This window comes from Grus americana, chromosome 27, assembly GCF_028858705.1.
Source record: "Grus americana isolate bGruAme1 chromosome 27, bGruAme1.mat, whole genome shotgun sequence".
In the NCBI taxonomy this organism is placed as follows: Eukaryota; Metazoa; Chordata; class Aves; order Gruiformes; family Gruidae; genus Grus; species Grus americana.
The window spans coordinates 662752-732769 of record NC_072878.1 but is presented as its reverse complement, the minus strand read 5'-3'; the positions used below and the strand labels follow the sequence as shown (position 1 = coordinate 732769).

The window sequence follows — 70018 nt, the reverse complement described above, 5'->3', positions numbered from 1 at the left end:
GCATGGGGTTTTTGTACAACACACTATTTTTTTTTTTTAATGCTATAGCTTCACACATGCTAATTAATATATTCCCTGCCATTGAAATAAAAAAAAAAGAAATGAAGAAGATAAGAAAAACATCTAAAGAAAAGAAAATGTGTCAACACACTTCTCATTTTTTACAATTCCTCCTAGTTTTCTTTTCTTCTAATATTCTGATCTTCTATGGGATGTGCTGTTTTTTTTTCCTTTTTTGAAAAGGAACTTGTTTTCCAGAACTGGGGTTACTTGTAGGACACAAATGCCTTCAGTCTCAGGGACACAGAAGCTCGGTGCCAGTGTCGATGCCCTGGGACCCCTTGCCCAGCCTCCACCTGCAGCTCCCCAGGGGCTCTGCTCTCCCACAGCTCCTCTCTGACAGCTGCCAGTCCCAGGCAAGCCCCTCAGCTACACTGGGGCCCCTACAAGTGGCCGTGGGTGGTTTTGGTCAGACAGCTGAGATCTGCCTGGAAAGGTGAACAACGGGTTTAGACATTCAAAGAGATGTCAGCACATTTTTAGCAGCTGAAACATTTGAGTACTTTTCATGAAATGACAATGTTTCCCCACCGTGCCCGCAATGGGGATTTCCAAGAATTGCATTAATCATGGGAGAAGAAATACTGATCTTTGCTCATTCTTGCCTTACCACTACTCTATTTCACTGTGTGTTTAACCTCCCTCCCCTTCCAGGTGTTGCAGCTCTCCTGGTTAAAGGACTGTGTCTAAGGGCATCTTTTCCTCAAAGTAAGTGGACATAGGCCCTTCCCATGGCTCTCCAGGCTTCCCCCTCCCCTTGCTTTTTGGTCATTCAGATTTCTCCCAACCATCCGGTGGCTGCTTTGAGCTTCAGGCAGTTAGAAACTTGCCCTTTCTTTCAGAGGTCTTATTATCTCTTTAATCAACTCCTGAATTGTAATTCATCTCTCCTTTCCTATCTGTCGAAATCATTTCTTGTATGACTATGCCTTGTGGAAGGTGGACATCACTAGGTGCAGCTTGGCCGTGGCATACAGTGCAGGAGAGTGTTTTCATAGAATCATAGAATCATAGAATGATTTGAGTTGGAAGGGACCTCAAAGATCAGACGCCCTTCACTAGGCCTCGTTTCCCGAAGCCCCATCCAACCTGGCCTTGAAGACTTCCAGGGATGGGGCATCCACAGCTTCTCTGGGCAACCTGTGCCAGTGCCTCACCACCCTCACAGGGAAGAATTTCTTCCTCATATCTACCCTCTTTTAGTTTAAACACATTACCCCTTGTCCTACCACTACACTCCCTGGGAAACAGTCCCTCCCAAGCCTTCCTTTAGGCCACCTTTAGGTACTGGAAGGCTGCAATAAGGTCTCCTCAGAGCCTTCTCTTCTCCAGGCCAAACAACCCCAACTCTCTCAGCCTGTCTTCACAGGAGAGGTGTTCCAGCCCTCTGATTATCTTTATGATGTCGTCTGGACTCACTCCAACAGCTCCATGTCTTTCTTGTACTGAGGACGGCAGAGCTGAACACAGTACTCTACGTGGGCTCTCACCAGAGCAGAGGGGCAGAATCATCTCCCTTGACCTGCTGGCCATGGTTCTTTTGATGCAGCCCAGGATACAGTTGGATTGCTGGGCTGCAAGTGCACACTGACAGCTCATGTCATTTTTCATCAACCAGTACCCTCACGTCCTGCTGCACAGGGCTGCTCTCAATCCCTTCATCGCCCAGAAGGTATTGATACCAGGGGCTGCCTGACCCAGGTGTCGGACCTTGTACTTGGCCTTGCTGAATTTCATGAGGATCGCATGGGCCCACTTCTCGAGCTTGTTCAGGTCCCTCTGAATGGCATCCCATCCCTCAGGCATGTCAAATGCACCACACAGCTTGGTGTCACCTGCACATTTGCTAAGAGTGCACTCATGTTGGACCTGAAACCTTCAAAAGACAGAGATAGCACCAACTCCCTGGGAAACCTTCTCATCGCTCATTGGCCCCCATGCTCCCATCATGCATTCACAACAGTGAAGCACCTGTCTCTGCCTGATTCCCTCCTGGTGGGTGTCTGAAGGATCTCTATGGTCTCCCCAAAGCCACCTTTTCTCCTGACCGAACAAACCCAGCTGCCTCACCCTCCCAGAGTAAGAAAATTGACCTTAGACATGCATGCTGGAGATGTGTCAGTCCCTGCAGTCCTGCTGGATTCTCTTGCATCTGCAAAGGACTTCAGGGTTGTGAGAATATCATCACCTACCTGCCTTCCTACATCGGTCACTCTCACTTGTGCATGTCATCATGATGTTATGCACAGACGTTGCAGGCTCTGAGGAGAGCCCAACCTGAACAAGCCGTCATTCACAATTGAACTTTGAAGTTAAAATGTTTCAGGCTCACAAGACAACATTACATCACTAGGAGAGGCTGGCTCTGGGGATGCCATGCTTGGTGCTCACCCCCCCCCCACAGGAGCAATTTAAGAATCACAAGAAGGAAATCAAGATTCACAGAAGCTACAACCAGAAGCAACAGAAACACCAAGGCATTCAGGCCAGAAGGGACCTTGCGGGTACTCCAGACCAACCTCCCACCCACTTCAGGATGAACAGTAAATTCCCACCATGTTCCTCAGGGCTTTCTTCAAGAGTGTCCTGAAAACGTTTCCTGGAGATTTTGTCTGAGATCATTGGGGGCCTCCTGGAACTCTCTGAGGAAGCTGCGGGTGCCTTTTGCTGCCAGGTCAGGAGAGTCACAGGATTCCTTCACTCCCAGCAATCTGCTTGTAACATCCAGAAGCTTCTAACAAACTCTGTCCATCGACCTTGATCAACAGGTGCATTGCTGAGAGGCTGATGAAGCTTTTCTGGCCTTTGGACTATTACCCCCTGCTGCTCTTCCATGTAGGAACCAATGATGCATCCAAACTGGGAAAGTATTGAGCATGACTACATGGCTCTGGGGGTGATGGTCAAGGGCTTGGTGGTCCAGGTGGTGTTCTCCTTGATCCTGCCAGTCAGGATGAGGAACCTGAGGCCTGGACGTATCCTGTTGGTCAACGGTTGGTTGCAGAGCTGGTATCAACAACAGGGGTTTAGTTTCCATGACCACAAGACCCTCACTGAGGATCAGCACCTGCTTGGACTAGATGGGGAGATTTATCCCCTGATGAAGTGGGGTAAAATTATCTTTGCTAACAGACTGGTGTATTGGGTCTGGCTGAGATGGAGTTAATTCTCCCCACAGCAGCCCTCATGGTGCTGTGCTGTTGTCCTGGTTTTAGCTGAGAGGGTTGATTTTCTTCAAGGTAGCTAGTGTGGGGATATGTTTTGGATTTGTGCTGGAGACAGTGTTGATAATACAGAGATGTTTTTGTTCTATGGACTTATTGTGCGTTTACACGGGGCCAAGGCCTTTTCTGCTTCTTGCACTGCCCTGCCAGCGGGATGGCTGGGGGTGCACAAGAAGTTGGGAGGAGACACAGACAGGACAGGTGACCCAAACTGACCAAAGGGATATTCCATACCATATGACGTCATGCTCAGTTTATAAGGAGCTTGGGGGAAGAGGGCAGGGGGGCGGCAGCGTTCGGAGCAATGGCGTTTGTCTTCCCAAGTAACCGTTACGCGTGACAGAGCCCTGCTTTCCTGGAGATGGCTGAACACCTGCCTGCCCATGGGAAGTGGGGAATGAATTCCTTGCTTTGCTTTGCTTGTGCACGCGGCTTTTGCTTTACCTATTAAAAGGTCTTTATTTCAACCCACGAGTTTTCTCACTTTAACTTTTCCAATTCTCTCCCCCATCCAGATGGGGGGGAGCGAGTAAGCGGCTGCGTGGTGCTTAGCTGCCGGCTGGGGTAAAACCACGACAGCTGTGTATTGGTAGCTAGCAAACTGTTGATAACACACCAGTGTTTTGGCTACTACTGAGCAGTGCCAGCACACATCAAGGCTGTCTTTCCAACATTTCTTTTTCCCCAGCAGCAGGCTGGGGGTAGGCAAGATCTTGGGAGGGGACACAGCCAGGGCAGCTGACCCAAACTGACCAAAGGGATATTCCATACCATGTGACATCTGCTCAGCAATTAGAAACTGAGAATAGGGGGAAGAACAGAGCAGGGGCATTCGCTGTTTGGGTTTTTTTTAACAATGTTTGTCTTCCGGAGTAAGGGGTACGCATACTGAAGCCCTACTTCCCAGGAAGTGGCCGGACATCGCCTGCTGATGGGAAGTAGAGAATAATCTTTTGCTTTTTGCTTTGCTTCCGCGCGCGGCTTTTTGCTTTAGCTACATTAAACTACCTTTATCTCGACCCACGAGTTTGGGGTTGTTTTTTCCATCTTCCTTTCTCCCCTCCCTGCCTTACTGAAGAGGGGAGTGATCGAGCAGCTCTGGTGGGCACCTGGCCCCCAGCCAGGGTCAACCCACCACAACTGGCAAACCTGGTAAGAAGACCTTTAAACTGGGAACGTTGGAGCAGTGAGAATAGCCAACAGTCATGTGAGGCAGTGATGGATGGAATAGGCCAGCAAAGTGTTTGTTATGTGAACAAAAGGAAGATAACCATCAGGAAATCAGGGCTGGAGTGGAATCACCTCAAGCGAATGCACCCAAGTCAGACAGTGGCATTGGGACAGCCTTGTGGTGAACGATCTCATTCCCTTTCTGGACAATCAGCATGGCTGGGCACCTCTCTGAAGTGCCTGTGCACTAATGAGCACAGCATGGGGAACCAAGAAGAGGAATTAGAAGTTTGTGGGCAGTTATGGAGCTGTGATCCCATTGGGAAAAGAGACATTCTGGGATACCTCACACAGCTGGAGTGCTAGGAGGGAGGGAGGGTGAATGACACCTCTTCAGAATGACCAGGACAGCTTTTTGCAGAGAAGAAGTTCCCCTTTAAGTGAGAGAACAGTGGGAAGGCATGGACCTCTGCCTTGGGATAAATGATGAGCCAGTCGAGAGCTTATGGGTCAGGATTAGCAGGCAGACCAACATGAGTGACCTTTTAGTGGGTGGCTGCTATTGAGTGCTTGAACAGGAAGAAGTGGACAAGGCCTTCCTCAGACCACTGGAAGAAGCCTCATGTTCTCACACGCTGGTCCTCATGGGGGAATGGAACCACCTTGGTAGTTGCCTGAGGGGCAACATAGCAGGGCACAAGCCATCCAGAAGGCTTCTGGAGGACATGAGTGACAACTTCCTAAGCATGCAGAGATGCATTTGGAGTGATGGCGTTTGTCTTCCCAAGTCACCGTTACGCATGATGGAGTCCTGCTTTCCTGGAGATGGCTGAACACCTGCCTGCTGATGGGAAGTGGGGAATGAATTCCTTGTCTTGCTTTGCTTGCACGTGTGGCTTTTGCTTTACCTATTAAAATGTCTTTATCTCAACCCATGAGTTTTTACGTTGACACTTCCAATTCTTTCCCACATCCTGCTGTGGGGGAGCGAGCGAGCTGCTGTGAGGTGCTCAGCTGCCGGCTGGGTTAAAGCAATGACATCTGGTCAGGGACCTGAAGAAAAACAAGAAAAGGCTTCTACAGGTACAGAGAGAACAGACGCAAGACTAGGGAAAATGTGGGCCCACTGATACATGGGCCACAGGCCCTGATGACAAAGGATATGGAAAAGCCCGAGACACTCAGTGCTTTCCTCATCTTAGTCTTCACTGCAAAAAGTAGCCATCAGGCATCCCAGGGCCCTGAGACCAGAGGGGAATCTGGAGCAAGGAAGACTTAACGCTTGGTGCAGGAGTCTCAGGGTAGGGACCAGTTAAACAAACCAGACACACATAAGTCCATGGGTCCTGGCTGTGTTGGGGGCTTTCAGCCTTGCCACTGCCCCCAGATGTCTCCACCACAGCATGTCCTACGGTGTCCCACACCTGCACCTCTTTCCCTGCAGGCTCTTGACACCCAGCCTGCTTTTCCAGGAGCGTCTTCCCACCCTTACTGATATCTCTCCATCCTCACAGACTCTTCATTGAAAGGCAAAGCTCTGGCTAATCCAGACTCTTGCTGGGTGGCCTCTTGTACCACAGAACTGCACTTGCAGGGACATTTCTTTCTCCTTGTGTCCCATCTCAACCTCCCAAGATGCACTTGGTGGCATCTTGTCTTTCTCATGATATTACCACTTTTCAGAAAAGCTCCACCATCTCTGAAACCACCTTTCAAGCAGTCTCAGGCTACTCCTAGACTGCCCTGAGCCTCTCCACCACTGGGCAAAGGGGCCAAAGAAGCCCAGGTCTCTCAGCCCCTCCACACAGCCCATCTGCTTAAGGCCCCAAACTCCACCTGGCCACATCTCCTCTGGCCACTCTCCAGCTCCTCCCAGCTCCAGCAAAAGAGGGAGCCGAGAACTGGGACAAAGCCATGTGTGGGGGTCCCTACCAGTGCGGTGTCAAGGGCCAGAAGAACTGCCCTGCTCTGGGTGACCATGCTCATCCTAACGCAGCCCCGTATGCAACTGGCCTTCCTCACAGTGAGCAGAAACCCCTGGCTCGGATGGTGTCCCTTGCAGTTGCCAGGCCCTTCTCCTCAGAGTCCCTCCTCAGCACAGCAGGTCCCAGCTGGCCCTGATGTACACGTTGGTTCTTCTCCCTGAGGCCAGACTGGCCAATTCTCCTTGTCAACGTCACGAGGTTTCTTTTGGCCAAATCCCCGAGTTTCTCCAGGTCCCTCTGGACTGAAGCTCCATTTGGTCAGCGGTTACTGTTTGTGTGTGGGTGGCTCACCCTGATGGTGGTGTAGTCTCACAAGAGAACAGCATGAGGAGTTGCAGATCTCTACAGACCCAGGTAGGAATTGCCATGAAGAAAGTCTGCAAAACACCAAAGGAGGGTACAGAGCAAGCCAAACCAGGGTCAGCGGAGAAAGGAGAAATGAGGGTGGGGCTGTTTGACGCATGGTGATATTAGAGGAAAATGTATAGCTGTGTAGACACACAGACAACATGGATCCCTCCAGGAGATGGTCTTAGACCTTCCGTCTATAGAGGAGCTGGCCCCAGGATCACCTCAGCTCCCCAGTTCCCCCACACACAGACAGACACTCACGTACAAATGTCTCTCTCCAGCCCAGCAGCACAGCACCATTGAGGCTGGAAGGCAGCCACCTTCCACCTTCTCTGTGCTTCCTCTGCATGCCTGGTTTTTCATCAGGAGCTCCTTTCTCATCCATGCCTTCCTCCGGCCACCTTTTCTTGACTTTCTGCATTAGGCGCATCAAACAGCTCTCTGCACCTCTCTTCTCTGCAGGGCCATATCCCATGGGATTCTTCCAAGCATGGCGGCCAGGAGGTCAGCTTCTGCTCTCCTCAAGTCCTGCTCTTGGCCTTCTTCCCTTCTCTCAGGATCCTACACTCTACTTTCTCACCCCTGACTGTTACATCTCTGACCAGCTCTTCCTTCTTTGTAAGCATGAAGTCCTGCAGGGCATCTCATCTTTTCTTTTCTCCACTCTGCTCCCACCAGCGAGTAGCTTTGGGGGCAGCAAGGGAACTTGCTAAAACACCCGTGTGAACAGGAGTCAAATGGACAGTGACCTGTGGATAAGTTCACAGTGGAGGTACATCAGCTGAGGTGATGGTTGCCTTTGGAAAAGCCCCTGCCAGAACATGTACACACCAGTGACCGCACACCCAATAATCCAAAGCCCCTTTGATCTTTAATGGCTTGAGTGATATCAGCCCTGTTCTGCAGTTGGAATAGATGGTCCCTTCCAGCTCGAACTATTCTGTTCTATTCTGTTCTGTTCTGTTCTGTTCTGTTCTATTCTATTCAGATGTTTCTTCCCTGTTTCAAATCTTTCACTTTTTCATAATCTTCTGAGATTCTTTCTGTTATACGCACTCTGTATGCACCCTCTCACTAGACAGAACAGGAATGACAATAAAAATTCTCCACCAGTTCTACCTGCCAAGGAACTAACTGTGATTATAACACTGAATTTACCCCACTCTGTTCTATCACTGGAGTACAAAAACTTACCTGGGACAGATGGCATCACTTCCCTCCACATCACTTAAAGCTCTGCTCATCTGTTGTTTAAGTCTAAACTGGTGTTGGGGGGGTTGTTTGTTTGTTTGTTTCTTTTTCCTTCATAAAAGGAGATTTTGACCAGCTTTCTGAATATCTCCTTCTGTTAGAATCATCATAGAATCATCATAGAATGGCTTGGGTTGGAAGGGACCTCAAAGGTCATCTAGTTCCAGCCCCTCTGCCATGGCCAGCGACACCCTCCACTAGACCAGGCTGCCCAAAGCTCCATCCAACCTGGCCTTCAAACCATCCAGGGATGGGGCATCCACAGCTTCTCTGGGCAACCTGTTCCAGTGCCTCACCACCCTCACAATGAAGAATTTCTTCCAAACATCTAGTGTCAATCTACCCTCTTTTAGCTTAAACCCAATTCCCCTTTGTCCTATCACGACACTCCCTGATAACCAGTCCCTCTCCAGCTTTCCTGTAGGCCCCATTCAGGTACTGGAAGACCTAGAAAGAATTAGGTCTCCCCAGAACCTTCTCTTCTCCATGCTAAACAACCCCAACTGTCTCACTGTGTCTTCACAGGAGAGGTGCTCCAGCCCTCTGATCATCTTCCTGGCCTCCTCTGGACTCACACCAACAGCTCCATGTCTTTCTTGTACTGGGGACCCCAGAGCTGGACGCAGTACTGCAGGTGGGGTCTCATGAGAGCAGAGAAGAGTGACAGAGCCCCCTCCCTCGACCTGCTGGTCACGCTGCTTTTGATGCAGCCCAGGACATGGTTGCCTTTCTGGGCTGCAGGCGCTCATTGCCGGCTCATGTTGAGATTTTGATCAACCAACACCCCCAAATCCTTTTCCTCAGGGCTGCTCTCAATCTATTCTGCACCCAGCCCTTAGTTGTGCTTGGGATTGCCCCGACCCATGTGCAGGACCTTGCACTTGGCCTTGTTGAGCTTCATGAGGTTCGCACGGGCCCACCTCTCCAGCCTGTCAAGGTCCCTCTGGATGACATCCCTTCCCTCCACCGTGTCGACCACACCACACAGCTTGGTGTTGTTGGCAAACTTGCTGAGGGCGCACTCGATCCAGCTGTCCATGTCGTCGACAAAGATGTTAAACAGTTCCGGTCCAAATAGCAACCCCTGAGGAACACCACTCATCACTGGTCTCCACTCGGACATTGAGCTGCTGACCACAAGTCTTTGAGTGTGACCATCCAGCCAATTCCTTATCCACCGAGTGGTCCCTCCATCGAATCCATGTCTCTCCAATTTAGAGACAAGGATGTCATACGGGACAGTGTCAAATGCCTTGCACAAGTCCAGGTAGGTGATGGCGGTCACTCGTCCCTTATCCACCAACGCTGTAACCCCATCGTAGAAGGCCACCAAATTTGTCAGGCAGGATTTGCCCTTAGTGAAGCCATGGTGGCTGTCACCAATCACCTCCTGGTTTTCCATGTGCCTGAGCACAGTTCCCAGGAGGATCCGCTCCATGATCTTGCCAGGCACAGAGGTGAGAAGTCCTCCCAGTGACACTCCAGTGCTGCCAGGGAGGATCAGAGTGCTGCCCCGGTTCTCCCAGTGCTGCCCCAGTACTCCCAGAGCAGCTCCCTGGCTCCCTGCAGTGCTCCCGGTTCCACACCAGTGCTCCCAGTGCCAACTACTGGCTCCTCCAAGTTCTCCCAGTATCTCCCCAGTACTCTCAGTACAGCTCCCAGTGCCACCCCAGAGCTCCCAGTGCAGCCATAGTGCTCCCAGTGTTTCCCCAGTGCTCCCAGTGTGGCTCCCCGGTCCTACCAGTTCTCCTAGATCTGCCCCAGTGCTCCCAGTGTGGTTTCCTGGCTCATTCCAGTGCTCCCAGTTCTGCCCCAGTGCTGCCAGTGCGGATCACAGTGCCACCCCAGTGCTCCCAATGCCACCCCAGTGCTGTCGGTGCTGCTCCCTAGGTCCCCCCAGGGCTCCCAGTGCCACTCCAGTGCTCCCAGTGTGGATTCCTGGCTCCTCACAGTGAACCTGGTGGGGCTCTTTGCCCCCCTCCCCCCCTCCCTCCAGTTCTCCCAGAGCCACCCCAGTGCTCCCAGTCCAGTTCCCAGGCTCCCTGCAGTGCTCCTAGTTGCGCTCCAGTTCTCCCAGTGCCATTCACTGGCTTCCCCCAGTGCTCCCAGTACCGCCCCAGTACTTGCAGAGCAATTCCCTCGGTCCCCCTAGTCCCCCCAGTTCTGCCCCAGTGCTCCCAGTTCGGCTCCCTGGCTCAGCCCAGTGCTCCCAGTGCCACTGCAGTGCAGCCAGTGCCACTCTTTAGTTCTCCCAGTGCTTCTTCAGTTCTCCCAGTGGGGGTCCTTGGCTCCCCTCCCAGTTCTGCCACTGCCACCTCAGTGCACCCAGGGTGGCTCCCTGTCTCCCCCATTGGTCCCAATGCCACCCCAGTTCTCCCACTATGGCTCCCTGGCTCCTCCCAGTGCCCCCAGAGCCGCTCCCAGGCTCCCTGCGGTGCTTCTAGTCTCCATTTCTACTCCATTTCTAGTCTACATTTCTAGGCTCCATTTCTACTAGAGCTGCTCACAGGCTCCCTCCAGTGCTCCCAGTGCCACACCAGTGCTCCCAGTTGTGGTGGGTTGACCCTGGCTGGACGTCAGGTGCCCACCAAAGCCGCTCTGTCACTGCCCCCTTCAGCTGGACAGGGGAGAGAAAATATAACAAAAGGCTCAGGGGTCAAGATAAGGACAAGGCGAGATCATTCACTAATTACTGTCACGGGCATCTTCTCACGGAAGACATCCCTGTAGCCTCCCCTCCTCCTGCTACCAAAACCTTGCCACACAAACCAAACACATCTGCTGGCCCTCGTTTTGCTGGTTTTGTAATCTCATTTGGTGTTTTGGAGGTGGTGTTCATGGCAATTCCTACCCGGGTCTGTAGAGCCCTGCAACTCCTCATGCTGCTCTCTTGTGAGACTCCACCACCATCAGGGTGAGCCACCCACACACAAACATTAACTGCTGACCAAATGGAGCTTCAGTCCAGAGAACCTTGAGATACTTTGAGATGCTAGTCAACACAAACCTCTTGAGGGTTACAAGGAGAAGTGGCCAGTCCTGCATTAGAAGGAAGAGTAACCTCGGTCATCAGGGCAGGCTTGTACCTGACCGGCTGAGCAGTGACCCTGAGGAGAAGGGTCTGGGGGCTACGAGGGACACCATACAAGCCATTGGTGCATGTTCACTATGAACAAGGCCACCTGCATACAGGTCTGCATTAGGATGACCATGGCCACCCAGACCATCTTGAGACTGGTTGAAGTGTGGTTTCAGAGATGGTGGAGTTTTTCTCAACATTGGAAAGCAGCACAAGAAAGAAATAATGGCACAAAGGGAAGCTTTGGAAGTTGAGACTGGGCATGAGGATTTCATGTCACGTTGAGTTACACGAAACATCACTCCAAGTGCAGTGCTGTGCTACAAGAGGCCAGCCAGCAAGAGTCTGGATTAGCCAAAGCTTTGTATTTCAACACACAGCCCATGAGGATGGAGAGATATCAGTAAGGGTAGGAAGACGCTGAGGTGAGAGCAAGGTTGGTAAGCAGGCTGGGTGTCCAGAGCCTGCAGGGGAGGAGGTGCAGGTGTGGGACACCATAGGACATGCTGTGGTGGAGACATCTGGGGGCAGTGGCAAGGCTGAAAGCCCCCAACACAGCCAAGGTCTTGGTCTGCTGGGCTGTGGCTGTTCTCTCTGCAGGTGATGCCTGTGAGGAGACATCTTCTCATTAGAGCACCAGGACTTCATCGCCCCCTTGTCACAACCTGTGAGCCTGAGAAAGAGTGTGTGGTAGTCCTGCTCTAGGCATTGCACATCCCCACATCACACTGGCCCAGGAAGAGCCCTGAGACACGTGTGAGGGACAGGATGTCCCCTCCCAGGGGCTGGGGGTCAGGGCTTGGCCCTTTGGCTTGATGAAACACACCCAGGATTACTCAGCATCAGAGCCACCTTGCCATTGCCTTTGCCTACCTGTCATCACTGCCTCCACTTGCCTGCTCTAACCAGCCCCAGAGTTGCTTTGTCAGGGATGGCCCTCAGGGGGACCCATTAATGCTCCAAGAAACTGTGGAGTTTGCATCGCTCTGTGACTTCTGGAGAGGTTTCATCAGCTTCCTCTCAGGGTCTGAGCTTCATGGACTCATCCCCAAACCCACCAGAGGGGTCATTAACATGCCACCTTGGGCTGGTCCTCTGCTGCTGCTCTCCTGGGACGGTAAGTCTCTGGGTGCAGGGCAATGCCGATGCGGTTCCTGGAGGCATCTCCTCAAGCTGGCAGAGCCCACAGCTCCTGGGATGTGCCAGGTGGACTCCCTGTGCAGAGGCAAGTTTGAGTGGCTGGGAATGCAGGTGTGCAGGCAGGGGTGCCCAGTTGTGTCCTTCAGAGCAGGGTCCCTGCAGCCCAGGGGCTATGTGCCGGGGCAGGACTCTGCTGCCTGCCAGGGTCACGTTTTTCAAGGCACCTGATAAAGTCACTTCACCCTTTCCTCTGCCTACCCAAAGCATCAACATCACCTTTGTGGTCTCTTCAGGGTTGATCTGCTCTTCCCCTTAAGACCTGCCAACACAGAGGTGCCCCTGGGCAGGGCCCTGCTGCCAGGAGGGGTCTGCAGGGCAGAGCTGAGCACACAGAGGGTGGGATGGGCTCTGTGAGCAGGGACAGGGAGGAGAGGTGTGGGCAGAGCACCAGCTCCTGGCAGGGACAGCTCCAGGCAGCAGAGACATGGGCAGGGAGTGGGAGGAAACTGCAGCCAAGCCCTGGGCTAGGCTGCCTTCAGGCTGCTCTCTTGTGGTCCCTCACTCTAGATGTCTGCTGGGCGTTGTCTGCTGAGCCATGAGCTGACTCTGCCTTTAGGGCATCCCATCTTCAGGACATCTGACTGTCTGCTTTGCCTGTGCTGCTGGGCTTAGGAGCTGCCCCAGAAGAGCACGGCTGTGCTGTAGGATCCCAGGGAGTGCTGAGCTTTCCCTTGGAGGTCCGTTCTCTCCTCTCAGAGGCCTTTTCTTCCCTCTGAGAGGGGCTGTGTCCTTCTCTCTCCATCACAACTCCACCTCTGGGCTGGGAAAAAGAACCATTGGCAGATCTGGACTCCTTTAAAACAGGATTCCTCTGCTCTCATCACAGTCTTGTTTTGTGGTATGTTTTAGAGAGTAATTTATGTTTGTCATCATCTTCAAGGCATCACAAGAAAAAGTGCAGGGCAGCTGGGTCCAATGGACACTGCATCTCTCCTGACTCTGCAAGAAGCTACAGAGACCTGAGCCCTTTTGCCTGTCCTGTTTCAAGTTTCTTCCTATTTTCCATCATAAAATGAGTATTTCTATTCCTCCAAAGAACACTCCCCAGAAATGATGGTGGAAAATAAAAAACACAGACAAAATTCTTCTAAGGACATGCTAAGCTTCTCTTCTGCAGCCCGCACTCTTCTGAATCAGGAGCGCTTTTCCATTAAAGGTGGATTACATCTGACATCAGTTGTCAACACTGGAGGTGTCACAAACCAGCTCCATGTACCCACTGCAGCTGAGCACAGCTGACTCCTCAGCTCCTCACAACACACTCAGCCAGCACAAACCAGAGAAGGGAAAGGCATTTCAATTGGGGGGCTGCTTCTATGAAAAATGGAGTGGCTTTGCTCAGAGGAAGATGTCCTAATTTTCCCGGTCCTTTCTTTTTTCAACCAGCCCCCTTTGCCAAGGAACCACAAATGTCCAACAGCAGTTCCATCACCCAGTTCCTCCTCCTGGCATTCACAGACACACGGGAGCTGCAGCTCTTGCACTTCTGGCTCTTCCTGGGCATCTACCTGGCTGCTCTCCTGGCCAATGGCCTCATCATCACTGCCATAGCCTGCGACCACCACCTCCACACCCCCATGTACTTCTTCCTCCTCAACCTCTCCCTCCTCGACCTGGGCTCCATCTCCACCACTGTCCCTAAAGCTATGGACAACTCACTCTGGGACACCAGGGCCATCTCCTACACAGGATGTGCTGCACAGGTCTTTCTCTTTTACTTTCTGATGTCAGCAGAATATTCCCTCCTCACCGTCATGGCCTATGACCGCTACGTTGCCATCTGCCAACCCCTGCACTATGGGACCCTCCTGGGCAGCAGAGCTTGTGTCCACATGGCAGCAGCTGCCTGGGGCACTGGGTTTCTCTATGCTGTGCTGCACACGGCCAATACATTTTCAATTCCTCTCTGCCATGGCAATGCCCTGGACCAGTTCTTCTGTGAAATCCCCCAGATCCTCAAGCTCTCCTGCTCAGACTCTGAGTACCTCAGGGAAGTTGGGCTTCTTACAGTTAGTCTTTTAGTAGCATTTGGGTGTTTCATTTTCATTGTGCTGTCCTATGTGCACATCTTCAGGGCCGTGCTGAGGATCCCCTCTGAGCAGGGACGGCACAAAGCCTTTTCCATGTGCCTCCCTCACCTGGCTGTTGTCTCCCTGCTTGTCAGCACTGCCATGTTTGCTCACCTGAAGCCCCCCTCCATCTCCTCCCCATCCCTGGACCTGGTGGTGGCAGTTTTGTACTCGGTGGTGCCTCCAGCAGTGAACCCCCTCATCTACAGCATGAGGAACGAGGAAATCATAGATGCCCTGTGGAAACTATTTGTATTTGATTTATTTGTGATTAATAAGGCACCAATGATCCCACTAGGGTTCCCACTGTATCTCAAGAAAATCCAGGACTAACTTGTCTTTTTATTTGTCTCTATTTGAGTTTTGTAGGGCTTTGTTTGTTGTTTTGTTTTGTTTTTTAATTTTTGTTTGTTTGTTTTATACGTGCGATATTATTATTCTTAGCCTGCTACTTGTTTTTTTTCTTAACCAATATACCTCATGTATATATGGATCCAGGCTGCCTGTTTAGATAAACTCCATGGAGAAAGCAGTGGGAAGTTAATTCTCTCAGCTCCCATCTGTGCACATCTCCTCTGGAGCTGGGGGAGCAGCCCCAGCATGCAGGAGGGTGCAGGAGCCAAATGCCCAGCTGCCCCATGGAGCAGCAGCCTGGGTTGCCCTTGGGGCTGCCCCTCGCTGCCTCAGCGGGCACTCCCTCTCTGCTGCCTTCACGTCGGGGCTGCTGCTGCCCTGGAGCCATGGCCAAGGCCAGCAGCAGGACACGGCCTGGACAGGGCTGCTCTCTCCTCCCTTCCACACTGTCTTGCTGTGTCCTGGCATTGCTGTTACCCCCAAGGTCTCGTGTAACTTGTGACAGTCCTGCTGTCTCTACAGTGGCATCCCTGTGCCTGAAAGCAGGAGCAGGCCGTGTGGAGCAGCGTGCCAGAGCTGGCCTCTCTGCTAGCAGCACCATAACCAGAAGGGCTCCTCAGGGCACGGCCAGAAGGCTGGACACCCCTTCCAAAGCTGCTGTCAGGAATACACCCAAGAAGCTGCTCCCTCCAAAGGACTTTTGCTCTTTGGGGTTCTTGATGGATTCAGGGGGACAAGCTCAGAGTCCCAGGGGGATCTGTTAGGGAGCAAGGGCTGGATGAAGACCTTGCTTCTTGGTTGCACGTGTCCATTCAGACAGCAACTGGTCTTTGGCTTATCTACCTGGTGCTGTCCAACTTGTGGTGGGGCTGATGGCAGATGTCATCCTGGAGAAGAATGGAGATTTGCCAGGAGAAGTGAGGGGATCTCCAGGAATAGTGTGTAAGTCGGAGGTGGCAGTGAGTGGCACCTCATAAAATGAGTGACAATCCAAGGAGGAGTGTCCCAGAGGAGAAGGCAAACCTGAGGAGACCGTGTGCTAATGAGGGCTCTGCAATGCCAGGAGAGGCTGTGAGGAGCCAGAAGGCAAAGGGACATAAGTCTAGACAGTGGTTCATCACACCATCACGGAAACCCTGTGGGCTGGACCTAGTGCAGCCCTCCCCTGCCCTTTGTGCCACTGGAGACACACCATGGTCCTGCCAAGCACTGTCCTTGTCTTCTGAGCCATCAGGGAAGATGGAAAGGGGCTCAGCAGCTGTGATCCCCTCTGGCTGGCTCTGCTTTCCACCCTGACCAGCATGGCCAGTGCAGGGTCACCCCATGGCCCCGGGGCACCACAGCCCCCTCGCTCTGCAGAGCAGCCCCACCAGCTTGGGGCCCTGCAGGGAGCATGGGGAGGGAACCAGGAACGGCCGGCCAGGCCAGCACAGACACGCTCACCTGGGAAAAGGCTCTCTGGAGAGCAGGGATGACTCTGGAGGAGATCAAAGGAGCATTTCTGTGCCTGAAAGGAGGAATCAATGAGAAAGAGAAACCTCTTTCTGCAGGCACCCACTCGCAGCAGGCTGCTCTGTCCCCTGGCCGGGACTCTTGGTGGCATGGAGAGAGCGAGAAGGTGCCCCAGGGCATTCATCACCCCCCAGCCTCTCCCATCAGCCATTTCCAGCCCTGGTCACTCCCCCAGTTCTTGGTGGTTGGGCTCTGTGGCCATCTCCTTCCTGCTGTTGGTCTTGGTGCCTGTGTTGGGGAAACAGCCAGCCCTGCCCCAGCCTCCTGCCTTGCCCAGACCTTGGCAGAGCCCCGAGCAGGGCTGTCTGGGAACCCGTGCATGGGACATAGCTGGGGCTTGGCTGGGGCTGGGCACTGCTTGGCTGCAGAAGAAGGAGGGCTGCTGAGGATGGACACTGAGGTCTGGCATGGGCACTTGTGGTAGAGGACGCGTCCCTGCCCCAAACACACCCTGTCCTGTGCAGTGTCTGATGATGGGGGCCCTGGGGGCATGTATGGGGCAGTGGGGCTGCACAGGGGCAGGGATGGGTCACGGATGGGAGCCACAACACAACGATGAGGAGGTGGAAGCCGGGACAGGCTATGAAGGAAAAATTTAGAAAGATGACCTGAGCGTGCGGGCATGTGTTTAGGAAAGCCAGAGCTCAGCTGGAGCTGATGGGGGCTGCAGGCACCATCAAGAGCAAAATGAAGAGCTTCAGCCACTGTGTTTGCAGTAAAAGGCTGAACAAGGAACATGCTGCTGAATGATGAGGGGGGTCGTAACAGCAGACACAGGCGGGGCTGAGTGACTCAACACCTTCCTTGCCTTAGACTGTGCTCAAAAGTTCTGCCAGGCCTCTGCTCAGTGAAAGGGCTCAAGGAGGAGGAGAGCAGGTATTGAGAGGAACCTCATGAAACCCCCCAAGGACAAGTGCCAGGTTCTGCCCCTGCAGGGGACTCACGCTGGCAATGGCACAGGCTGGGGGCTGCCTGGCTGGGGAGCAGCTCTGTGGGAAAGGTCTTGGTGGGCAGGGAGCTGGACAGGAGGCAGCCGTGTGCCCTGGCAGCAAGGGAGGACAGCAGTGCCCTGCGCTGTGTGACCAGCAGCATGGCCAGGAGATGGAGGGTAGGGATTTACCCTCTCTATGTGGAAAGCTTCTAGTTCACATCGAGAATGCCGTGTCCACTTTTGGGAACCCCAAGAATGGAAAGGTGTTGCCCAGCTGGAGTGGGTTTAGTGAAGGGCCTTGAGATGGTCAGGGGGCTGGATCAGTGTCTCTGTGAGGAAAGGCTGATGAAGCTGGGCTCCTTCAGCCTGGAGAAGGGATGGCTGAGAGACACCTCAAAGCAAGGGGGATCTCACCTTTTTCACCATGAGGCTAGCCAAGCATTGGAACAAGCATTGATCACCGTGAGAGATTGTAAAGTCCTTTGTCCTTGCAGGTTTTCAAGACCCAGGTAGACAAAGACCTGTGGAACCAGGTCTGACCATTTACCTGACCTGTCTTGGATTACAGAGTTTTTCTATAGACTTCTCAACATCTACTCTGAAACTCAATGATCTTATCATCCTTAAATCTCTTGTCCAATATCTTATCAGCAGATGAGAGAACAGATGTTTATGGGGTACAAATCCTCCTGTGACCAGCAAAGACAACTAAGACAAACATCTCCTCCAGCCTGGTAGGCTGGGAGGCACTGCCTCAGCTCTACATTACACCTAAAGCTCATGGCATCCTCCCTTATCCACCTCAAAGGCCATGGTCTGGACCCTGAAGCTCCTACATGGAATTTTTATGAATCAGGGAAGCTGAATGCCACCCATGACTATTAAATGCATTCCTGGTGTTCATGAACAGCAAGGAGTTTCTCTTTCTGGTGCATTCCCAGGTCGCATGGACTCCACTTTCAGCAGCCTAATTATCTCTTCAGCCAACTCCTTCACTGGGGTTATAGCTATCCTGTCCGATCTCTCTCTCTCTCAAACATTTCTGGTGAGGCTGTTCCCTGTGGATGGTGAACCTCATTGGAGGCAGCTTGGGCTTGGCATGAAGTTGAGGAGCATGGGTTATTGTTTATGAAACTTCACCCTGCTTTCCTTCTGTGTGTTTGCCATGCAGAGCAACGCAGCTGTGCCTGTGTGCAGCCAGGTCCCTAAGGAAAGCAGGTGGGAGTTGGTGCAAAGGAGCTGTAACCTCCAGCTGCAGACTTGGGTGAGAAGTGTGATGTGAGGAGAAGTGATGCAAGTCCCAGGTGGCCCATGACTGAGATGGCAGGGCTGGGGAGGTGATGAGGAAGGTTGTCCATGCAGTGCCTGTCCTCAATGAGGAGCTCTTCCTACCCATCCTGACTTCATTAGGAGACCCCCTTGCCCAATATGGACTGGAGAATGCTACTATAACTTCTTCTGTAAATTAAAAACAAACAAACAAACAAACAAACAAATCCCCAAAAACCCAACAAAAAACTCTAACCAAACCCAAGCTCTTAAAAATCAAAAATACTCCTTTTTGTAGGGCTCACTGAATTCTTTGAAATCTTTGACTTCACATACACCCTGGAGACCTCTCCAATTAGTTGTGTAAGTCTTGAAGACTTGCAGAAAATAACGAGAAGAGACATGGCTTGGTGCATTTTAATGAGCTCCCTGGTGCATTTGATGCTGAGACCAGGAACTAAGACACTGAGAGAAGCCTGAGGAAACCACTGAAGAAGTCAAAGTCAGAAGCAACTCCTACAGTTTCAGGGAGTGTTAATGGGGTCCCACTGGGATCCATCACTGACAAAGCCACCCTGGGGGCTGGTTAGAGCAGAAGACTAGAGGCAGTGATGACAGGTAGGCAAAGGCAATGTTAAGGTGGCTCTGAGGCTGAGTAACCCTCGATGTGTCACATCTGCTGCACTTGGCAGAGGAGCTGCTCCTGGGCAGAGATGTCTCTCTGCAGCACAGCCCACTTGCCATGAGCTCCCTCTGTCCCAGGAGCCTGGAGCAGCTCAGCAGCAGAGGCCCAGCCCAAGGCGGCATGTTAATGACCCCTCTGGTGGATTTGGGGATGAGTCCATGAACCTCAGGCATGGAGCAGCACCTGAAGAAGTCAAACTCAGACACCATCTCCAAAGTTTCTCAGAGTGTTAATGCATCCCCCTGAGAACCATTACCAACAAAGCTTCCCCCGGGGCTCGTTAGAGCAGAGAACTGGAAGCAGGAATGGCAGGAAGGCCAAGACAATGTAAAGGTGGCTCTGATGCTGAGGATATCTGGAATCTTTGCATCCAGCCAAATGGACAAGCCCTGACCCCCCCAGCCCCTGGAAAAGGGAGATCCTGTCCCTCACACACATGTCACAGGGCTCTTCCTGGGGCAGTGGGATGTGGGGATGTGCAATGCCAAGGGCAAGGCTGTGGAATGACATCTGCCAGGCTCCTGGGTGGGGACGAGGAGGCCATGAGGCCCGAGTGCCCTAAGGGTAAGGTGTTTCCTCACTGGCATCAGTGGCAGAGACAACAGCCATGGCCAAGGAGGCAAAGACCTCAGATCTGTTGCAGGGTTTCAGCTTTGCACGGCCCTAGATTGTCTCCACCACAGGCTGTCCTACAGTGTCCCACACCTGTCCCTAGTTCCCTGCATGCTGCAGACATCCACTCTGCTTCTCCACCCTGCTCTGACCTGAGCAACTCATTCCCCTGACTGCTATCTCTCCATCCCTGCGAGGTATGCCTTGAAACACAAAGCCATGGACTGAGCCAGGCTCCCTCGGGGGGTCTGATTATACCACAGCGCTGCCCTCGGAGGGACATTTCTTTCTCCTTGTGTCCACTTTAAGCATCCCAACCCTCCATCTCTGGTATGATTTCTTTCCCATGCTGTCTCCCACTATGAAGAAAAGCTCCTCCAGCTCTGGAACCACACTTCAACCACTCTATGGCTACTCCTGTACTTCCCGGAGCCTCTCCACCACTGGGCCAAAGGGCTGAAGAAGCCCATGTCCCTCAGCTTCCACACACAGGGCATGTGCCCTGCACCCCACCTTGGCAGACCTCTTCTGGGCACTCTCCAGTTCCTCCCTGCTCCTCCAAAATGGGGAGCCACACCCTGGGACACACCTGTGTGTGTGGGGGCCACTGCAGGACCCAGGATTTTCTCAGGATCACAGCTCAGCCAGTCAGGTCACAGCTAGCCCTGGTCTATAGGGCTGTTCTTCCTCCTGATGCAGGACTGCCCACTTCTCCTTCTCCTCCTCAAACCCAGGCCAAGCCCCAGAGTTTCACAAGGTCCCACTGGACTGACACTCCTTTGAGGCAGCCCTTAATTTTTGTGTGCAAGTGGCTCACCCTGATGGTGGTGTCTCCCACAAGGTAACAGCAGGAGGAGTTGCAGGATGCTGTAGATAACAGAAAGAGGTTCTAGTTCAATGGAATTAATGAACCAGGAAGGAACCACCATCAGATGACAGCCATCTCCAAAATACCAAATGAGGGTAAAAAGGAAGCTAATGCAGGGCCAGTGAAGAAAGGGTGAATGAGGATTGGGCTGTTTGTGTGCTAGGATATGTTAGTGTGAAATGGGCACCTATACAGGCACATTGTATGTGTATGCTCACAGAGCCAGACCCTCACAGTGGTCTCATGTTGCCACTAGGGCCTGAAACATTCAAAGTTCAGTGGTTCGTTGTGGATGACAGTTTCTTCAGACAGAACAGGCTCTCCTTACAGCCTGCAACAGCCGTGCCTTGCAACAGGGTGACACATGAGAGTGACACATGCAGGAAGGGATGGCATGAGGGCGATGATATTCCAACATGCCCGAGGTCCCTTGCCAACCCAATAAAATCCAGTAGAATTGGAAGAACCCTAAACCTCTCAGGCATGCATTTGTAACGTTGACCTTACCAGTATGAGAGGCTGAGAGAGGTGGGGTTGTCCAATGGTGAGAAGAGAGGGCTTTGGGAAGATCTAAAAATGACCCATATACCACTACCAAGAGGTCATCAGCAAGACAGATCCAGGCCTTTCCCTCTTGTGTGTGAGGAAAAACTGTTTAGCCATGAAGAGAGTGAAGCACTGGAGCAGATTGGCCAGTGATGTTGTGCTGTGTCAGCCCCTGGAAGATTTCAAAGCCAACATGAAGAACTCCCTGAGCAACCTGGTGTGACCTGATAGCTGCCCTTGCTGTGTGATGCACATTGGCCTCGAGACCTCCTAGGGTCCCTTCCCAGCACGAATGACTGTCCATTTCCTTCCACCACAGGTCTTCCCTTCTCCATGGTAAGGAAAGCACTCAGGTTCCCCATGACCATGAGGAAAGTCAGACTAAGTTTGGTCAGGTCATCTGTGTCATTCCTGTCCCAAACCACTCACTGCTGCTCAGATGCAGAGCTGCATGGCAGGTACCCCCAAAACAGCCTTGATCTAGTGTTCTGCTTCACCGTCTATTTCCTTTCTCCCTCTTCTCTTCCCTTTGATCCTTCTTGTACCCTCCCACACTAACAGCCCAGCTCTGTTCACTCTTTCCTCACTGGCCCGGGCTTTGCTGGCTTTGAAGCTGTTTCTGAGATGGTCACCATGGATAATCCTACGCTGGAAGGAAATTGCATTAAAGTAGCACCACCTTCTACTATTTGTATTACCTGGCAACCCCCCATGCTGTTACCTTGTGAGGGACACCACCATCACGGTGACCATCTGCACACAAATATTGAGCTTCAGTCTGGGGGACCTTGAGAAACTCTGGGGTTTAGAGAACAGAAACCTCTTGAAATGTTACAAGGAGAAGTGGCCAGTCCTGCACTGGGGGGGAAGAATAAGCCTGGACCCATGTGTCCCTCTGTGGGGCTTCCTGTTGTAGTCAAGTGGGGAGGAATGGAGAGAGTCCCGAGGAGGATGGCCAATATAGGACGTGGGGCCTCAAGCACATGCCCTGTCTGGGGAGGCTGAAGGACCTGAGCTTCTTCAGGCTGCTGAAGCGGAGGCTCAGAGCACCACAGTCACACAACCTGCAGCTACTTGAAGGGTGCTGTCAAAGATGGTGGAGCTTTTCTTCATAATAGAAAAAAAGCAGGAAAAAGGAAGAGCACCACAAAGTGTGGCTTGGGAGGCTGACGAGAAATGAGGAGAAGGAAATGTGACTCCAAGGGCAGTGCTGACGTAGAACAGGGTGCCCAGAGGGAGTCTGGACCAGCCCATGGCTTTCTCTTTCAAGGAACAGCCAGGGAGGATGGAGCGATATCAGTAAGGCTAGTGAGATATCGGGGTGAAATGGAAAAAAGGATTGGGTGTCTTCAAAGAAAGAGGTGCAGGTGTGGGACACTGTAGGGCAGGCTGTATTGGACACTGCTGAGGGCTGTGGCAAGGCTGAAAGAGCCCAACCACAGATGACCTCTGCATCACCATGGCTATGGCTATTGTCTCTGCAGTCAGGGCCTACCAGAAGGTGCCTTCAATTGATTCAGGAAGAACTCATGACCTCCTTGCTCCACCCAGAAGGGTCATGCCAGGCATTGCACATCCCCACATCCCACTGCCCCAGGAAGAGCCCTGAGCAACATGTGAGGGACAGGATCTCCCTTCCCAGGGGCTGGGGGTCAGGGCTTGTCCATCTGGCTTTGTTTAACACTTCCAGGTTACTCAGCATCAGAGCCACCTTGACATTGGTTTTGTCTACTTGTCATGATTGCTTCCAGTTTTCTGCTCTAATGAGCCCCTGGGGAGGCTTTGTCAGTGATGGCCCTCAGGGGGACCCATTAATGCTCCAAGAAACTGTGGAGTTTGCATCGGACTGTGACTTCTGGAGAGGTTTCATCAGCTTCCTCTCAGGGTCTGAGCTTCATGGACTCATCCCCAAACCCACCAGAGGGGTCATTAACATGCCGCCTTGGGCTGGTCCTCTGCTGTTGAGCTGCTCCAGGCTCCTGGGACAAAGGGAGCTCATGGCAAGTGGGCTGTGCTGCAGAGAGACATCTCTGGCCAGGAGCAGCTCCTCTGCAGAGCACAGCAGGGCTGAGGGCACTGGGAGAGGAGTGAGGCAGAGAATAGGAGGATGCTGAGAGCTCAGTGTGGGAGAAATCTTCACAGCCCTCTACACGGTAAGTCTCTGGGTGCAGGCAAGTGCCACTGCGGTTCCTGAAGGGTTCTCCTCAAGCTGTCACAGGTCACAGCCTATAGGACCTTTCTCCAGAGTAGAAGGTAAGGGCATCCTCCAGCACAGGGTTCCCTGCAGCACCGTCAGAGGGACAGAGCATGACAGCTGCCTTGTCCCGGGGTCAGCTGCAGGGTGTCAGGGTGGGTGTGCAGGCAGGGGTGCCCAGTTGTGTCCTTCAGAGCAGGGTCCCTGCAGCCCAGGGGCTGTGTGCCGGGGCAGGGACTCTGCCGCCTGCCAGGGTCAGCACTCAGCCTGCCCGGGGAGCTCCCCACAGCCCTGCGGGGAGAAGCTGTGGGTGGAAGGAGAGATCTCTAGCAGGGCAGGGTCCTTCTGATGTCAAGAGGGTGCTGCATGGGTCAGGGCTGCTCACAGCTCCAGATCACTCCCAGCACATGTCCCAGGGGACTTCTCAAGAAGCACATCAAGGCAGGGGCTACCTGGAAGGAAAGGTGCTTTCTCCACGGATCCTGTGCTTTTCCCGTTTCTTGTGGTGGTAGTGCAGAAATATGGTCATGGAGCTCTCAGGGTAGCACCACAGTGCGAGACACTGACAGCATTACAGCCATTGGTCAACACCTCTTCAAGGAACCTGATAAAGTCCCTTCACTCACCTCAGCCTCCTCCTCAGGTGGGAAAGGGGTAACGGGAGCAAAATCAACAAAACAAACCCCCACAGTTCTGTTCTGCACTCAGGTGAATTGGGAGAGACAATGGTCAAAAGCTCTTTTATATCATGGGTAGATTTAACCTGTGATCACTCCTGTTTCCTCTCTGCCTGTTGCTGCACAGCAGGACTGACTCCTCTGGAGCCCATAGAAGAGGCCCCTGCTCTGCATTGCACCCTCAGCCAGCACAAACCAAGGATCATGCCAGGATCTGCGTGAAGACAGACAGAGGACACTTGTGGTGGCTTACTGTGACGAATGGAATAGGTTCTGCTCACAGGTGTCTGTCCTAACTCTTCACGGCCCTTGGACAGGCCCTCATGTGCAGAGGGAACAAATGTTTAATGACAGCTCCATGAATGAGTTCCTCCTCCTGGCATTCGCAGACACACGGGAGCTGCAGCTCTTGCACTTCTGGCTCTTCCTGGGCATCTACCTGGCTGCTCTCCTGGCCAATGGCCTCATCATCACTGCCATAGCCTGCGACCACCACCTCCACACCCCCATGTACTTCTTCCTCCTCAACCTCTCCCTCCTCGACCTGGGCTCCATCTCCACCACTGTCCCTAAAGCCATGGCCAATTCCCTCTGGGACACCAGGGCCATCTCCTACACAGGATGTGTTGCTCAGGTCTTTTTCTTTTTCTTTCTGATCTCAGCTGAATATTTCCTTCTCACTGTCATGTCCTATGACCGCTACGTTGCCATCTGCCAACCCCTGCACTATGGGACCCTCCTGGGCAGCAGAGCTTGTGTCCACATGGCAGCAGCTGCCTGGGGCAGTGGCTTTCTCTATGCTGTGCTGCACACGGCCAATACATTTTCTATACCACTCTGCCAGGGCAATGCCCTGGACCAGTTCTTCTGTGAAATCCCCCAGATCCTCAAGCTCTCCTGCTCACATTACTACCTCAGGGAGGTTGGGCTTCTTGTGGTTAGTGCCTCTTTATTCTTTGTTTGTTTTGTGTTCATTGTGCTGTCCTATGTGCAGATCTTCAGGGCCGTGCTGAGGATCCCCTCTGAGCAGGGACGGCACAAAGCCTTTTCCATGTGCCTCCCTCACCTGGCTGTCGTCTCCCTGTTCATCAGCACCTCATTTTTTGCCTACATGAAACCCCCCTCCATGTCCTCCCCATCCCTGGACCTGGTGGTGGCAGTTCTGTACTCGGTGGTGCCTCCAGCAGTGAACCCCCTCATCTACAGCATGAGGAACCAGGATTTCAAGGATGCCTTGAGGACACTAATCCAATGGACCTTGCACCACCAACAGTAATTTGTCTCCCCTTCTCTGCAGAGTGCCCAGGGTATATTTTATGCATCTCCTCGGGTTTTGTTTTTTTCTCTGATAATCATACTTACAGGTAATTGCTTGGGTTCATAGCACTTCTCTTGAGGTGCTGTCCTGTTGTGTCTGATCCTTGAAGAACCATGTGTCACCTTTTGCCTTCCTAATAGCCTCTCTGCAATAAAAGGGGATCTCCTGAGGGAGGTGCCTGCAGCCTGGGCTCTCCTTGATACAGCTGTGGCTAAGAACAAGCCAGAGGAATTGGACTTTCCAAGTCTCTTCCGCCTTGTTTTCTCCTTCTCTTTGGGGAAATAATCTCATGGTATCACTGTTAGACACCAAGCACTTAGCTGAAGGCTCTCATCTTGGTGTCCAGGGGCATTGGAAATGGTGCATGAGCTCCCAGTCCCCTTCCTCAGGCTGTCACAGGTATGACGGGGCTGATGGCAGATGTCCGTCCATGTGGAAAGGAATCTGGTGTGGTCAGGAGAGGATGGGGACACTGCAGGTACTCTGGGGTGGGAAGTGAATGGAGACTCAGAAGGTGAAAGACCCTGAGATGAAGTCCCCCCAGGGCAGAGCACTCGCTCCAGGTACCCCCACAGAAAGACTCTGCAGTGCTGTGGGAGTCCGTGAAGATGCAGCAGGCACAGGGCAGGAGAGTGGAGAGATGCATGAGGTGCCTGAGGAGCCGCAGGGCCAGGACTCTGCTGGTGTCCTGGGGAGCAGGGCTGGCGGGGAGGCAGAGTGGGGCAAAGGCGGTCAGGGCTGGGGATCCCCTGCAGCGTCAATGCAGGAGAGGCCGAGAGGGAGTGGCCTGCGCTGGCACTTGGGGCCAGCTGCAGGCCTGGGGCCAATGGGGAGGCTGAGCCCCCCCTCTGCCTCCCAGCAGCTGCTGTGCCCTTCCGAGGGGCTGGGGCTGTGGGCTGAGTGCCCAGAGCTCTGCAGCAGCCCAGACTGCCAGCCCAGACTGGGCTGCTCTGCTGGGCTGTGCTGGGCAGAGGGCAGGGAAGGTGGGGGAGAGCCGGGGAGGGGATGGGCTGGACTGGAAAGTGCCCAGGACAGGAACAGCCTGACGTTATCGGAGCTGCGTGACCCTCCAGGGGGAGGACCCGCTCCAGTGGGCCTGCGGAGCAGAGCCTGATCTCCTCAAGAAGGAAGCAAGTCATCACAGGTGCAGGAGAGAGGAGCTGCTCTGTGCCATGTTCCCTGGACACGCTGGGGAAGCTGCCCCAGGGCAAGTGGGAGAAACCGCCCCACGCATCGTCCATTTCCCTCGCTGGCCATACACCCAGCCCTGGGGAGGGACCTTGGTTGTGGGGCCAGCTCCGTCCTCCTGCTGGGCTCAGTGCCTGTCCTGGGGCACGGCCAGCCTGGTGCCGGCTCTCTTCTGTCCCACACCCTGCAGATCCCACCACACGGCTGACTGCTGACACCTGCATGGGACACGACCGAGGTTGTGCAGGGGCAGGTACTGGTGGGGGGGCTGCCAAATGGAGGGCTGCTGCGGGTGGAGGCATGGAGGGCTGCCACAGGGACTGTGCTGCTGTAGATGTTTCCCCATCCCATGACGGTCTCGCTGCGACAGACCTCCAGAGGAAGGGTGCTGCCATTCAGGCCTCAGCTCCAGGGAGTGCCTCTGCCTGGGAGTGGGGGGGGGACAGTGGCCTCTGGTCTGGGAACTGAGAACCAGGTGAAGGGGGGTGTGAGGAGAGGAGCAGTCTGTGCACCATGGAGAATGACAAAGACGAGAGACAGGGTCTTTGCAGAGACCGCGCAGTGGAGAGACCTGTATCCCTGTGGAGCAGGGAAGGAGGGAGAGCTGGAGACCACCCCAGAGGAGCACTGAATGGAGAGTCCTGCCCAGGGGGAGGCTGGGGACTCGTGGTGCTGGAGGAAGGCTCCTTCTGAGCTGCAGGGCTGCAGCTACAGAGCAGGGACAGTGCTCTGGCAAGAGGTGAAGGAGCAAGCAGGGCTGGGGCAGGCTGGAGGAAGGCAGACAGGTCTGCAAAAATCTGAGGGAGAAAATGATTGCTGAAGCCCGGGGTTGAACCAGGGACCTTTAGATCTTCAGTCTAACGTTCTCCCAGCTGAGCTACTTCAGCCCTGCCCCAGCAGCCCTGGTCCCTGTGCCACCCGTGCCAGGCCACAGGCTGGCACCCAGGAGGAGTGCTCCTCAGGGAGCTTCCCAGGGGAAAGCTGTGCCCAGCCCCGAGCAGAGGGGACCTGGCTCCTCCCTGACCCCAAGGCCAGGTGGGCTCCAGCTTTGGTGGAAGCCAGCTTACACTGGGCGTGCCAAGATGTCTGTGGGCCTTGTACAAACGGGACAGTGGTGAAGGTAAATGGGCAGACCAGGCATGTGCAACTACAGAGGCTGAGGGTGGAAGAAGCGTGGGGCTGGTGGAAGACCTTACCTCCTTCCCCAGGGAAGGCCTCCTCCCACCCTTTTATCCCTGGCTCCACTTCACTCACTCCTTCATGCCCAACTCCTCTATCTCCTCCCCGCTGAGCAGGGCAGGGGGATGGGGAATGGGAGTTGCGGTCAGTCCATAACAGTTCCTCTCTGCTGCTCCTTCCCTCTAAGACTTTTCCCATGGGGTCCCTCCTATGGGCTACAGTCCTTCAAGACAAACCCACTCCAGCATGGGCTGTCCTCCATCCAGCATTCTTTCAGGAATTGTCCAACATCTTCAGTGTTGGGTCCTCGACGGACTGCAGGGCTTACTTTCCCCACCATGGTCTTCTCCATGGGCCGCAGGGAAATACCTGCTATACTCTGATATTCTTCATGGGCTGCAGGAAACTATCTGCTCTTGTGCCTGGAGCACCTCTTCCCCCTCCCTCTTCACCAGCCTTGGTGCTTGCAGGGCTGTTTCTCACATTTTTTCTCCCTTACTCCTCTCCCATTCTGGCAGTTGTGTCCTTTCTTAAATATGCTTTTGTAAAGGTCCCACCAGCTTCGCTGATGGGCTCGTTTCTGTGCAGTGGTGGTCTGCTTGGAGCCTGCTGGAACCAGCTCTGTCTGGCATGGGGAGGCAGCCCCTGGTGTCTTCTCACAGAGGACACCCCCACATCCCCCCTGCTGCCAGAGCCTGGACACCACCACCAATACACAGTGTAAATCTTTGTCTCGTTGAATGACATCCCCTGCTCTCCCCTCATCCACAAATACAATTTACTTGCTGGGGAGGAAGAGAGAACAGAGAAGGCCTTGATGCTGTGCAAACATGGTTCAGCAATAGCTACACCATCGGTGTGTTGGCAACTCTGTTTTGGTGACAAATCCCAAACACAGCGCCACGGGGGCTGCCATGAAGAAAATTAACTCCATCCCAGCCCAAACCAGTACAGTGTGCCTGGAAGAATGTTTCCAGGATTAGCTGCTCTATCTCCTTCCCAGGGAGAGAGGTGAGGCTGACTGGCCGGTAGTTCCCTGGGTCCTTCTTCTTGCCCTTCTTGAAGACAGGAGGGACAGGACATGTGGTTTCTTCCACTCTTTGGAGGACTGTATTGTGTGCGCACACGTGAACTGAGGCAAGAGTCCTCCCACCACCTGTGGGTTTGTGGCAGGTATGGGAGGAAGCTGAGTCCCTGTGACGGATCCACTCAACTCCCTGACCAAACCAGCAGTAGTTTGGTTCAGGGTCCAAAGGAGGTAAAGGCCCAGGTGTAACCTGGCCAACAACTTCTCTAGTTCCAGTCTGGTCTCTGAAAACAGGAGCAGAGGGACATGGTGAGCATTGATGTATATGGGCTTGGAAACTGGAACACCCATCACGTGATTAAGACATGAGTAACAGGTGGTTCCTCCAAGACTCATTTGTCAAGGAACAAAGAAAGTTGTGGGTAGAAGGAGTCTCATGCATACCTTTCCCATCACATGGAATTTGCCTACGAGCCAACCACTCTATTCCATAAATGTGGCAGCCTAAGGGTATCTTCTTTGAGCTCTCCCTGCTAAGCAGCTGGCTGCCCAGCGGTGGTCTCTCCTTGAGCTGGGACACCTCTCAAGGTTACTCCTCAAGGCTGAGACCTCTTACCCACTGCAGATCTTTGCTAAGTGACTGATATCGTGCTTAATCTTGTGTAAGAGTGCACTAAGATTTTGTATTGGTGACTTTGATTCTGTTTTGGTAGCTGTGAATCATTGTTATATCCTCTGTGCAGTAAGGAATAGAGTGATCCTTGCCATCTGACTTTGATAAGGTGCAGTAAAACTGCTTTTGCTGATACTTCTGGCGGTGGTTCTTTAATTGGTCTAAATCGCCCGTCTGTGACAAACTGGTGTAGTCAGCAGGAGTCTGGATCAGGATTTGCGACAGGAGACCTTATTGCAGGCATACAGTGTATAGGGCAGGCTTACGGGAAGAGGGAGACTTTTTACCAGGGCCTGTAGTGATAGGACAAGAGGCTTTTAAACTGGAAGAGGGTAGGTTTAGATTGAACATAAGGATGAAATTTTATCTGGTGAGGGTGGTGAGACACGGGCACAGGTTGCCCAGAGAAGTTGTGGATGCCCTCTCTGTGGAAGTGTTCAATGCCAGGCTGGATGGGGCTTTGAGCAACCTGGTCTAGTGGAAGGTGGGTCCCCCATGGGGTCAGAAGTCCTTGAGGAGCCTGCTCCAGCATGGGCTTCCCACAGGTCACAGCCTCCTTTGGGGGCAACCACCTGCTCTGGAATGGGGTCCTCCAAGGGCTGCAGGTGACTGTCTGCTCCAACATTAACCTCCATGGGCTGGCGGGGGTCAGCCTGCCTCACCATGGTCTTCTCCATGATTTGCAAGGGAATCTCTGCTCTGGTGTCTGCAGCACCTCCTCCCTCTCCTTCTTCCCTGACCTTGCTGTCTGCAGGATTTTTTCCTCACTGTTTTTTTTTCCTACCTTACTCCTGTCTCACTCTGGCATTTGTGCCCTTTCTGAAATATGCTTTCACAGAGGCACCACCAGCTTTGCTGGTGAGCTCAGCTTGTGCCAGCAGTAGGGCTATTGCAGTGCTGGCTGGACTTGGCTGTGTAGGGCATGGGGCAACCCACTGTCTCTTCTGACAGGGGCTCCTGTCGCCCTTCCACTACTAAAAAAGTGGATGTTGAAACCCATACAGAGCAAAATGCTTGGCCCTGCTCTTCCACTGCCAAGAACTCCAAAGTACTCATTGGAGGGGAAGAGAAACAGAGAAGGCCTTGACACTGTGCACGCACTGCTCAGCAATAGCTAAAATATGGGTGTGTTATCACCACTGTTTGGGCCACCAATGCAAAGCACCATATGAGCTGCTATGAGGAAAATTAACCCCATCCCACCTAGTCCCAGTACAATCCGCACCCTTATTCCACAGCATTTCCGTCATGCTCAGGTCCCACGCTGACTGATACACCTGAGTGTACACATTCAGGATGTACACAATCGCCCAATTCCTGTGTTGTTGCATTTCTACACCCTACTTGAGCCTTTCCATTCTCTCTCTTTCTCGTTCCCACAATCCCCTCTTACCAACACTTACAACTTGTACTACATACTTAAACCATCTTTACTTCCAACAGTCAGGTTTACACATCCTCATTAACCACTACACCCTGTTCCTTGACACACGCTGATATTGTTCACTCATTCCAGGCCCACTGCCTCCACCCCCACACATGTCAATGACTTGGGTCCCATCTGCCAAGGCGATCACTCAGGACAGGTGAAGTACTCGCCCCATTCCTCGTGAGGATTGCCCGCTGTTGGTTCAAGTGGTTCCTGCTGCCTTGCTTCCTAGCACATGCAACTCACATCATGGAGGATTTTCCCCCAAGGTTAGATCTCCTTGAGGTACACACCAGATCTCCCATCCTTCCACATTACCCGCCGAGTACAGCCAGGTCCTTGAGCCAAGACAATCTCACAGATGGGCTTGCTTGTTCCCAGGGGAGGAGCAGCCCACACTGCCTTCCCCAGCCAGCTCCCTGTGTGCGCTATGGGGACCTTACCTCCTCCCACAGTATGCGCAGGCTTTGTTTGGGCAGGACCAGGAAGGTTAGCAGATCCTCTGGTGTGTACCAGCTGAATGGCTTCTGCTAAACTGATCACCTGTCCAATATGACATGGAGCAGTGTCCCCGTGACTTTGGCCTGCTCCCTCAGCGTCCTTGGGTGAAGTCCCTCCCATCTCATGGACTGGCAAGGGTTGAGTTTGATCAAGTGACCCTAGATTTCATCCCCACCCACTGATGGTTGTTCTCCATGGGTTCTGCTTCAAGGTACAAGGGCCTGGGAGACCTTGCTGATGAAGACTGAGCCAAAGGCAACATAGAACATCTCAGACCTATTTACACCTGCTCTTGCTAAGTTCTGCAGCAGCCCTGCACTGTCTTTGTTTCTTCTTTAACTTCAGTAGTAACATCTCATCTTGGTGCCATTGAGCTCCTTTGAGAGAGTCAACTGAATATCCTTATGGGCTGTTGCAGGAGGCTGTCCTTAGAGACCAGTGGTACTGAGCTCTGCTCAGCGCTCAGTACTTGTGCTCTGCCCTTCAGTGCTCCTGCCCATAAAATCCTGCAGTTGTTACTACCCTGTTGTCCATCCCGTAGTGAGGTCGATACTTCCCAGCTGCTCCAGCAAACAGATGACAAGTTTCTCCTGATGACGTGGTTTAGGCCCAGCCGGCAGCTAAGCACCACGCGCTGCTCGCTCACCCCTCCCCCGGCAGGATGTGGAGAGAACAGAAAAACAAGGGCAAAGCCTCGAGGATTGGGATAAGGGCAGTTTACTGGGACAGCAAGGGAGAGGGAAAACAATCAACAACAGTACTGATAACAGATATTCACAATGGGTGATAACAGAGAACAATTTACCGATCCAACCACCGACCCACTAGAAGCTCAGCCCATTCCAGAACCACGCCGAAAACCGCGCCGCCCCCCCACTGCCCGACTAGCCCCCCTTTTATGGTGAGCATGATGTCACATGGTATGGAATAGCCCCCGGCCAGCTTGGGTCACCTGTCCTGGCTCCTTGTGAAATTAACTCTGTCCTTGCCAGAACCAGGACATTCGTAAAGGATCAGACACAACAGGACAGAGCCTCAAGGGAAGTGCTATGAACCCAAGCAATTACCTCTAACTATGATTATCAGAGAAATAAAAACCCAGAGTACTGGCCTAAAATATACTCCTGGAACTTTGCGAAGAAGGGGAGACAAATTACTATTGGTGGTGCAAGGTCCATTAGATTAGTGTCCTCAAGGCATCCTTGAGCTCCTGGTTCCTCATGCTGTAGATGATGGGGTTCAATGCTGGAGGCACCACTGAGTACAGAACTGCCACCACCAGGTCCAGGGATGGGGAGGAGATGGAGGGGGGCTTCAGGTGAGCAAATATGGCAGTGCTGATAAACAGGGAGACCACAGCCAGGTGAGGGAGGCACATGGAAAAGGCTTTGTGCCGTCCCTGCTCAGAGGGGATCCTCAGCACAGCCCTGAAGATCTGCACATAGGACAGCACAACGAAAATAAAACAACCAAAAACTAAAAAACAGCTTAATATAAGAAGCCCAACTTCCCTGAGGTAGGAGCCTGAGCAGGAGAGCTTGAGGATCTGGGGGATTTCACAGAAGAATTGGTCCAGGGCATTGCCCTGGCAGAGTGGTATAGAAAATGTATTGGCCGTGTGCAGCACAGCATAGAGAAAGCCACTGCCCCAGGCAGCTGCTGCCATGTGGACACAAGCTCTGCTGCCCAGGAGGGTCCCATAGTGCAGGGGTTGGCAGATGGCAACGTAGCGGTCATAGGACATGACAGTGAGAAGGGAATATTCTGCTGACATCAGAAAGTAAAAGAAAAAGACCTGTACAGCACATCCCCCATAGGAGATGGTCCTGGTGTCCCAGATTAAGTTGGCCATGGCTTTGGGCACAGTGGTGGAGATGGTGCCCAGGTCGAGGAGGGAGAGGTTGAGGAGGAAGAAGTACATGGGGGTGTGGAGGTGGTGGTCGCAGGCTATGGCAGTGATGATGAGGCCATTGGCCAGGAGAGCAGCCAGGTAGATGCCCAGGAAGAGCCAGAAGTGCAAGAGCTGCAGCTCCCGTGTGTCTGCGAATGCCAGGAGGAGGAACTCAGTGATGGAGCTGCTGTTGGACATGTGCTATTTCTTGGCATGGGGGCTGGTTCAAAAAAGCAAAGGACGGGGAAAAGTTAGGACAGACTCCTCTGAGCAAATCCATTCCATTTTTCATAGAAACACCCCCCAATTGAAATGCATTTCCTTTCTCTGCTTTGTGCTGGCTGAGTGTGTTGTGAGGAGCTGAGGAGTCAGCTGTGCTCAGCTGCAGTGGGGACATGGAGCTGGTTTGTGACACCTCCAGTGAAGACAAGCGATGTCAACTGTAATCCACCTTCAATGGAGAAATTAAATCTCTGCACTCATGATTTGGAAGAGTGCGGGCTTCACAAGAGAAGCTTAGCATGTCCTTATAGGAATGTTGTCTGTGTTTTTCATTTTCGACTATTACATCAGGGGATTTTTCCTCTGAGGGTTAGAAATACACATTTTATCATGGAAAATGGGAAGAGTCTTGAGACAGTTCAGGCAAAAGGGCTCAGGTCTTTGTAGCTTAGTGCAGAGTCAGGAGAGCTGAGGTGTCCACTAGACTGCTAATGAAATTGATTCTGTTGCCTTGACGTTGTCGACAAACATAAATTACTCTCTAAAAAATAGCCCAAAAAAAGACTCTAAGGAGAGATGGGGAGTCCTGGTTCAAAGGGCAGATCTGCAAACTGTTCACTTTCCCTGCTCAGAGGTGGAGTTGTGATTAAGAAGGACACAGCCCCTCTCAGAGAAGCAAAGGCCTCTGAGAGGAGAGAACTGACCTCCAAGGGAAAGCTCAGCACTCCCTGGGATCCTACAGCACAGCCGTGCTCTTCTGGGGCAGCTCCCAAGCCCAGCAGCACAGGCAAAGCAGACAGTCAGATGTCCTGAAGATGGGATGTCCTAAAGGCAGAGTCAGCTCATTGCTCAGCAGACAACGCCCAGCAGCCATCTAGAGTGAGGGACCACAAGAGAGCAGCCTGAAGGCAGCCTAGCCCAGGGCTTGGCTGCAGTTTCCTCCCACTCCCTGCCCATGTCTCTGCTGCCTGGAGCTGTCCCTGCCAGGAGCTGGTGCTCTGCCCACACCTCTCCTCCCTGTCCCTGCTCACAGAGCCCATCCCACCCTCTGTGTGCTCAGCTCTGCCCTGCAGACACCTCCTGGCACCAGGGCACTGCCCAAGGGGATCTCCATGCTCCTTGAGAAGTGCCATGGCAAATGTCCCAGGGGTGATCTGGAGCTGTGAGTAGCCTGGAAACACAAAGCACCCTCTCAAGAGCAGAAGGACCCTGCCCTGCCCTTCCAGGGGGTCGCTCCTTCCACCCACAGCTTCTCCCTGCAGTGCCCTGGGCAGCTCCCCGGGCAGGCTGAGGGCTGACCCTGGCAGGCGGCAGAGTCCCTGCCCCGGCACACAGCCCCTGGGCTGCAGGGACCCTGCTCTGAAGGACACAACTGGGCACCCCTGCCTGCACACCTGCATTCACAGCCACTCAAACTTGCCTCTGCACAGGGAGTCCACCTGGCAGATCCCAGCAGCTGTGGGCTCTGCCAGCTTGAGGAGATGCCTCCAGGAACCGCATTGGCATTGCCCTGCACCCAGAGACTTACCGTGTCAAGGGCTCTGAAGATTTCTCCTTCCCTGAGCTCTCAGCAAGCCTCCCATTTCCAACTGCCTTGAAGCTCTCTCTGCCTCGCTGTTCTCCCCTCGGTGCCTGCAGGCAGAGCCCTCAGCCCTGCTGTGCTCTGCAGAGGAGATGCTCCTGGCCAGAGATGTCTCGCTGCAGCACAGCCCACTTGCCATGAGCTCCCTTTGTCCCAGGAGAGCAGCAGCAGAGGACCAGCCCAAGGCAGCATGGTAATGACCCCTCTGGTGGGTTTGGGGACGAGTCCATGAAGCTCAGGCCCTGAGAGGAAGCTGATGAAACCTCTCCAGAAGTCACAGTCCGATGCAAACTCCACAGTTTCTTGGAGCATTAATGGGTCCCCCTGAGGGCCATCCCTGACAAAGCAACTCTGGGGCTGGTTAGAGCAGGCAAGTGGAGGCAGTGATGACAGGTAGGCAAAGGCAATGGCAAGGTGGCTCTGATGCTGAGTAACCCTGGGTGTGTTTGATCAAGCCAAAGGGCCAAGCTGTGACCCCCAGCCCCTGGGAAGGGGGTTCCTGTCCCACACACAGAGCTCAGGGCTCTTCCTGGGGCAGGGGTTTGTGGGGACGTACAATGCCAAGTGCAGGACAATGGTACGACACCTCCCAGGCCTTTGAGTGGAGTCAAGGAGGCCATGAGGCCCTCGTGCTGTAAGGATTAGGTGTCTCCTGGTAGGCCTTGGTGAGACAGCCAACAGCCACAGCCAATGGGAGAAAGACCTCAACTTCAACCTTCAACTTTGTCATCTCCCTTGACCATCTCCACCACAGGTTGTCCTATGGTGTCCTATGCCTGCACCTGTTTCCTGGAAGGCTCTGGACATCCACTGTGCTTACCAACCTTGCTCTCACTTGAGCATCTTCCTACCCTTACTGATATCTCTCCATCCTCATGGGCTGTGTGTTGAAATACAAAGCTTTGGCTAATCCAGACTCTTGCTGGGTGGCCTGTCGTACCACAGCACTGCACTTGGAGTGATGTTTCGTGTAACTCAACGTGACATGAAATCCTCATGCCTAGTCTCAACTTCCAAAGCTTCCCTTTGTGCCATTATTTCTTTCTTGTGCTGCTTTCCAATGTTGAGAAAAACTCCACCATCTCTGAAACCACACTTCAACCAGTCTCAAGATAGTCTGGGTGGCCATGGTCATCCTAATGCAGACCTGTATGCAGGTGGCCTTGTTCATAGTGAACATGCACCACTGGCTTGTATGGTGTCCCACGTAGCGCCCAGACCCTTCTCCTCAGGGTCACTGCTCAGCCGGTCAGGTACAAGCCTGCCCTGATGGCCGAGGTTACTCTTCCTTCTAATGCAGGACTGGCCACTTCTCCTTGTAACCCTCAAGAGGTTTGTGTTGACTAGCATCTCAAAGTATCTCAGGTCCCTCTGGACTGAAGCTCCATTTGGTCAGTGGTTAATGTCTGTGTGCGGGTGGCTCACCCTGATGGTGGTGGGGTCTCACAAGAGAACAGCATGAGGAGTTGCAGGGCTCTACAGACCCAGGTAGGAATTGCCATGAACACCACCTCCAAAACACCAAATGAGATTACAAAACCAGCAAAACGAGGGCCAGCAGATGTGTTTGGTTTGTGTGGCAAGGTTTTGGTAGCAGGAGGAGGAGAGGCTACAGGGATGTCTTCTGTGAGAAGATGCCAGTGATAGTAATTAGTGAATGATCTCGCCTTGCCCTTATCTTGACACCCCCGAGCCTTTTGTTATATTTTCTCTCCCCTGTCCAGCTGAAGAGGGCAGTGATAGAGCAGCTTTGGTGGGCACCTGACATCCAGCCAGGGTCAACCCACCACAACTGGGAGCACTGGTGTGGCACTGGGAGCACTGGAGGGAGCCTGTGAGCAGCTCTAGTAGAAATGGAGCCTAGAAATGTAGACTAGAAATGGAGTAGAAATGGAGACTAGAAGCACCGCAGGGAGCCTGGGAGCGGCTCTGGGAGCACTGGGGGGAGCCAGGGAGCCATAGTGGGAGAACTGGGGTGGCACTGGGACCAGTGGGAGAGACAGGGAGCCACCCTGGGTGCACTGAGGTGGCAGTGGCAGAACTGGGAGGGGAGGCAAGGAGCCCCACTGGGAGAACTGAAGAAGCACTGGGAGAACCAAGGAGTGGCACTGGCTGCACTGGAGTGGCACTGGGAGCACTGGGCTGAGCCAGGGAGCCAAACTGGGAGCACTAGGGCAGAACTGGGGGGACTAGGGGGACCAAAGGAATTGCTCTGGAAGTACTGGGGCAGTACTGGGAGCACTGGGGGAATCCAGTGAATGGCACTGGGAGAACTGGAGCACATCTAGGAGCACTGCAGGGAGCCTGGGAGCTGGACTGGGAGCACTGAGGTGGCTCTGGGAGAACTCGAGGGAGGGGGGGAGGGGGGCAAAGAGCCACACCAGGTTCACTGTGAGGAGCCAGGAATCCACACTGGGAGCACTGGAGTGGCAGTGGGAGCCCTGCAGTGAGCTAGGGAGCAGCACCGACAGCACTCGGGTGGCACTGGGAGCACTGGGGCGGCACTGTGATCCACACTGGCAGCACTGGGGCAGAACTGGGAGCACCGGAATGAGCCAGGAAACCACACTGGGAGCACTGGGGAAACACTGGGAGCACTATGGCTGTACCGGGAGCTCTGGGGTGGCACTGGGAGCTGTACTGAGAGTACTGGGGAGATACTGGGAGAACTTGGGGGAGCCACTAATCGGCACCGGGAGCACTGGTGTGGAACCGGGAGCACTGCAGAGAGCCAGGGAGCTGCTCTGGGAGTACTGGGGCAGCACTGGGAGAACCAGGGCAGCACTCTGATCCTCACTGGCAGCACTGGAGTGTCACTGGGAGGACTTCTCACCTCCGTGCCTGGCAAGATCATGGAGCGGATCCTCCTGGGAACTGTGCTCAGGCACAGGGAAAACCAGGAGGTGATTGGTGACAGCCACCATGGCTTCACTAAGGGCAAATCCTGCCTGACAAAGTTGGTGGCCTTCTACGAATGGGGTTACAGCATTGGTGGATAAGGGAAGAGTGACTGACGTCACCTACCTGGACTCATGCAAGGCATTTGACACTGTCCCGTATGACATCCTTGTCTCTAAATTGGAGAGACATGGATTCGATGGAGGGACCACTCGGTGGATAAGGAATTGGCTGGATGGTCACACTCAAAGACTTGTGGTCAACGGCTCAATGTCCAAGTGCAGACCAGTGACGAGTGGTGTTCCTCAGGGGTTGGTATTTGGACTGGAACTGTTTAACATCTTTGTCAGTGACATGGACAGCTGGATCGAGTGCGCCCTCAGCAAGTTTGCCGATGACACCAAGCTGTGTGGTGTGGTCGACACGGTGGAGGGAAGGGATGCCATCCAGAGGGACCTTGACAGGCTGGAGAGGTGGGCCCGTGTGAACCTCATGAAGCTCAACAAGGCCAAGTGCAAGGTCCTGCACATGGGTCGGGGCAATCCCAAGCACAACTACGGGCTGGGTGCAGAATGGATTGAGAGCAGCCCTGAGGAGAAAGACTTGGGGGTGTTGATTGATGAAAATCTCAACATGAGCCAGCAATGAGTGCCTGCAGCCCAGAAAGCCAACCATGTCCCAGTCTGCATCAAAAGCAGCGTGACCAGCAGGTTGAGGGAGGGGACTCTGCCACTCTGCTCTCCTCTCATAAGACCCCACCTGCAGTACTGCGTCCAGCTCTGGGGTCCCCAGTACAAGAAAGACATGGAGCTGTTGGAGTGAGTCCAGAGGAGGCCAGGAAGATGATCAGAGGGCTGGAGCATGTCTCCTGTGAAGACACAGTGAGAGAGTTGGGGTTGTTTAGCATGGAGAAGAGAAGGTTCTGCGGAGATCTAGTTCTTTCTAGGTCTTCCAGTACCTGAATGGGGCCTACAGGAAAACTGGAGAGGGACTGTTTATCCGGGAGTGTCGTCATAGGACAAAGGGGAATTGGGTTTAAACTAAAAGAGGGTAGATTCACACTAGATGTTTGGAAGAAATTCTTCATTGTGAGGGTGGTGAGGCACTGGAACAGGTTGCCCAGAGAAGCTGTGGATGCCCCATCCCTGGATGATTTGAAGGCCAGGTTGGAAGGAGCTTTGGGCAGCCTGGTCTAGTGGAGGGTGTCGCTGGCCATGGCAGAGGGGCTGGAACTAGATGACCTTTGAGGTCCCTTCCAACCCCAAGCCATTCTGTGATGATTCTAACAGAAGGAGATATTCAGAAAGCTGGTTAAAATCTCCTTTTATGAAGAATAAAAAAAAAAAAACCCAACACCAGTTTAGACTTAAATGACAGATGAGCAGAGCTTTAAGTGATGTGGAGGGAAGTGATGCCATCTGTCCCAGGTAAGTTTTTGTACTCCAGTGATAGAACAGAGTGGGGTAAATTCAGTGTTATAATCACAGTTAGCTCCTTGGCAGGTAGAACTGGTGGAGAATTTTTATTGTCATTCCTGTTCTGTCTAGTGAGAGGGTGCATACAGAGTGCGTATAACAGAAAGAATCTCGTAAGATTATGAAAAAGTGAAAGATTTGAAACAGGGAAGAAACATCTGAATAGAACAGAACAGAACAGAACAGAACAGAACAGAATAGTTCAAGCTGGAAGGGACCATCTATTCCAACTGCAGAACAGGGCTGATATCACTCAAGCCATTAAAGATCAAAGGGGCTTTGGATTATTGGGTGTGCGGTCACTGGTGTGTACATGTTCTGGCAGGGGCTTTTCCAAAGGCAACCATCACCTCAGCTGATGTACCTCCACTGTGAACTTATCCACAGGTCACTGTCCATTTGACTCCTGTTCATACTGAAGTTTTAGCAAGTTCCCTTGCTGCCCCCAAAGCTACTCACTGGTGGGAGCAGAGTGGAGAAAAGAGATGAGATGCCCTGCAGGACTTCATGCTTACAAAGAAGGAAGAGCTGGTCAGAGATGTAACAGTCAGGGGTGAGAAAGCAGAGTGTAGGATCCTGAGAGAAGGGAAGAAGGCCAAGAGCAGGACTTGAGGAGAGCAGAAGCTGACCTCCTGGCCGCCATGCTTGGAAGAATCCCATGGGATATGGTCCTGCAGAGAAGAGAGTTGCAGAGACCTGTTTGATGCGCCTAATGCAGAAAGAAAAGGTGGCCGGGGGAAGGCATGGATGAGAAAGGAGCTGCTGACAAAAAACCAAGCATGAAGAGGAAGCACAGAGAAGATGGAAGGTGGCTGCCTTCCAGCCTCAATGGTGCTGTGCTGCTGGGCTGGAGAGAGACATTTGTACGTGAGTGTCTCTCTGTGCATGGGGGAACTGGGGAGCTGAGGTGATCCTGGGGCCAGCGCCTGGATAGACAGAAGGTCTAAGACCATCTCCTGGAGGGATCCATGCTGTCTGAGTGTCTACACAGCTATACATTTTCCTCTAATATCACCATGCGTCAAACAGCCCCACCCTCATTTCTCCTTTCTCCGCTGACCCTGGTTTGGCTTGCTTTGTACCCTCCTTTGGTGTTTTGCAGACTCTCTTCATGGCAATTCCTACCTGGGTCTGTAGAGATCTGCAGCTCCTCATGCTGTTCTCTTGTGAGACTACACCACCATCAGGGTGAGCCACCCACACACAAACAGTAACCGCTGACCAAATGGAGCTTCAGTCCAGAGGGACCTGGAGAAACTCGGGGATTTGGCCAAAAGAAACCTCGTGACATTGACAAGGAGAATTGGCCAGTCTGGCCTCAGGGAGAAGAACCAACGTGTACATCAGGGCCAGCTGGGACCTGCTGTGCTGAGGAGGGACCCTGAGGAGGAGAAGGGCCTGGCAACTGCAAGGGACACCATCCGAGCCAGGGGTTTCTGCTCACTGTGAAGAAGGCCAGTTGCATACGGGGCTGCGTTAGGATGAGCATGGTCACCCAGAGCAGGGCAGTTCTTCTGGCCCTTGACACCGCACTGGTAGGGACCCCCACACATGACTTTGTCCCAGTTATCAACTCCCTCTGGGGAGGGAAGTGAATGGAGACTCAGAAGGTGAAAGACCCTGAGATGAAGTGCCCCTAGGGCAGAGCACTCACTCCAGGTACCCCCACAGAAAGACTCTGCAGTGCTGTGGGAGTCCGTGAAGATGCAGCAGGCACAGGGCAGGAGAGCGGAGAGATGCATGAGGTGCCTGAGGAGCCGCAGGGCCAGGACTCTGCTGGTGTCCTGGGGAGCAGGGCTGGCGGGGAGGCAGAGTGGGGCAAAGGCGGTCAGGGCTGGGGATCCCCTGCAGCGTCAATGCAGGAGAGGCCGAGAGGGAGTGGCCTGCGCTGGCACTTGGGGCCACCTGCAGGCCTGGGGCCGATGGGGAGGCTGAGACCCCCCTCTGCCTCCCAGCAGCTGCTGTGCCCTTCCGAGGGGCTGGGGCTGTGGGCTGAGTGCCCAGAGCTCTGCAGCAGCCCAGACTGCCAGCCCAGACTGGGTTGCTCTGCTGGGCTGCGCTGGGGAGAGGGCAGGGAAGGTGGGGGAGAGCCGGGAGGGGATGGGCTGGACTGGAAAGTGCCCAGGACAGGAACAGCCTGACGTTATCGGAGCTCTGTGACCCTCCAGGGGGAGGACCCGCTCCAGTGGGCCTGTGGAGCAGAGCCTGATCTCCTCGAGAAGGAAGCAAGTCATCACAGGTGCAGGAGAGAGGAGCTGCTCTGTGCCATGTTCCCTGGACACGCTGGGGAAGGTGCCCCAGGGCAAGTGGGAGAAACCGCCCCACACATCGTCCATTTCCCTCTCTGGCCATACACCCAGCCCTGGGGAGGGACCTTTATTGTGGGGCCAGCTCCGTCCTCCTGCTGGGCTCAGTGCCTGTCCTGGCACGGGGACTGTGCTGCTGGAGACATTTCCCCACCCCAAGAACGCACCCTGCTCTATCTAGTGCCTGCACTACAGGGCTTGGGGGCCATGTTGGGCAGCAGGGCTTGGCCAGCCCAGCTGAGGAGGTCACCTCTTCTTGCCCCACGCTCTTCAGCCCACTGTCAGCCTATAGGCATTGCCACAGTGCCTCTGCGCTGGCTGTTGGGTGTCTCCATGTGCCCTGCTCTGAGCCCATGCAGGGACCTGCCGTGGCTGTCTCTGCTGGAGCTGGTCACCATGGCCTGCCTGCACAGTCCCAGGAGATCCTGGACAGGCTGCCCTTGGTGATGGGCTGTGATGGTCCTCAGCCCACAGCAGGTTCTGAGCAGCAGCCCAGGAATGCTTCCCTGGGGATGAGTGCCTCACACTGTGCTGGCTGCACGTGTGAGCCTTGGGGGATGTCCTCACACTATGGTTCTTCTGGGTACAAAAGGGGAACCATCGTCTCCCAAAGTGATTTCAGCTGGGTGGGAGCTGCCAGTGTTGCAGAAAGGCTGGCACACAGAAAGACTATTTGAAAAAGGACAATCATTTCATTGGGCTCTAGTCCAAACCCCTCCTCAGACAGCTCCTGATACATCAGGTGCTCAGGGCCTTGTCTCAACAAATTTGGAATATCTCCACTGGCTGAGATCCCAGCATCTCCCCCAGGGCCCTGGCTCCAGTGTTTGGCTCTGAGGGATTGCTCAAAACAGGGCAGCTCTCTCAGCCTCTCCTTGGACATAACGTGCTCCAGGCCCCGACCACCCTTCTGGCCACTGCTGGAAAATCTCCACTCGGTCAGGGTCGGTCTGGCTGCTGCTGTGGACCAGAGGCTGGATCATGAGCTGTCCTGGTGTCAGCTGAGACACAGTTAATTGTCTTCCCAGCAGCCAGTCTGGGGCTGTGTTTGGGATTTGTGCTGGAAACAGTGTTGATAACATAGAGATGTTTTTGTTACACAGAGATGTTTTTGTTGTTGCTGAGCAGGGCTTACACAGTGTCAAGGCCTTTCCTGCTCCTCACATCTCCCGGCCAATGGGATGGCTGGGGGTGGGAGGGGGGACAGCAGGGACAGCTGACCCCAACTGACCAAGGGGACATTCCATACCATATGATGTCATGCTCAGCTTATAAAGGGCTTGGGGAAGAGGAAGGACAGGGGGGTGGTAGCGTTTGGAGTGATGATGTTTGTCTTCCCAAGTCACTGTTACGCGTGATGGAGCCCTGCTTTCCCGGAGATGGCTGAACACCTGCCTGCCCAGGGGAAGTGAGGAATGAATTCCTTGCCTTGCTTTGCTTGCACGTGTGGCTTTTGCTTTACTTATTGAACTGTCTTTATCTCAGCCCACGGGTTTTCTCACTGTGACTCTTCTGATTCTGTCTCCTGTCCGCTGTGGGGGAGTGAGCAAGCGGCTGTGTGGTGCTCAGTTGCTGGTTGGGGTAAAACCATGACACAAGCTGACCTCATGAGTTGGAGAAATGCATTCACAGTGAATGCTCCTACACTGCCCTGATGGCTGAAGGCAACTCCCTGAACTGGAATTGTGTAAACTTACCCGTTGTCTCGCAGCACATGCCAGGGAAATGGCTTGCAGCTTTGTAAAGCTAAGAATAAGTAACAAAACCCAGAACAAATCCACCTCAGTTAACTTCTTGTATAAAATTAGGATCTCTCAGAACAGAAATATGTTGGAGCTGTTCACTGTGGTGGACAAATCGTAGCAAGACTTGGCAAAACATTAACCTGCAACAGACTTCTCATTTCAACAGAAGGCTGATGGATGAAGAGGTAGCATGCCATGTGTGCTCCTTTCTCTCTTAACAGCCCTTCTTGGTATATGCCTGGCAGTCTGCTACACTTGAGAGAGAAATAAGATTTTCATTCATTTCTCTTATATTCCAAAAGGGGGACAGATTCTTTTGGACATAATCACTCTTTCAGTAAAACTCTCCAAGTGCCTTTTTCCTCAGGTTTGAAGCTGGGGGATCCAATTTTCAGTAATACATGCAGGCAACTGAGAAATATCTAGTGTTGACTAAAAGAATTGGATATTAGTAATATCCGATAGATCTAACGGACATTGTCCTTGATGTCACTCGTTATCGCCTCTGTCGGGAGAATGGGGCAGTGAAAGGCAGATGGTGGCCTTCTGTGCACTGGAAAGATCTCGAATGCTAGCAAGCTCTAAAAGCCATTCTTGTTTTGTGCAAATTTTCTCAAGCGCAGGTTGTACAATGCAATAGGTAAAATATGTAGGAAGTTGCTGTTTTGATTTAGATGTAATGCAAAGCTATTAAACGTAGGCTTTCCTTTTTTTCCTTTCATAACAAGGGAAATACTAATTATGAATATTACTAATACTAATTATGAATATTTTTACTTGTGACGGGGAAGTTGACAATGCCTATGAACAAGGCAAGGCAAATTAGATCAAGGCTAGTTACACTTGGAAGTAAACAGCCGTGCTGCGGAACGGCTAGGAGAGGCTATGTGACAATGCGGTTTCTTGGGATTGTCTTTAAGAAAGCAGAAAATGCAGGAAGCATTAACATTGATTTCACGTACGCTATACAGTCATTCACAGACAGAGGTAAGCCTGTATTTTCCTCTAGACTTGTAGGGTTTCATTTTTTTTATTCTCGTGGAAGTAGCTGTTATAACTCTAGCATCTGAGTTTTACAGAAACGCTGTATATCGGAGATCTGATGGCGCTAACAATAGAGAGAAGCTACCTCCTGTAGCTGTGCCATCGGTGTCATCAGACATCTGTCCAGTGTCTGGAGCCCATGACCTGCCTTCCTGGTCTGTGATGGGGGGTGTCCCCAACAAGGGTGTGGGGCTGGGGGTCCAGGAAGGCACATGGGCCCAGCGTGGGGCTCTGAAATCTCCTGTGAAGCCAGGAGAGCTGAGTCCATGGGGCAGGGAACCACCACCCCTCCCAGAGTGGGGCAGAGGACCCAGGGCTCTAGGCTGCCTCTCCGTGCTCCTCTCCTGCCCCGACACCCCGTTGTGCGATGTGGGGGATGGTGCTCACTGGAGCCCTGGTAAGAACCTGTTTCCCGCTGTGCCTCCAAAGCACCGTGTGCCCCAGGGGCTGGCACCGTCTGCCCCTTGCCTCTCCCAGCCTCCTGGGGGGACACTCCTGTTTGCTCTAATTTGCCCTGATCAGGGGCCACGTGGTGGGTGGGAAGGGGATCTCCTTTACAGAGACACCCCAGGCGTCCGGGCTCCCTCAGCCACTCTGCTCATGGTGGTGGTGCAGCCAGAGAGGACCCGGGGCACTGGCAGAGGAGAGGGGACATAGACTCGGACACACAGACACACACGAGAGCATAGCTTTGCTGAAGGGGTTTATTGATCATTAGAAGGAAATGGCCCAGGGCTCCCAGGGGGTAGGGGGGGGTCATCCAGGGATGATCATCTCCTCCTGCCTCTGGAGGGGGAGGGCAGGACAGGGCTGTCACCACCAGTTCCAGTCCTGAAAGACAGAGCCCAGAATGTGACCCCCAGTGTCAGCTGGGACAATGAGAGGGGCCTTGCCCCCACCATCTCTGTCTGCAGAGACCTGGGGAAGGAGAAGGGAATTGGAGCCCCCAATACACCCAGGACAGCACTTGGCTCTCCTGAGATCAATATGGCACCCAGAGGGATGCCCCTAAATCCCCCAGAGCCCTACTCAGCCCTCACAGTGGGCCTGGGCATCTGTATGGCACCAGAGCCCCTACCTGGTCTGCACGGTGACCCTCTGGGTCTGTAGAGCCCCACTAGGTAAAAGGAAAGGCAGGGGGACAGCTGTGTCCAGCCTATCCTGGGGCATGGGTCATGGACAGTCCCCTCTGCTTCCCTCTCCCATACCCACATTCTGCCCACCCCAAAGGGCTCAGGCATCCCCCGGGGCCCAGGATCCTTTGTGGGGCTGGAGACACCATGGTGCTGCTCACCTAGCCATCAACAGAGGCAACCAGGCGTTTCTGGCGCAAAAGCCTCTCCAACACGTCAGCCAGACGGGGCTGGGGAGAAAGGGAGGGTTAGGGACACGCTTGGGTGCACTGGGGTGTACTGGGAGGCAGGGGAAAGCAATGGGGCCCTTGGGGAAGGTGCCTCTGGGGAAAAATGGGGTACAGGAGTTTGTGTGGTGGTGCCCAGGAAGCAGTGGGGGCCCTGGGGAAGGGGCCCACCTGGGTGCGTGGCTGTGTACTGGGGCATCCTGGGGTGTACTGGGTTGTAATGGGATGGATGGGAATGCAGTGGGAGCCCTGGGGAAGGGGACCTCTCTGGGAAGACAATGAGGTGCAGGGGTGTTCTCTGGGGTGCACTGGGGTGTACTGGGGCACACTGGGATGCCCTGGAGTGTCATGGCCATGGAGGGGAGAGTCTGGGGCCAGCAGAACTCATGGTACCCACCTCAGTGCTCCTCACTCGCCTGTCTTTGACTAACCCCACCTGCAGAGAGACCATGAGACCTCACTGGTCACTGGCATGTCCCTGGTCCCAGCAAGGGATGGGAGGACCAACGTGCCCTCCAGTTCCCCAGACTGGAGACCCTCCAAGTCCACCCCACTACTTACATCCAGGCTATTACTTCCGCTTCCATCCAAGAGAACCTAGGGAAGATGAGCAAAGGGGTGGTCTGAATTGGACCTTGGTGGGGCTGTGGGTGGGACACAGGTGTCCCCAGTCCCCCCAGGCCCATGGCTTCCACCTGGTCTGAGGAGAAAAATCCCTTCTGCTCCAAGTGTCACCTGGGATACCTGGTCATGCAGGGACCAGGGGTGGGGATGGAGACAAGGATCGCATGGGGAATTCAGGGCATCCAAAGAGAATGGGTGTGTGTGGCAGGGACACAACCCAATACAGGGCTCTGGGGTGAATTAGTGGACCCCAAGGGAATGGGCTGGGGGTGTTGAATGGACAGGATTGTGTGGGATACAAGTGAGGGGTAAAGGAATTGAAGTGGAGGGGATTTGGGGGCTTCAGGAGAGGTGGTTGGTGGGGACAGAAGGAAGAGGATTGCAGAGGACAGAAACAAGGGGATTGGGAGAGTGTTTGGAAGTGGGGGTTGAAGGAAGGGCATCTGGGGACACTACTGCAGTGGAAAGGCAAAGGACTGAGGGGAAAGACCAAAAGAAAGGCATTGGGAATGATCAAAGGGAGGGCATTTGGGCACTGTAGGTAAGACACAGAGGAGATCCTGGAGAGGAGATGTCTGAGGGGACCAAAAGGATGAGATGGGGAGGCCCAAAGGGAGAGATGTGTGGCCACCAAGACAAGAAACTAGCAGGGGCCCTCACAGGAGTTTGTGGTGGACCCTCCCAGGAGGGGGCAGGTCCAACCACTCACTGAGGAACTCAGGCTCTGGGCACAAGAAGATGAATTGTGGAGGGAACAGGCAGAATTGTGGGAGGGAGAAAGCTGTCTTGGCTGGGGCTGGAGGTGCAGGGGAGCCTGGAGGAGCTCCTTGCTTGGGAAGGGGAGAGGCCAAGTCAAGGGGTTTTGGGCTCTCCACTACAATTTCGTGCTGCAGGAGAGCTGATGTCCTGCAGCCATGACCCATCCCCAGCATTGAGCCCCTCCCCGTGGCATTGGGGACTCACCTGAGCATCTCCCAGGGTGCACAGCAGGATGGTGAAGAGCAGGGCCATGCTGAGCACTGCAACCTTCATCTTCCTCTGCAGTGTGGTGAGTCCTGGGTGAAGCTGGAGAAGGTGAGGGGCAGATTTATCCCTCCCAGGACTCCTCCTTGCCCCTCCCCAACCTGAGAGCTCCCGGGGCAAAGCCAGACTTGGCCGAGACACCAGGCTTGGCAGAGACACCAGCCCTGGCAACCAGCCCAGCCTGGCACAGAGTCACCCCTGCCTCCGGCTCTGATCCAGCCCCTTTCCTCGGCATCAGTCCAGCTTCCGGCATGGGGCAGGTGCACAGGGAAGGGCCCAGGCATCTGAGGGTGGTGAGGGGGGGGTGGGCAGTGAGCCTCTGACAGCCTTACGGTGACAACCCACTGCTCTAACACAAAACCTTCCTCCCACAGCTCTCCAAAGCCAGATCCCCCATCTCCCAGTGCCCCTCACCTCCCAGCACTGCCATCTCCCCGTGCTCCTCACCTTTCAGGCCAGTCGTTCCCTCCAGGACTCCCCCAGAGATGACGCCAGCCTCAAACCAGGGGTCTCTAAGCAGGATTGTCTCTGACCCCTCTCCAGCCCCCTGGGTAGAATGGGGGCTGGGACTGATCCCTCTTCTTGGGGCATCGTGGACTCCAGGATTAGGGAACGCTGGGAGGTGAGAGGACAACTGGGGACATGGGCAGTGGGCACAGCCAGGTGACTGGGATCTTCAGTTGCTGGAGGCAATGGGCAGCACTGATGAATGTTGGGCACCGGGAGACGATGGCTCAGTTCGGGGGCAGTGCTGGGGTGGTCGCAGTGCCCAGCTCCAGCCCCCCCGCCATTTCCCTTGTACTGCAGGCCCCAAACTGGGCCAGTCCCCAGGCACGGCCTCCCCGGAGCAGAGGGCAGAGGGGAATATCCCCTGCCCTGGCCCTCCCCCTGCCACTGCCTGTGGCCACCATGCCCTGCCAGACAACATGGGTCCCACTCTGCAGAGCTGCCCCCGGACAGTGGGTCCCTGTGACCCCGTTCCCAAGAAGGCTCTGGCTCCAGCCCTGGCCCTGGCTGGGACTTGGTCGCAGCTCACCAAAGGCCCTTGTCCCCATGTAGTGTCCCTTCAATGCCCTTGTCCTTGACCCAGGACAGCGCTGTCCCTGAGCAGGATGTGGCCATCCAGAGGGACACGATGAAGTGCGCACTTGTCTCCAGGCAGTGACTCGGAGCTAATCGTGGAGACAGAGCTCCCCTGGCAAGAGGAGGGATGTTTGTCCCCACAGCATTTCTGATAAGCCGTGTTTGCCCTGGGCCCGTTGGACAAGGAACCCTTTCAGCAATCGTGGTGCTTCACGAGAGTGCCTGATCGGGGGGAGTCTGGGGGGGGTAAAGCAGCCTGGACACCTGGGCTCCCTCCAGCCCTGGCAGTGGGCAGAGCCCACAGAGGAGGGCAGTGCTGAGGGACCGGGGAAGAGCAGGTCCTGGGGCACCCTGCACGCCTGGGTCGCCCCTGGGGACAGGCTGGAGCCCAGAGGTGGGGGCAGTCCCAGGGGAGCAGCCTGACAGCCGGGGTGTCACTGTCCTTTGGGAAAGCCTGGTGGCAGGGGAGTCCTGCAGGAGTGGAGCTTAGAGCAGCCTGGGTGATGGAGCTGTCTCCCCAGGGGCACTGTGTCCCTTTCCCTCTGCCCCCCTGCCTGCCCTGCAGCTCTCCCTGGCTTTCCAGGGGGGGTTCCTTCACAGCACCCCTGACCCAGACATCACCATCCTGGGGGCCCTGGGCAGCATCCTCTCACCAGTGTGGGGCAGGAGCACTGTGGCATTGTACGCAAGTGGTTCAGCTCTGCCCTCTGAGTGGGGAGAGCTGCTGGGGGAAGCTGCTGGCCTGGCTCGCACAAGCCAAGCAAGACCTTCTCCAGCAATCCGGCATCGATGCACCCATTCCTTCCAGTCGTGACACTCACACCATCTGCCATCACTGTTCTCTTCAAGGATGCACGTGCCCCAAAGAGCAGAGGGAATAGCTGGCACCTCTGTTAGCAGGGACATACTCGTAATGAAGACGGGCATATTCCGGATCAACGAGCTCAGGCACCCCTGTTTTGCCTCCCCGTAGATGCCCACAGCTATCAGAAGAGATAGATAACAGGACAGATAGTTATTTATTTATTTCTTTCTGCATGATGAGAAGACCAGCAATTTTACTGGTGGTGTGAGCTAGCACTGGCAGGAGATAGGGCCAGTAAGGTCTCAGTCAGGAGATGTAGCACGTATTTACTTGTCTCTACCCTCAGTAGCTGAGGATCAGAAGTAACCACGTGTAATGACCAGCAAATCCACTAGCCGCACTCAGCAACAGCAGCATTGAATGCACTGGACTCCTTGCCTGTACTGAGTCCATGGGACATCACCATTATGATAGCAGATCCACGAATCCTTTGTCAGGCTGGCACGTTCCTCTGTAAGGTCATCCTCTGTTTGTTATGTGCCACAGTAATTCAAGCGACCACGCTGTGCTTCCCCATCACCATTCACTTCCCAAACCATCCAGCAGTCCATGTCACATGTCTGACACTGAAATAGTGCTCTGTTTTAGTCCTCTGGCTACGAGGGTCTGAGGATAGTTCATTCTTATGAGGCACAAGGTGGGAATCAAAGGCTGGTGGTAAAAATCTGGTTTAGGTTTTGAAGGCAGTGAGGGGTTTGCCCGAGTTTCAGTGAAACCAAGGTGTCACTGGTTTTGTTCCCATGATGATACGGGCTGCTGTCACGGCTTCAAAGAAATAAAAATAGACTGAGAAGTGGTTCACGAGAACTGTACATGGCTCGGATTCTTCACTGACGTTATATGTCATTTTTAAGGATTATGGATATGGCTGTGTCTTTACGGGACACTGACTATAAATAAGAGACCTGTTGTGGATCAGTTGTGAAAAGACTGAAGGCCACTTATTGGAATATTTGCTTTGGAAATTGCCCAAAGAGCAGGCAGTCACCTGGAAGATGTTCATTTTGACTGCTTAAATTTTTTAAAAACTTTTTTAAAAAAAAAGTTTTTAAACTTTTTGACTTGTTTAAATATGCTGTGACGTGATTTGTATTCTGAAGTTATTTTGGAAGGAACTGATGAATTGTACGCACTGTCATAATCGAGGAATATTGACTTAGCAGAGGTCAAGGGTGCCTTTGAGGCAAGTGCCAATCAGGCGGATGGCATTTGATAGCCACTTAACATATGCCAACACCCTGGCGATAAAGAGCTGGACAGAGGCAGAGGCACCAACTGTGGATGGATTGGCCAGCACCCTCCAGGAACTGAAAGAGAATCTCGCTTCCTCCCTATGGGCCTGCTTCTCAGCTGTGGTGAAACTGTCCCAGTAATTGTCCCTGCATTTAAAAGCAGATGCCCTCCTCTCTCATAGACACCAAGGTTTCACCTATTAAGACTCAGCCTTTTTCTGATCAGAGGACAAGGTACTGGTGGCAAACACCACGTGCCACCCTGTGGTTCCATCTGTGTGACCAGGGGGAGGGCATGAGGATGTGGGATGGTGAACCTACCTGGAGACTAGAAGCTTGGGTACTGGAACTGCCAGACAAAGAACCAGCCAAAGGGCATGCACCCAGGGAAACTACTGCTCCAGGTTCTGTTGGGCAGAGTAGAAGGGCTGATCTTACTTTCAGCCCCGATGAAGGGACTTCTGCTTTGCAGTGACAAAACCCAAGGAATGAATATGCTGACCAGGAATAAAGGGGCCCTGTCTCCAGCAGGGCAGAAGAAAGGGACAACCGAGTTTACTGGGCCGTGTGGGATGGATGGCCTGACACATCAGCCCCATGGGAGTATAAAGCTCTGGGGACACCGGTGCGCATGTACTCTAATACCATTAGGTGACAAAGGTGCAGAACCCATCTGCATTTCTGGAGTGATGGGAGGATCCCAAGAACTGTCTGTGTTGGAGGCTGAGGAAAGCCTAACTGGGAAAGAGTGGCAAAAGCACCCCATTGGGACTGGTCCAGAAGCATCCTTGACGTAGACCACCTCCAGAGAGGGTACTTCAAACACCCAACAGGGTACCAATGGGCTTTTGGTATAGCTGCCTTGAGTACAGAGAAGATGTTTAGCTGTTAGCTTGCCAGTCCCTCAGAGGATCCTTCTGTTGGGGGGTTGCTGCGGGTTCAAGAACAGCAAGTACCATTGGCCATGTGCTGATCCAGACTGCACTGGAAGAGGGTGAAGCTCCTGAGCACCTGCAGTGTATTGATGACATCATTGTGTAGGGCAAGACAGAAAAGGAAGTGTTTGAGAAAGGGAAAAGAGGGATCTAGATTCTTCTGAGAGCTGGTTTTGCCATAAAATAAAGGAAGAGCAAAGGACCTGCACAGGAGGTCCAGGATTTAGGAACAAAATATGAAGATGGGCATTGTTATAGCCCAATGGATGTGATCCATAAAATAACAGGTTTGTTGCCTCCACCTAACAAAAAAGAAACACAAGCTTTCCCAGGTGTTGTGGGTTTTTGGAGAAGGCACATTCCAGGTTATAGTCTGATCATAAGCCCTCTCTATCAAGTGACCCAGGAGAAGAACAGCTTTGAATGGGTCCTGAGCAGCAACAAGCCTTTGAACAAATTAGACAAGCGATAGTTCGTGTGATAGCCATTGGGCCAGTCTAGACCGGAGGAGAAGTGAAAAACATGCTTTACAGCACAGCCAGGGACCACGGCCCCACCTGAAGCCTCTGGCAGAAAGCACCTGGAGAGACTCAAGGTTGACCCCTGGGTTTTTGGAGCCAGGGATATGGAGGATCCGAGGCCCACTGCAGTCCAACTGAAAAAAAAAAAGATATTGGCAGCATATGAAGGGCTTTGAGCCACTTCAGAAGGAGTTGGTACTGAAGCACAACCCATCTTGGCACCTCGATTGCCTGTACTGGGCTGGATGTTCAAAGGGAGGGAACCCTCTCTGCATAATGAAACTGATGCTATGTGGAGTAAAGGGGTTGTGCTAATAACACAACAGGCTCGAATGGGAAACCTCGACTGCTCAGGAATCTTGGAAGTGACCATGGACTGGCCAGAAGGCCAAAACTTTGTAGTGTTGCCAGAAGAGGACGTGACATGTGCTGAAGAGGACACACCACGTCATAAACCACCAGAAAATGAGAAGCAGTATGCCCTGTTTGCAGATGCACCCTGTCATATTGTGGGAGAACATCTGAGGTGGAAGGCTGCTGGATGGAGTCCTCCATGACGACTCGTACAAACAGCTGAAGGAGAAGGTGAATTGAGTCAGTTTGCAGAGGTGAAAGCCATCCGGCTGGCTTTAGACATTGCTGAGCGAAAAAATGGCCAGTCCTTTGTCTCTATACTGACTCATGGACGGTGTGCACACTGAGCTGAGGCAAGAGGAATCCCACCTCCTGTGGGTCTGTGGGGTGCGTGGGGGAGAGCTGAAGCCCACTCCAGTCTCCAGACTACTCACCAGAGAGGAGAGACCTGATGGACACCGCTGAATCCCTGCCCTCCGTGGGGGGAAACGATCCCTGCCTGTCACTGCTGCGGTGACCTGCCTGGCCATGGGACAGGGAGAGGGGTTAAGGGAGGGGAACATTTCAACCTCTCATAGACCACCATGCCACAGGAGGAAAAATCCCACTTCTGAAATCCATCTCTCCCCTGCTCAGAGAGGGACAGTCAGTGATGACTTCAGTCTGTGTCAGCCTACGCTCCCCAGGAGAGACCCTGATGCCTTTGAGAAGCTTCAGCCCTGGAGCCCCAGGGACATCTGCAGGGAGTGTGGGAGAGCAGAGAAAGTGTTGCCCTGGGCTGGTCCTCTGCTGCTGAGCTGGGCCGGGCTCCTGGGACGGAGGGAGCTCATGGCAAGTGGGCAGCACTGCAGAGAGACATCTCTGCCCAGGAGCAGCTCCTGTGCAAAGCACAGCAGGGCTGAGGGCACTGCCTGCAGGCACCGAGGGGAGAGGAGGGAGGAGAAGAGAGGTTAAAGGCAGCCTGGGGTGAGAGGATGCTGAGAGCTGATTCAAAGAGAACTCTTCACAGCCCCCTACGTGGTAAGTCTGTGTCTGCAGGGAAAAGCAGCTGTGGTTGCTGGAGGGCTCTCTTCAAGCTGGTACATCCCACAGCCTGTGGGATCTTCTGGGAGGATTTTTGTGTGCAGGAGGAAAAATGGCAGAATTCACTTGAAAGGAAGGAGTCTGTGCTTTGAGATGTCTCATCATTGTCAACGGGGTTGGCAGGGTGAGAAGGGACTTTATTTTTGTGCTCTGGAGAAGGCACTGAGAGCCCAGTTCCCAGTAGGACTTGTCTGAGCTGCTCCTTAGCCCCTGCACACAGAGGTGCCCCTGGGCAGTGCCCGGCTGCCAGGAGGGGTCTGCAGGGCAGAGCTGAGCACACAGCCGGTGGCATGGGCTCTGTGTGCACAGGCAGGGAGGAGACCTGAGCACAGAGGAACAGCTCCTGGCAGGGACAGCTCCAGGCAGCAGAGACATGGGCAGGGAGTGAGAGGCAGCTGTTCCCAGAAATGCTGTGGAAGGGGGGTTGGGGCACCTCCCTGCCATCCCCTGCAGTGCAGACACCTTCCCTGGAGAAACCCCCTGCTCTGCTCTCCCACCCAGCAGAACCTCTGCCCTGAAGGTCACCTTCTCGGCAGCCTGACCCCTGAGGAGCGGACATTACCAAATACCCGAGTGCCTCCATCGGCAGCAGCGCTGTGGCATTTCTCTGGGTTTCCCCTCCTGTCTCTGCTCCCCTTGATCGTATCACCAGGTTTGCTGGGATGGGGGGGTGGGGTTCAGACACAGCTCAGAGACCAGCCCTGTGGGTCTTGCCATGCAGATGTGTCCATGGGAATGAAGTGTCCAAGTGCCTGCCTAATGCCCGGGCTGCAGGGGATACAAATGACCCCATTCTCCCTTCTTTAGGACACCCCGTCTTTAGGACATTTGCTTCTTTCCCTGAGGGGTCTTGCTGGGCTGCAGGCTGCCCTCCCCCAGGGCACAGCTCTCCCATGGCATCCCGGTGGTCTCCAGGAGCCCCGTGGAGAAGACCCCTCAGTGCTAAGGCCATGAAAATGCTGCTGGGTGGCTGCCTGCGGACAGCTGCAGAGAGCCCTCTGTGTTCCTGGCTGGGAGGGGAGGGCTGAGATCCTGCTCAGGTAGAGTGAGACAGGCTGAGGGGGTTGGAGATGTGCACTTGGGAAATGGATTCCTCTGCTCTCAGCAGTGCCCAGCTCCTTTTGGGGGGAACGTCTGGGCACGATCATCCTGCAGCTCAAAGAGGTGCCAGTACAGGGCAGCTGAGACCAGGGCTGATGGAGCGACCGGCTCATCTCACTCATCACTAGGGGACAGTCCCTTTGGCTCTGGGGATGCACAAGGTTTCACTTGGAGTGCAGCAGAAATGCCAGGGATTTCTGCCTGAAAAACACTCCTCAGGTGTAGTGGGACAACTCGAACAGCATAAACAAAATAAAATCCCATCAGCTCTGCTCTGCCATTTGGTGAAATGGGAGCCACAATGTTGAAAATCTCTTTGATACCTGTTCTGGTTTCAGCTGAGAGGGTTGATTTTCTTCATAGTAGCTAGTGTGGGGATATGTTTTGGATTTGTGCTGGAGACAGCATTGATAATATAGAGATGTTTTTGTTCTAAGGACCTATTTTTGAGCAGTGTTTACACAGGGCCAAGGCCTTTTCTGCTTCTTGCACTGCCCTGCCAGCGGGATGGCTGGGGGTGCACAAGAAGTTGGGAGGAGACACAGACAGGACAGGTGACCCAAACTGACCAAAGGGATATTCCATACCATATGACGTCATGCTCAGTTTATAAGGAGCTTGGGGGAAGAGGGCGGGGGGGCGGCGGCATTCGGAGCGATGGCGTTTGTCTTCCCAAGTAACCGTTACGCGTGACAGAGCCCTGCTTCCCTGGAGATGGCTGAACACCTGCCTGCCCATGGGAAGTGGGGAATGAATTCCTTGCTTTGCTTTGCTTGTGCACGCAGCTTTTGCTTTACCTATTGAAATGTCTTTATCTCAACCCACGAGTTTTCTCACTTTAACTTTTCCAATTCTCTCCCCCATCAGGATGGGGGGGAGTGAGTGAGCGGCTGCATGGTGCTCAGCTGCTGGCTGGGGTAAAACCACGACATATCCCAAGTGGATTTAATCCTAAATTAGCCTGTGTTCCTATGGACCTATGGCTGTAGGGCAGAGCTGGCTCCTGCAGAGCCCCCAGCAGAGCTCCCTGCTCCCTGGGGCAGCCTCAGCCAGCACCAACCAGAGCTCAGAAATGGGACCTGTGAAAGGTCTTCCTGAATAAGGAATAAGAAATTCAATAGATTTTTTTTCAGAGAAATATCTCTTATTGATGTCTTTTCCTCAATGAACAGGCTCCCATGCCCTGAGGGACCAAATGTCCAACAGCAGCTCCATCACCAAGTTCCTCCTCCTGGCATTCGCAGACACACGGGAGCTGCAGCTCTTGCACTTCTGGCTCTTCCTGGGCATCTACCTGGCTGCTCTCCTGGGCAATGGCCTCATCATCACTGCCATAGCCTGCGACCACCACCTCCACACCCCCATGTACTTCTTCCTCCTCAACCTCTCCCTCCTCAACCTGGGCTCCATCTCCACCACTGTCCCTAAAGCCATGGCCAATTCCCTCTGGGACACCAGGGCCATCTCCTACGCAGGATGTGCTGCACAGGTCTTTTTCTTTTTCTTTCTGATGTCAGCTGAATATTTCCTTCTCACTGTCATGGCCTATGACCGCTACGTTGCCATCTGCCAAACCCTGCACTACAGGACCCTCCTGGGCAGCAGAGCTTGTGTCCACATGGCAGCAGCTGCCTGGGGCACTGGGTTTCTCAATGCTGTGCTGCACACGGCCAATACATTTTCTATACCACTCTGCCAGGGCAATGCCCTGGACCAGTTCTTCTGTGAAATCCCCCAGATCCTCAAGCTCTCCTGCTTGGACTCCTACCTAAGGGAAGTTGAGCTTATTGCTTTTAGTAGTTTTGTATTTTTGGGGTGTTTTGTTTTCATTGTGCTGTCCTATGTGCAGATCTTCAGGGCCGTGCTGAGGATCCCCTCTGAGCAGGGATGGCACAAAGCCTTTTCCACGTGCCTCCCTCACCTGGCCGTGGTCTCCCTGTTTATCAGCACTGGCATATTTGCCTACCTGAAGCCCCCCTCCATCTCCCCCTCATCTCTTGATCTGTTGTTTGCTGTTGTGTACTCGGTGGTACCTCCAACAGTGAACACCCTCATCTATAGCATGAGAAACCAGGAGCTCAAGGATGCCGTGAGGAAACTGATGGCTGGATGTCTTTCAGCAGCCATAGACTGCCTACATTCCTCTACAACTGACTCCCTGTGTATGTCGTGACAGGCCAAGTCTGCCTTTCTTTATTTTTTTTTCCCTTTTTCCACTTTTATGATGTTGTGTTACAAATAAATATAATTATTCCTTCTCTTAAATATCCACCCATTCTGTGTGACCAATAGACCATGTATAAATGGGAAACCATTTTATTTAAGCAAGATAAATGAGCCTGCAGCAACTTCTTTGTCTAAGATCCACCCTCAGCATAGCAGAAATGAAAGACTTTTCTGGCTGTTCCAGCTTGGGGCAGGCTGCTTTGTCCCTGAGGGAGGGATTAGGAGCTCTTGAGGACCCCAAGGGCCAGGGCTCTTGTGCTAGCCTGGGGAGACAGGATGGCACGGAGGGGCTGCAGACCTCTCAGGATATGCTGGAGAGGAGAACAGGGGACACAGGGTGCCACTGACCTCCTTTCCCTTATGCCCACCCATCTCTGCCCCCCAGCAGCTTCTCTGCCCTTCAGAGGGGCTGAGGCTCTGGGGTGAGTGCCCAGAGCTCTGCAGCAGCCTGCGGCAAGTACTGCTGTGGGGCCAGAGCAGACAGGGCTGGAGAGAGGGCAGGGAGGAATGTTTCTGGGAGAGAGAAACATCAGTGTATAGCTTGTTCTGCGTGACCGTGCAGGGTGAGGGCTCGCATCAGGGGGACTGTGGTTCAGAGACAGGGCTCCTGGATGGGAGCTGAGACAGGCACGTGCAGGAGACAGGAGGCCAGTCTATGCCCTTGGTGGCATGGACAGACCGGGAAGGTGACCCAGGGCCTTTGTCACCCCCCAGCCTCTCTCACCAGCCATTTCCAGCCCTGGCCGTTCACCCAGGTTATGGGCAAGTCTCGCTGTGCGGCCATCTCCATCCTCCCGCTGGGCTGAGTGCCTGCATCGGGGAAAATGGCCACCTCTGGCCAGCTTCTTCTGAAGAGTGAGTGGCCCTGAGCAGCAGTGACTGGCCGTGTGTAGGCCTGGGACAGAGGGTCAGGGGATGTCAGTGAGAACAAGGTGATGGCTGATGGCTTTAGCAAGTCCTTACAGCCATGTCTGAGCCCAGAAATGGAAAGCAGTGGATCTGTGTGGGTGGAGGAGGAGGAGGACGAAAGAGGAGGAGTTTTTTGCTGGGAAGGTGGCAGGAAGAAAGTCCCTTGTTGTGCACATCAAAGATAAGGAAGATGTTTCCATCTTGTGTGCATGCCTCAGCCTGGCAGATAGGGAATGCCCGCTGCTGGGGGTGGCTGTGCTCAGTCATGCCTCAGGAGCTGACCTTGCTCTCTTCCCCTCCTTCACTCCCCACACTTGGATGGACCACAGCAAACATCCATGATCCTGGAAAATGCACGACCCTCCTGGAGGGAGGTTCCACAACTGCAGGGGAAACAGGAAGGGCTTGAGAGACGCATGGGGGTGCATGCAGAGAGAGGTGTATGCATAACAGTGAGTGTGTTAAAGGCAGGACGAAGACTTGAAGTAGTGGTGGGGCTGCGGGGGTGTCATGCTGAAGGGAATCAGGCTGAATTTTGATTTGGAGGCAGCAGCAGCAGGAGGACATGCATTTCAGTGCTGGGATATGGCAATAAGTGCAGGAGTCAAGCAAGTCTGGGACTGGGCTATTTTGGGTGCCAGAGGACATTAGCAGGGCATTGGAAGATGCTCGAGGGGTTGTGGGGAACTCACAGGCACTGTCAGGTCCTCAGGTAACCACAGCTTTGTCTTTGCAGGCACAGGCAGTGAGGCCAAAGTGGCACATACAAGTCCTTCATTTGCTGGCTGCGGAGGGAGACAAGGAAGCTTAGCATAGAATTACCAAGGTAATTTATTCTCTTATTTCAGCTGTGCAGGCAGTGGTGCCTCAGCCTAATGGCTCAGTACAGAGGAAAGCAGGGTTTGTATCTGTTACAGTACAGTTGTGTAGACCAATGCAATCACTCACGTTAAGGGATGGGCTCATCAGTTCCTACATCCTTGTCCCGCTCAGGTGGTGCAGACAAACGGTCAGTGGTATGTTAATTCTCTTTGTTCTAAAGCGATGTCCCGCTCAGGTGGGGGGATTATCCTGGATGCTGGTCGGTTGCTGTTCTGGCCGTGGTTATACGCCCGGTTTTTTGAAAGGTAAATCTTCCATGGGTTTATCATTGACATGGGATGTTCTCAGCTGGTAAGAGCTGGCTTAGGTTGGGTCTTCAGCTCACATGGACCCTGAGGTAAAAGCTCATAGTCTCAATTAGTGTTCATTCTTCTAAGCAAGTTGTACCGCAGTTAGCATTTTGCCTTTCACTGGCATCAGTAAAGCCTGGGAGATCCCAAGGTCAGAGTGAGATGAGGAAGCAGGAGGAGGTAGCTAAAGTCCTCAGGGAAGCTGGAACAGGCACAGGACAGTGTAGGACCGTCTGTGGTGCCAACAGCTGATGGCCTTGGTGCGGCTGGGCCCTCCTCCAACACCAGGACAGAAGTCCTTGTCCTCTCCACAGCGGCTGCTGTCTCCTCCACTGAGTCCCATGAGAAGGCCCCAGTCCCTTACAGTCCCAGGGCCTTGTTGCCTCCTCACCCACCCCCCATAGAGCCTGGGAGGTGTCCTACCGCTGACCTGCACTAGGCATCACGTACCCTCCCATCACACTGCTCCCAGGAGGAGCTGTAAGCATCTCATGAGGGAAAGGATCCTCTCTTCAGGGAATGGGGGTCAGGGCTTGGCCATCCTGCTTGGTGAAACACATTTAGGGCTTTCACAGCCACCTCCACATTTGATTTTCCACATGTGACCAGTGCCTCTGACTTCCTGTTTTACCAGCTCCCAGCGACAACCACAGAATCACAGAATGGTTTGAGTTGGAAGGGATCTCAAAGATCATCTAGTTCAAATCCCCTGCCATGGGCAGGGACACCCTCCACTAGACCAGGTTGCCCAAAGTCCCATCCAACCTGGCCTTGAACACTTCCAGGGAGGGGGTATCCACAACTTCTCTGGGCAACATGTTCCAGTGACTCAGCACCCTCATAGAGAAGAATTTTTTCCTAATATCTAATCTAAATCTACCCTCCTTCAGCTTTGTGTTGAGTTTTGTGTGGCAAGCTATTAGGAAGGCAAAAGGTGACACATGGTTCTTCAAGGATCAGACACAACAGGACAGCACCTCAAGAAAAGTGCTATGAATCTGTGTTGGGTTTTGTGTGGCAAGGTTTTGGTAGCGGGAGGGGCTACAGGGGTGGCTTCTGTAAGAAGTTGCTAGAAGCTTCCCCTGTGTCTGATAGAGCCAATGCCAGCCGGCTCCAAGATGGATCCGCCCCTGGCCAAGGCCAAGCCAATCAGCGCCTCTGTGATAACATATTTAAGAAGGCAAACAAAACAGTTGAAAAAAAAGGTTTTGCAACCGAAGAGAGGAGTGAGAAGATGTAAGGAACTCTGCAGACACCAAGGTCAGTGCAGATGGAGGGGGAGGAGGCGCTCCAGACACCAGAGCAAAGATCCCCCTGCAGCCCGTGGTGAAAACCATGGTGAGGCAGGCTGTCCCCCTGCAGCCCATGGAGGAAGGATGAGGGGGTGTAGAGATTCCACCTGCAGCCCGTGGAGGACCCCACGCCGGAGCAGGTGGAGGCACCTGAAGGAGGCTGTGGCCTGTGGGAAGCCCACACTGGAGTAAGTTCCAGGCCGGACCGGTGGACCCGTGAAGAGGGGAGCCCACGCCAGGGCAGGTTTGCTGGCAGGACTTGTGACCCCGTGGGAGAGACCCCACGCTGGAGCAGTCTGCTCCTGAAGGTCTGCACCCTGTGGGAGAGACTACGCTGGAGCAGTTCGTGAAGGACTGTAGCCCGTGGGAGAGACTCCATGTTGGAGCAGGGGAATGTTGAGAGGAGTCCTCCCCCTGAGGACAAAGAAGCGGCAGAGACAATGTGTGCTGAACTGACCGCAACCCCCGTTTCCTGCCCCCTTGTGCCGCTGAGGGGGGAGGAGGTTGAAGCCGGGAGTGAAGTTGAGCCCGGGAAGATGGGAGGGGTGGGGGAAGGTGTTTTAAGACTTGATTGTATTTTCTCATTGCGCTACTCTGTTTTGCCTAGTAATAAATTAGATGAATCTCCTCTCTACATTCAGTCTGTTTTGCTCGTGATGGTAATTAGTGAGTGATCTCTCCCTGTCCTTATCTCGACCCAAGCCTTTTGTTATACTTCTCCTCCCCATCCCGCTTGGGGAGGGGTGAGTGAGCGGCCGCGTGGCACCCAGTTACCGGCTGGGCCTAAACCACGACAAGCTTAAAGCCATTACCTCTTGGCCTATCATTACATGCCTTTGTAAATCTCCTTGTCTGGTCATTCCCTCCATGGTCTCTTGAGTGATGGTCCTCCCTGCGGCCCAGGAACACTCTCAGAAACTTGGAGGTTTGCTGCTGACTTTTACTTCTTTAGACACTTGTTCAATCTTTCAGGACCTGCAGTTCAGGAACTTGGCACCAGGGGGCTAATTAACATGCAAAACGCCCTAATCAGCCAATGCTCTGTGCATAATTTTCCTTTAGGTCTTCAATTCTTATGTGGTTAATTAGAGAGATTTCAGGAGTCTAGTCAAAGTCTAAAGAGTTCAATACTAAACAGTAAGGAAGGATTCTTTTTTATTTTTTCCCCACAGTTCTTAATTCTTCTGCTCACACATTACGTGATATGAGAAATCCTCAGTTCATATTGATCCTGTCTCCTAATGGAGTTTGAATATATATTCTGTAAATTGTCATGAATTTTTTCATAGGACATGGACACGGACCAGCAAGATGATGACCCTTTCTCTCCCTCTGTGGAAAGAGAGACTTATACAGCCATTTCCAGAAATATATTTCCTGCCATCACTTTGAATGGGGAAACTGTGTTCTGGTGACACATTTATATCGTCACATGATACATCTGCATTTCATAGCTAAAGGGAGCTTGGAGCAAGGAAGGTAGGAGGAGTTGGATAGATCACCCTATATTTCTTTGCCATCAAGAAATGGCCACACCTGCTATCACTTCCTTCATGGCATCCCTTTCTCTGAGCTGGCCACATCTTTATGGGATGTCCCATGGCATAACACCATGACCCGCCAAGTGCCAGACCTCACTCGATACGCAGAGGCCCAGAGCCCAGCCAAATAAAGAGGCCCAGAGCACAGATGTGGAAAACAAATGTCACTCCTGTCTTCAAGCGGGAAAAGAAGGAAGACGCAGGGAACTACAGGCCAGTCAGACTCACCTCCCTTCCTGGGAAGATGATGGAGCAGCTAATGCTGGAAACCCTTTCCAGGCACAGGAACGATAAGGAAGTCATCAGGAGTCGTCAAGGCCCAGGGCCTTATGTATGTCCAGTTTGCCTGAGTATTCCCTGATCCGATCCTTTTCCAGCAAGGCACTTCTCCATGCTCCAGACTTTCCCCCTGGTCTCTGGCACCTGGGATTCCTGAAGGCCGATCTTGCTGGCAAATACTGAGGCAGTGACGGCATTTGGTGCCTCAGCCTTTCCCACCTCCTGTGTCACCAGGTCCCCAGTCTCACTGAGCAATGGGCCCACAGTTTCCCTCATTTCCCTTTTGTTCCCTGTCTACTTACAGAAGCCCTTCTTGGTTTCTTTGGCATCCCTTGCCAAATTCCATTCCGTTTGGGCTTTAGCTTTCCTACCTTTCTCCCTGCATGCATGCTCAATGTCTCTGTGTTCCTCCCAGGTGACCTGTCCTCACTTCCACCCTCTGTATTCTTCCTTCTTGTGTTTGAGTTTGGCCAGGAGCTCCTTGTTCATCCACACAGCTCTCTTGGCATTTTTGCCGGGCATCACATTTGATGGGATGTGCTTCTCTTGAGCTTGGAGGAGGTGATCCTGGAATATGAACCAGCTTTCTCGGGCCCCCCTTCCCTCCAGGGCCACATCCCATGGGACTCTTCCAAGCAGATCCTTGAAGAGACCAAAGTCTACTCTCCTTAAACCCAGGGCTCTGAGATTGTTTTTACCTTCCTGCCTGCCCTCAGGAACCTGAACTCCATCATCTCATGGTCACTACAGCCCCATCTCATGGTCACAAGGCTGCCTTTGACCTTCACATCCCCAACAAGCCCCTCATTGTTGATGAGGATGAGGTCAGGCAGAGCATTGGCTCTCCTCATTGGCTCCTTTGCCATTTGAGTGAGGAATTTCTCATCCAGGCACTCCACAAACCTCCTGGATTGCTTATGCCCTGCTGTGTTGTCCTTTGAGCAAATATCGAGGTGGTTGACATCTCCCGTGAGGACCAGAGCCTGACAATGTGAGGCTGCTCCTATCTGCCTGTTGAGGGCCTCATATACTTCTTCCTCCTGGTCGAGTGGCCGATAGCAGACATCCACTGTAATGCCACCCTTTCCTGGTCTCACTTTAATCCTCACCCTTAAGCTCTCTCTTGGCTCCCTACCCATCCCCAGACAGAGCTCCATGTACTCCAGCTGTTCTCTCACATAAAAGGCATCTCCCCTTCCTTGTCATCCCATCCTCTCCTTCCTCAAGAGCCTGTATCCCTCCATTGTGACATCCAATCATGGGAGCCATCCCGCCACATTTCCATGATCCCAACAAGATCATTGCCCTGCAACTGCACACCGATCTCTAAATCCTCATGTTTATGCCCCATGCTGCATGCGTTAGAGTACAGACACTTTAGAGAGGAACCCCAGCATGTTGAGTTCTTGGAGAGGGTGTGAGAGATTTCTCCATCATGGTGCTTTGTAGGCATTTCTTTGCTTACATGCAAGTGCTGAACTTGAGCCCCATTTTGTTGATTTTGTGATCCCTTCCCACCACATCACCCCATGCCCTTGCTCATTGATCCTGTCACTCCCTTGGAGGACTGCTGGTTACTCTCTCCCTCCCCCATCATTCTTAGTTCAAAGCCCTCCTTATGAGGTCAGCCAGCCTGTTGGCAGAAATAGCTTTGCCCTGCTTAGTGAGGTGGATCCCACCTCTGCCAAGACGATGCTGGTCCGCAAACAGGGTCCCATGGTCGTGGAACCCAGAACCCTACCCCAGTTCCGCAGTTAATTATTAACTTGTCCGAGTAGTGCCTTTCTCCTCACCAATGAGATTGAGGAGAACACCACCTGGGCCCCCATGCCCTTCAGTGCCACCCCCAGAGCTTTGTAGTCACTTCTGGTACTGTCCAGGTTGCCCCTGGTAGTGTCATTTGTGCCCACATGGGTTAAGAGCAGGAGGCAGTAGTCAGAGAGCCAGATGAGCTTTGGACGTCCCACCACAACATCCTGGATCCTTGTCCCCAGCAAGCAGCAAACCTCTCTAGATGGTTGGCTGGCCCAACAGATGAGTGCCTCTGTCCCCCGCACCAGGTAGTCACCCATTACGATGAAAAACCCCCCGTGGCACTACATCTGGATGAGGCTTGAATATCTCCATTTGTGGAGGTACCACAGCCTTTCGGAGTGCCTGTTCCTGGTGCCTCATGGACCTTATAGTGCAGCTTCTTTTCTCTTAAATCTAGTCAGAATTTCCCACATCCCAACTTTTTCCCATGGCTTCTCATGCTTCCACTGTGCCCACATGGGAAGAGTCTGACTCCTTCTCCTCTGCACCATCCCATAAGACAGCTGTAGACAGTGACAGTATTGATATCTGTCAAGTAGAATTTTCCACTTGACGGGGTGAGGAATGTGTTTGGGTTAATGCTTAGACACTGTCTAATTCAGGGTTGAATACACTGCGTTGCTTTGCTAATGACTGGACCCTTGAAGAAGAGGGACAGACTGATAAATGCACGCCTTGCTAAGGACTGTCCTGGAAGAGGACCTGAAAGATTGTCAACCTGATAATTTTTCTAATCCTGCAACAAGATAAATATGTTGTAGTTTCTGTGTGCAGTGTGCTAGCTTTGTGGCATTACCACCCTGCAACCATCTCTGTGCAGACATGAAATAAATAAAATACCTCTGCTCTGTGTGTGTATTGGTGTACTGCACATGGGGTAAACGATCCCACTTTTGGGAAAACACCAGGACATCCCATGTCTGTAAAGAGCCTTTTGACAAGGTGGGCACATCTGTGCTGGCCTGGCCAGCCATTCCTACACCCCCTGCCCCATGCTCTCCACAGCCCTTGAGCTGGTGGAGCTGCTCTGCAGAGCAAGTGGGCTGTGGGGCCTGGGGTCACAGGGGGACTCTGCAAGGGACGTGCTGGTCAGGCTGGGAGGCAGACCCAGCTCAGGGACATCACTGCCACTGACTGCCTCCCACCGAGGCTCTTATGTGGCCGTGGAGGCTGCTCAGAGGTGACCTGCCTTATTGCCAATGCCATGAGATGTGTTTGGGTGCTGCACCGCATCCAGTCTATGGAAGTCCACTGATGGGAAAACGAACCACTCACCAGGCTCCTTTCCCTGTGCCTGCTGTGTTCCCTGGCCTTGCAGAACCCTCACTTGGTGGTTCACAGCCTTCATTTAGCACTTGATCTCTGGGGCACTTAACCTTGGACAGGCTCGTGCTCAGTGGGCTCCATTCCCTGCTGACCTCCTGGCATGTGCTGTCCCTGCAGATCCCCTGGGCTCTCCTGGCAGCTCCTGATTCCTTTCAGAAAAACACTCCTCTGCCATCAGCCCTACCACAGGCTGTCGAGCCCCAGGCAGCTTAGTTGGAGTCCATTCAGCATCTGTGTGGGTGCTGTCCACCCACAAGGAACACCTGAGCCATTCCTCAGTCCCTGGAAGACCACACTGGTGTAACCGTGGGATAGGCGCCGTGAAACAGTAACTATAGAATCAGTTTGAGATAATTAATTATCCAGTGGACATGGGTGCGTGACCACTGATGACCACCAGAGACCCCTTGAAGACCACCGACTCAAATCACTGAGCATGCGTGACGGGGAGGAGAATATGGAAATGGATTCCAAGAAATAATTATCATAGGACTGCCCTTTCTGAGAAAAACGATGAATATGTATGTTTTGATCCTACATAACCTGTGTGCTGGTGATCACCTGGCATGCACATTGGGTGGAGCTATCCCCTGTGCACCCAGACCTGCAATAAAGAATGCCTGCCTTTTAACACTACATTGGTGTTAGGAGGTTTATTCCCGGATTTTGGTGACAAACCCTCCTGCATGCTGGGGCTACTCCCCCAGCTCCAGAGATGTGCACAGATGGGAGCCGAGACAATTAACTTCCCACCGGTTTCTCTGGAGTTTATCTAAACAGGCAGCCTGGATGGATATGTACAATGAGGTATTCTGGTCATGAATACTAATATCAAAAAAAAAAACCCAAAACCCACAAAAAAACCAAACACACACAAAAAATTACAGACACATATAAAGACAAGTTAGTCCTGGCTCTTCCTGAGATACAAAGGGAGCCCTACTGGGATAATGGGCACCTTATTAATCTGAAGTAGATTGTATTCAAATAGTTTCCACAGGGCATCTTTGATTTCCTGGTTCCTCATGCTGTAGATGAGGGGGTTCACTGATGGAGGCACCACCGAGTACAGAACTGCCACCACCAGGTCCAGGGATGGGGAGGAAATGGAGGGGGGTTTCAGGTAGGCAAATATGGCAGTGCTGATAAACAGGGAGACCACGGCCAGGTGAGGGAGGCACATGGAAAAGGCTTTGTGCCGTCCCTGCTCAGAGGGGATCCTCAGCACAGCCCTGAAGATCTGCACATAGGACAGCACAATGAAAACAAAACACCCCAAAAATAGAAAAGAACTTAATGTAAGAAGTCCAATTTCCCTTAGGTAGGAGTCCAAGCAGGAGAGCTTGAGGATCTGGGGGATTTCACAGAAGAACTGGTCCAGGGCATTGCCCTGGCAGAGTGGTATAGAAAATGTATTGGCCGTGTGCAGTACAGCATAGAGAAAGCCACTGCCCCAGGCAGCTGCTGCCATGTGGACACAAGCTCTGCTGCCCAGGAGGGTCCCGTAGTGCAGGGGTTGGCAGATGGCAATGTAGCGATCGTAGGCCATGACAGTGAGAAGGGCGTACTCAGCTCCAAGCAGGAAGACAATCAGAAAGACTTGAGCAGCACATCCTGCATAGGAGATGGTCCTGGTGTCCCAGAGGGAATTGGCCATGGCTTTAGGGACAGTGGTGGAGATGGAGCCCAGGTCGAGGAGGGAGAGGTTGAGGAGGAAGAAGTACATGGGGGTGTGGAGGTGGTGGTCGCAGGCTATGGCAGTGATGATGAGGCCATTGGCCAGGAGAGCAGCCAGGTAGATGCCCAGGAAGAGCCAGAAGTGCAAGAGCTGCAGCTCCCGTGTGTCTGCGAATGCCAGGAGGAGGAACTCAGTGATGGAGCTGCTGTTGGACATTTGTGATTCCTTGGCATGGGGGCTGGTTGAAAAAAGTAAAGGACATCTTCCTCTGAGCAAAGCCACTCCATTCTTCATAGAAACACCCCCCAATTGAAATGCATTTCCCTTCTCTGGTTTCTGCTGGCTGAGTGTGTTGTGAGGAGCTGAGGAGTCAGCTGTGCTCAGCTGCAGTGGGTACATGGAGCTGGTTTGTGACACCTCCAATGTTTAAAACCCATGTCAGATGCAATCCACCTTCAATGGAGAAATTAAATCTCTGCACTCATGACTCAGAAGAGTGCAGGCTGCCGAAGACAGGCTTAGCATTTCCTTAGAAGAATTTTGTCTGTGGTTTTTATTTTCTACCTTCACATCTGGGGAGCGCTCTTTTGAGGGGTAGAAATACTCATTTTAGGATGGAAAATGGGAAGAGGACAGCAATGGGAATGTGACAGGACAGGCAAAACGGCTCAGCTCTTTGTGGCTTAGTGCAGAGTCAGGAGAGCTGTAGCGTTCATTACACTATCACCCAGCTGCCCTGCACTTTTGCTTGTGCTACCTTGAAGATGACCTCACACAAAAATTACACTTAAAAAAAATCCCAAAACTAGACTCTGATGACAGCAGGGGAATCTTGTTTAAAAGGGCAGATCTGCAAACGCTTCTCTTTCCCAGCCCAGAGGTGGAGTTGTGATGGAGAGAGAAGGACACAGCCCCTCTCAGAGAGAAGCAAAGGCCTCTGAGAGGAGAGAACTGACCTCCAAGGGAAAGCTCAGCACTCCCTGGGATCCTACAGCACAGCCGTGCTCTTCTGGGGCAGCTCCCAAGCCCAGCAGCACAGGCAAAGCAGACAGTCCGATGTCCTGAAGATGGGATGTCCTAAAGGCAGAGTCAGCTCATTGCTCAGCAGACAGCGCCCAGCAGACATCTAGAGTGAGGGACCACAAGAGAGCAGCCTGAAGGCAGCCTAGCCCAGGGCTTGGCTGCAGTTTCCTCCCACTCCCTGCCCATGTCTCTGCTGCCTGGAGCTGTCCCTGCCAGGAGCTGGTGCTCTGCCCACACCTCTCCTCCCTGTCCCTGCTCTGAAGGACACAACTGGGCACCCCTGGCTGCACACCTGCATTCACAGCCACTCAAACTTGCCTCTGCACAGGGACTCCACCTGGCACATCCCAGCAGCTGTGGGCTCTGCCAGCTTAAGGAGATGCCTCCAGGAACCGCATCGGCATTGCCCTGCACCCAGAGACTTACCGTGTCAAGGGCTCTGAAGATTTCTCCTTCCCTGAGCTCTCAGCAAGCCTCCCATTTCCAACTGCCTTTAAGCTCTCTCTGCCTCGCTGTTCTCCCCTCGGTGCCTGCAGGCAGAGCCCTCAGCCCTGCTGTGCTCTGCAGAGGAGCTGCTCCTGGCCAGAGATGTCTCTCTGCAGCACAGCCCACTTGCCATGAGCTCCCTCCATCCCAGGAGACCAGCAGCAGAGGCCCAGCCCAAGGCGGCATGTTAATGACCCCTCTGGTGGGTTTGGGGATAAGTCCATGAAGCTCAGACCCTGAGAGGAAGCTGATGAAACCTCTCCAGAAGTCACAGTCCGATGCAAACTCCACAGTTTCTTGGAGCATTAATGGGTCCCCCTGAGGGCCATCCCTGACAAAGCAACTCTGGGGCTGGTTAGAGCAGGCAAGTGGAGGCAGTGATGACAGGTAGGCAAAGGCAATGGCAAGGTGGCTCTGATGCTGAGTAATCCTGGGTGTGTTTGATCAAGCCAAAGGGCCAAGCCCTGACCCCCAGCCCCTGGGAGGGGAGATCCTGTACCTCACACACAGGGCTCAGGGCTCTTCCTGGGCCACTGTGATTTGGGGATGTGCAATGCCTAGAGCAGGACTACCACACGCTCTTTCTCAGGCTCACAGGTTGTGACAAGGGGGCGACGAAGTCCTGGTGCTCTAATGAGAAGATGTCTCCTCACAGGCATCCCCTGCAGAGAGAACAGCCACAGCCCAGCAGACCCAGACCTTGGCTGTGTTGGGGGCTTTCAGCCTTGCCACTGCCCCCAGATGTCTCCACCACAGCATGTCCTACGGTGTCCCACACCTGCACCTCTTTCCCTGCAGGCTCTGGACACCCAGCCTGCTTACCAACTTGGGTCTCACCTGAGCGTCTTCCCACCCTTACTGATATCTCTCCATCCTCACAGACTGCTCATTGAAAGGCAAAGCTCTGGCTAATCCAGACTCTTGCTGGGTGGCCTCTTGTACCACAGAACTGCACTTGCAGGGACATTTCTTTCTCCTCGTGTCCCATCTTAACCTCCCAAGATGCACTTGGTGGCATCTTGTCTTTCTCATCATGATGTTTCCCAGTTTTCAGAAAAGCCCCACCATCTCTGAAACCACCTCTCAAGCAGTCTCAGGCTACTCCTAGACTGCCCTGAGCCTCTCCACCACTGGGCAAAGGGGCCAAAGAAGCCCAGGTCTCTCAGCCCCTCCACACAGCCCATCTGCTTAAGGCCCCAAACTCCACCTGGCCACATCTCCTCTGGCCACTCTCCAGCTCCTCCCAGCTCCAGCAAAAGAGGGAGCCGAGAACTGGGACAAAGCCATGTGTGGGGGTCCCCACCAGTGCGGTGTCAAGGGCCATAAGAACTGCCCTGCTCTGGGTGACTGTCCTGGTTCTGGCAAGGACAGAGTTAATTTCACAAAGAGCCAGGACAGGTGAGCCAAGCTGGCCGGGGGCTATTCCATACCATGTGACATCATGCTCACCATAAAAGGGGGCTAGTCGGGCAGGGGCCGGTTCGGTGTGGCTCCAGGACAGGCTGAGCGGTTGGTCGGTCGGTTGGTCGGTCTTGGGATCGGTAAATTGTTCTCTGTTATCACCCATTGTGAATA

The 70018-nt window shown here is 53.4% G+C and overlaps 4 protein-coding genes across 4 annotated transcripts; 2 read left to right on the top strand and 2 right to left on the bottom strand.

Annotated features, from left to right (window-relative positions):
• The first annotated feature begins 24293 nt into the window (after positions 1-24293).
• LOC129196841 (olfactory receptor 14J1-like) lies at positions 24294-25313 on the top strand. Its single transcript, XM_054804812.1, has one exon. The coding sequence runs from the start codon at positions 24378-24380 to the stop codon at positions 25311-25313; it is 936 nt and encodes a 311-aa protein (XP_054660787.1). The 5' UTR covers positions 24294-24377.
• A 7216-nt stretch (positions 25314-32529) lies between these two features.
• LOC129197019 (olfactory receptor 14J1-like) lies at positions 32530-33456 on the bottom strand. The gene has a single exon (XM_054804987.1). The coding sequence runs from the start codon at positions 33439-33441 to the stop codon at positions 32530-32532; it is 912 nt and encodes a 303-aa protein (XP_054660962.1). The 5' UTR covers positions 33442-33456.
• Positions 33457-56059: 22603 nt separating this feature from the next.
• On the top strand, positions 56060-56869 carry LOC129196840 (olfactory receptor 14J1-like; the record flags this gene model as incomplete). The annotated part of the gene is made up of 1 exon (XM_054804811.1): positions 56060-56869. A coding segment is annotated over one exon (810 nt), but the record flags the coding sequence as incomplete, so codon positions are not given.
• Positions 56870-66160: 9291 nt separating this feature from the next.
• On the bottom strand, positions 66161-67153 carry LOC129196839 (olfactory receptor 14A16-like). Its single transcript, XM_054804810.1, has one exon. It carries the CDS (start codon positions 67148-67150, stop codon positions 66161-66163), a length of 990 nt encoding a protein of 329 aa, XP_054660785.1. The 5' UTR covers positions 67151-67153.
• Between the last annotated feature and the right edge of the window lie 2865 nt (positions 67154-70018).

Bases quoted from the DNA above. Each gene is read 5' to 3' on its own strand.
- LOC129197019 (XM_054804987.1), bottom strand. From the start codon at position 33,441: ATGTCCAACAGCAGCTCCATCACTGAGTTCCTCCTCCTGGCATTCGCA.
- LOC129196841 (XM_054804812.1), top strand. From the start codon at position 24,378: ATGTTTAATGACAGCTCCATGAATGAGTTCCTCCTCCTGGCATTCGCA.
- LOC129196839 (XM_054804810.1), bottom strand. From the start codon at position 67,150: ATGTCCAACAGCAGCTCCATCACTGAGTTCCTCCTCCTGGCATTCGCA.